Source organism: Nyctereutes procyonoides, unplaced genomic scaffold (genome assembly GCF_905146905.1).
Source record: "Nyctereutes procyonoides isolate TBG_1078 unplaced genomic scaffold, NYPRO_anot_genome, whole genome shotgun sequence".
In the NCBI taxonomy this organism is placed as follows: Eukaryota; Metazoa; Chordata; class Mammalia; order Carnivora; family Canidae; genus Nyctereutes; species Nyctereutes procyonoides.
The window spans coordinates 12,034,964-12,105,988 of record NW_026575052.1 but is presented as its reverse complement, the minus strand read 5'-3'; the positions used below and the strand labels follow the sequence as shown (position 1 = coordinate 12,105,988).

Here is a 71,025-nt window from a genome sequence, read left to right as displayed (position 1 = left end):
GCCTTTGGCTCAGGGTGGGATCCTGGAGACCCGGGATTGAATCCCACGTTGGGCTCCCGGTGCATGGAGCCTGCTTCTCCCTCTGCCTATGTCTCTAGCTCTCTCTCTGTGTGACTATCATAAATAAATAAAAATTAAAAAAAAACAAACAAAAGGAAGAGATAAAAAGACTTCCATCAAAATAGGCTCTCTTTTATTTCTCCTACTGCAGGATTCCTTAGATTAACCAAAAATCCCTCTAATGACTACATGATCTTTGGCAAGTCTCCTAACCTCTCTGGGTGTCAATTTTCTTATCTTTTTTTTTAAGATTTTATTTATTTATTCATGAGAGACATACAGAGAAAGGCAGAGACACAGGCAGAGGGTGAAGCAGGCTCCATGCAGGGAGCCCGCTATGGGACTCGATTCCGGGACTCCGGGATTGTGCCCTGAGCCAAAGGCAGATGCTCAACCACTGAACCACCCAGGGGTCCCATACAATTCATTTTTTTTAAAGATTTTATTTATTTATTCATAGAGGCACACACACACACAAAGAGAGAGAGAGAGAGAGAGAGAGAGAGAGAGAGAGAGAAGCAGGCAGAGGGAGAAGCAGGCTCCATAGAAGGAGCCTGACGTGGGACTTGATCCCTTTTTCAATTTTCTTATCTTTGAAGTGGAGAAATAAGATGATAAGAATACCTACCTTATAGGATAGGTAGTGAAAAACACTTAGAATGGTGTCCAATTCAAAGTGTGCACTCAATAAATGTTGGCTGCTATTACTAGTACTACTAGTACTACTACAATTGCCGCTGCTGTCACTTATTCAACAGATTATTCTCCAAAAGGCTATTCATTAGTCCTTCTGTCCATATGTATATTATAGTGCTCAACCACAGAGACTCAGGATGGACAAAACACTAGCAAGGAGTTACTCACATCAGCCCTGTATGTGACATACTAAGAAGAAGCTAGATGCTCAGATACCAATATTGTTATTTCCAAGTGGGTAGATTAAAAAAAAAATACTGGATTGTTCTCAGTTCACAAGAGTAAATTCTTACTCCCCCTTGTTCTTAGAATCACCATTGCCACTTATATCCTAGACCTTACAGGATCAGATTTGTAAGAGTTCCTAGAGGCCACTGAGAGCCCACATTTAGCTCAGAGGTTATCAAGCTGGAGTCCCAAACCCGTACATGTCAGAGAAGGTACTAATGAATATTTTCAGAATTTCAAAAAAAGGCTAGCTAAAATCCTGTGATAAGGAAAATTTTTTTTTCACACATAATAACTCTTTTAATCCTCATAACAATCCTTTGAGATAGGTACCACATTATCATTCCCATTTTTTTTAATTTTTTTTTGTTTTTTATTTATGATAGGCACACAGTGAGAGAGAGAGGCAGAGACAAAGGCAGAGGGAGAAGCAGGCTCCATGCACCGGGAGCCCGACGTGGGACCCGATCCCGGGTCCCCAGGATCACGCCCTGGGCCAAAGGCAGGCGCCAAACCGCTGCGCCACCCAGGGATCCCTATCATTCCCATTTTACAGATGAAGAAGATGATTCATAGAATAACTTGTCCAAGTAACAAATAGCAGAGATGGGTTTGAACCCAAGCAGTCTGGCTCCAGGGCCTATATACTTAACTATGCTACTGTGTGGTTGCAGTTATAATAACTCTATTTCCCTAGTACCTTCTATGTGCCAGAACTCGAGCTAGGCTAACACCATATGTCCTCAAAACTGAGCTGCATTTTGCAGATAAAAAAGCTCAGACTCAAAGGGGTATAAGGAAGCTTTTGGCGATAAAGAATACATTCATTATCGACTTCTGAAGATGGTTTCACAGGTGTATACAAATGTTAGAACTCGTTAAATTATTCTCTGTGCAGTTTATTGCATGTCAGTTTTGTCTCAATAAAGCTGCTTTTAAAAACATCATGAAAATATCAGGTTATTACATTAGACTGGCAAAAATTAGAAAGCCAGGTGATGCTAAGTGTTAGCCAAAAAGGGAAGAATATAGGGCTCTAGTGGGAATGTTAAATTAGTGCAGCCATTCTGGAGAGCAACGGCCAGAACACAGTCAAATTCATTTTGGCTATAGCCTAGGTCCCAGTAATTCTATTCCTAGGTCAATATTAAAAAAAGAAAAGTCCCATCATAGTGAAACTGCACAAAATCAGAGAAGAGAAAATACAAAAATACGCAAATGAAGAGGACTAAAGCTACCTGATATTAAGACCAACTATAAAGCTATGGTAATCAAAACAGTGTGATATTATAAAGACATAGACCAATAGAATAAAGTTTGGGAACAGAGGGACATATATACAGTCAATTGAATTTCAACAATAGTGCTAAAAAAGGATAGTCTTAAAAAAAGGATAGTCTTTTTTAAAAAATGATGCCAAAAAATTGGATATACATAAGAAAAACAAATATCAACCCTTATCTCATACTGTATAAAAAAAATCAATTGAGGTGGATCATCACCTAACTATAGAAGCTAAAACTCTTGCAAGAAAACAGAGGATTTTTTTTAACCTTACTAGAAAAAGCTTTCTTAGTACAAAAAAAGAAAACCCTAAAAGAAAAAGTTGATAAATTGGACTTGATGTTAAAATCTTCTGCCCGTCCTCTTTTATTTTTTAAAAAGATTTATTTATTTATTTGAGAAAGAGAGAGAGAGAGATATAGAGAGAGCATGAAGAGCATGAGCAGAGGGAAGAGGCAGTGGGCAGGGAGCCTGATGCGGGACTCAATCGCAGCATCCCAGGATCATGACCTGAGCTGAAGGCAGATGCTAACTGAGCCACCCGTCACTCCCCTCTTTTTTTTTTTTTAAGATTTTATTTATTTATTTGAGAGAAAGAGAGAGAACATGTGTGAAAGGGGTGGGGGAGCCAAAAAAAAAAAAAAAAAGAAAGAAAAAGAAAAGAAAGAAAGGGGTGGGGGAGGGGCAGATGGCATGGGATAAGCAGACTTTCTACCAAGCAGGAAGCCCAATGGAGCAGGAGTCTATCCACCTGAGCTTTCAAAGGCTGATGCTTAATCTCCTGAGCCACCCAGGCACCCAAAAATCTTCTGCCTTTCTGAAAACAGCATTCAAAAAATGAAAAGGCAAGCTGTAGACTAGGGAATAATATATATATTTCTTTTAAAAAAATTTAAGAGATTTATTTACTTACTTGAGAGAGGGGGGCAGGTGGATGTACAGAGAAGCCGACTCCCCCCTAAGCTCAGAGCCTGTTGTGGCACTCAATTCCCCTGATTCTGAGATCGTGACCTGAACCAAAATCAAGAGTTAGATCCTCAACTGACTGAGCCACGTTCCCTGTAACATATATTTCTGACAGGGAATCTGCATCCAGAATATGTAAAGAATTCATCAACTCAATAATAAGAAAATCCAATGAGAAATAAGCAAAATGTACAGACTCTTTTTTTAAAGATTTTATTTATTTATTCATTCATGAGAGACACAGATTGAGAGAGGAACAGACACAAGCAGAGGGGGAAGCAGGTTCCATGCAGGGAGCCAGACGTGGGACTCGATCCCAGGTCTCCAGGATCACATTCTGGGCTGGAGGGAGCACTAAACCACTGAGCCACCCAGGCTGCCCTGTACAGACTCTTTTCCAGAGAAGATAGATGAACATCCAATAAGCATATGAAGAGATGCTCAACATCATTAAGCATTAAGGAAATGCAAATTGAAATTAAAACGAGGGGCACCTGGCTGGTTCAGTCAGTAGAGTATGTGACTCTTGATCCCAGGGTTGTAAGTTTGAACCCCAGGTTGGGTGTAGAGATTACTTATCTTCAAAAAAAAATCTTTTAAAAAGATTAGAATGAAGGGGCGCCTGGGTGATACAGTCAGTTAAGTATCTGCCTTTGGCTCAGATCATGATCCCAGAGTCCCAGGATCAAGCCCCACATCAGGTTCCCTGCTCAGCAGGGAGTCTACTTCTCCCTCTGACCCTCCCTTCTCTCGTACTCTATCAAATAATAAATAAAATATATATTTTAAAAAGACTTATTTATTCATGAAAGACATAGAGAGAGGTAGAGGGAGAAGCAGGCTCCCCACAGGGAGCCCAATGCAGACTTGGTTCCAGGACACCAGGATCACCGCCTGAGCCAAAGGCAGGCACTCAACCACTGAGCCACCCTGGTGTCCCAAATCTTTTTTTTTTTTTAAAGTAAAATAAAATATCAGTATACATCCATCAGAATAGTTATATATTTTTTAAGATTTTATTTATTTACTTGAGAGAGCATAAGCAGGGAGGGGAGGTGCAGAGGGAGAAAGAAAATCTCAAGCCACTTCCCCATGAGCACAGAGCCCCACTTCGGGCTTAGCATGGGGCTCAGTCCCACAACCCTGAGCTGAAATCAAGAGTCCGAGGCTTAACTGAGCCACTCAGGTGCCCTAAAATAGCTATAATTTAAACAGACTGATAATATCAAATGTTGGTGAGAAAATCAAACAACTAGAACTTTCAAATGCCGCTGGTGTGAATTGTAAAATGGTACCTACAACTATTTTAAAAAACAGTTCCATAGTTTCTTTTCTTTCTTTTTTTAATATTTATTTATTTATTTATTTATTTATTTATTTATTTATTTATTTATTCATAGGAGACACAGAGAGAGAGAGAGGCAGAGACACAGGCAGAGGGAGAAGCAGGCTCCATGTAGGGAGCCCGATGCAGAGCTCTATTCCAGGTCTCCAGGATCACGCCCTGAGCCGAAGGCAGGCGCTAAACCGCTGAGCCACCCAGGCATCCCCAGTTCCATAGTTTCTTATAAAATGACACATACACTTAACTTATGACTCAGCAATTCCACTCCTAGATATTTACCCTAAAAACATACATCTACAAAAAAAGTCATTTTTTTAAAAAGATTTATTTATTTATTTATTTATTTATTTATTTATTTATTTATTTATTTATTTATTCCTGAGAGAGAGAGAGGCAGAGACATAGGCAGACAGAGAAGCAGGCTCCTTGCAGGGAGCCTGATGCGGGACTCAATCCCCGGGCCCAGGATCATGCGGTAGTGAGCCAAAGGCAGGCGCTCAACCGCTGAGCCACCCAGGCATCCCCCAAAAAAGTCTTGTATATGAATAGCAGTTTTATTCATAATAGCCCTAAATTGGAAATAACCCAAATATCCATCAGCAGGTAAATGAATAAATGAATTGTAGTATAATAATGCAAGGAAATACTACTCAGCAACAAATTGAACTGATTTCTGCATAACATGGATGAATCTCAAAAACATTATGCTAATTAATGAGGGAAGCTAGACAAAAATGAGTACATGGTGTATTATGCCCTTTACATGAAATTTTAGAAACAATCCCATATAATGAATGGAAAGCATATCAGTGATTTTCTGGGAGTGGAGAGATTGACAGCAAAGGAGCGTGAAAGAATTTGAGGAGCTAATGTAATTGTTCCATTTCTTTGTTGAGGTGTTTTTGCATGGGTGTATATATTTATCAAAACTCATACAACCGTATACTTTAAATGGGTGTGTTTTATTATATGACAGTTATAACAGTATATTTGATTTCAAAAATTAAAAGAAGAGTAAAAAAGAAACAAAGGAAAAAGAGGGTGTAGGGGAAGAGGAAAGAAGAGAGGGAGAAGCAGCATCATTCAGGCTCAGAAATGGAAAGCGATTTACCTAAGGTCATACAGCTAATGAACTGTGGATTTTGAGATCTCAATCTAGATCTAATTGACTTCAAATATCTGCCATTCTTTCCATTGCTCCCATTGGCAAATGTGATTTGATTGTAGTTTACAGTGTTAGAAAAGGGAAAAAAATAACAGAAAGGGGGCTTTAATGGTTTTCAAAACAAAACCATTGGTTGGGTCTTAAATCCCTCATTTCAGATGGGAGACCTGAAGCCCAGAGAGGAAAGTGGCTTGCCCAATATCACACAGCTAGTAAATAACAGACTGGGACAATAACTCTGCTTCTGTGTTCTGATGATTTCTCCATGGGACACATCTTCCATTTCACTCCTTCATTTTTCTCTGTCTCAGAGAGTTAAGAAAAGTAGATCATAGAATTAAGAAAATAGCAAAGAAATAATAAGAAAAAAGATGGAAAAGCAATGATCAAATGAGTGTTGCAAGTGACAAAAATAAAAGGAGACAAAAGCAAACAATTGAACTTGAATGGTTAAAGAAAGGCCTTTCTGGAGGAGATGGGATTTGAAGGAAACTTTCAAAGGCAGTCATATGAGGTTTGTGAGCAAGAGGGTTTAGTTACTGGGGAGCAGTGGACTTCATGGGAATATAGTTTGGGATAGTGGCATACCACTATCTCATTTGGAGCTTTTCCCTCTCGAAACCTGCCAACCCCAAAATGTGATTATCAGACCCTTAATTGTTTAGGTTGAGATCATATGTCTCCAGGAGCCCTAGATCAGGATAACTATTCAATACATTAAATGCAGAGTTCAGTCCTCAGCTCTGCTATCATTTGATAAACTGTGTCTACCTAGTGGGAGTGCAGGGCATTAAGAGGTCTGGAGTGACGGGTACTGCCCTGGCTAGGCCCTCTGTGTGTACTTCTCAGGTCTACAAATACAGGTTCTGGGAAGCTTGGAGTCTGGGGATTGCCAAAAATGAGTGGACCCTTCATTGATCCCTTAGGGTAGCATTTGGTTCTCTAACCAACAAATCCATAGAACAAGTTTATTTCTTGCTAATGTAAAATCCAAAACAAATGTCCCAGATTGACATGTGACCTTTTTAGCAGTGATTCAATAATCCAGCCTCCTGCAATCTCATGGCTCTGTCCATCTTTACTGCATGGCTCCCAAAGCTGTCAAACCATAGGAAAAAGAAAGGGCCTGGGGAGGAGGATTTGTGGACAGAGTATGTCTGTTCACACCCCATTGGCTAGAACTCTGTCATATGGCCACACCTAACAGCAAGGGAACATGAGAAATGTAGTCTGGCTTGCTGCTCAGGAAGAGGAAAATAGACTCAAAAGGGACTTGGTCTGAAGTAGGACAGCCTACAGCACTTAAAAAATAAAATAATTACCACTGATTGAACATCTGCTCTGTGCCAAACATGGTGCTAGCAGTTCATTTAATGTATTTAATTAACTCAGTCCTCTGAAACACTTCTGCAAACTAGATATAATATACAGGGATAGGGTGATAGAGGAAAAAAAAGAGGTTTGGAAATATTGGATAATTTACCTAGTCACACAGCTAGTGCGTGGTGGAGTCAAGGTTTTCAATCTGGATTTGTCTGATTCCAGAGCCCAATCTATTGCAAGAATGGGATTCCTTTGTATCTATGATTCTATTTATATTTATATCTCATCTCCTTTCTATAAACCACTCTTTAGTGGCAACAAATTATTTAATTATGCATCCTCCTGGTATCTCTAGTATATGCTTTGCACATAATTGGTGATCAACATTTTTTTTAAAAGATTTAATTTATTTATAAGAGACACATGGGGGGCGGGGGCACACAGAGACACAGGCAGAGGGAGAAGCAGGCCCCCTGAAGGGAACCCGACATGGGAGTTGATCCCAGGTCTCCAGGATCAGGCCCTGGGCTGAAGGTGGCACTAAACCACTGAGCCACCTGGGCTGCCCTCAACAATGTTTTGTTTGTTATTTATTTATTTATTTATTTATTTATTTATTTATTTATGATAGTCACAGAGAGAGAGAGAGAGAGAGAGAGAGAGAGAGAGAGAGAGAGAGGCAGAGACACAGGCAGAGGGAGAAGCAGGCTCCATGCACCGGGAGCCCGACGTGGGACTCGATCCCAGGTCTCCAGGATCGCACCCTGGGCCAAAGGCAGGCGCCAAACCGCTGCGCCACCCAGGGATCCCAGCATGGAAGGTTTTTATAGGAAGGAGGAGGAGTCAACAATGTTTTCTGATAGAATAACAATACATGTGCAAGTGCTTTAGAGGTATATAAAGCCCTTTTATGGCTTTAAAACAATCATGAAGGTCGCCTGGGTGGCTCAGTAAGTTAAGCACCTGCCTTCAACTCAGGTCATGATCCTGGGGTCCTAAGTTTGAGCCCGTTTTGGGCTCCCTGCTCAGCAGGGACCCTGCTTCTCCCTTTCCCTCTGCTCTTCCCTCTGCTCATGCTTGATCTCTTATGTTGAGCATGCTCTGTCTTCCTCTCTCTCAAATAAGTAAATAGAATCTTAAAAAAAAATATCCTGAGTAGATACGATCATTTTCATTTTGCTCATTAAAAACTTAAAGCTGAAAAAACAAACAAAACTAAATCTCAGAGCTGTTCAGTGCCCAAAATCACATTGTAAAAACAAGATTTGAACACAAGTCTTCAAATGCCAAGTCCAGTGCTGGTACCAGTGTTACCACTTTCCAACAGGATGACATTGAGTAGGTAATTTAACCTCACAAATAATTTAACCTCATACTCATAAGTAAAATGAATATAATCAAAACCTTCACTCCATAGGTAAGTAAGTAAAAGCACTAATACCTATAAAGCATTTGGTACAGTGATTGGCAATGGGTAAGCACTCAATAAAAGTGAACTATTGATTAAGAGATTTAAGTACTTTAATATACCATTTGATTTAAGTTCTCTGACATTCCAGTCTTTTTCTTATGTACATGGAAATACTAATATCTCCTTTGCTGTTTTAATATTTTATTTTTAAGTAATATCTACACCCAATGTGGGGCTTGAACTTACAACCCCAAGATCAAGAGTCACATGCTTTACTGACTGAGCCAGCCAGGCACCCCTGTTTTTTTTTTTTTTTTTTAATAATTAAATGAGCAAAAGCCCTTAAAGCCCCTACTAAGGTGTTTAGCATGTGGTAAATAGGAGGAAGGAAGAGAGAGATTGTTTTTTAAGAAACACCAAACCAAAGTCATAATTTTTTCCTTCAAAAAATTAGATGCTGGGTAGGAGTCCAGGAAATGTTTGTTGACTGACAAATGAGCAGATGCCAACATCACTGGAATATACAACATAATAAATAAATTTCAATTTCTTTCTTTTTTTTAAATTTCATTTTTCTCAAACATGCACTTTAGGCACTTAGAACATTTGCCTGTCCCTACTCAGGCTTTTTAGTTTCTAGCTTAGGGATCAGGAATCATTTTCTTTTTGCCATAGTGTCCCTACAAAGGCCCTAGGGATTAGTCAAGACTCTCCTTTGAGATCCTGAAAGAAGAAGGTGGCTTTATAGGGGTATGGTCATAGGAAGAGTTTCTTCTGAATCTTCCTACCTTTCCCATTCTTAGGACACATGCCTAGGGCACAGTTGGCTCTGAAAACCACACACGCAATTCTTTTCACTTTAGAGTTTGTGGCTTTTTTTTTTTCTTCTAGATTCGTAGATTCATTTTAGGAAGTTTGTTGAGTATTTTTAAAAATGTAAAGAAGAATAATTGTTTTCTATTTATTTTTTTAAAAGATTTTATTTATTTATTCATTAGAGACACAGAGAGGCAGAGACATAGGCAGAGGGAGAAGTAGGCTCCCTGGAGGCAGACACTCAACCGCTGAACCACCCAGGCATCCCAAGAAGAATAATTGTTAATATTTTGTTTACCAGGGGCTCCTGGGTGGCTCAGTTGGTTAGGTGTTTGCCTTCAGCTCAGATCATGATCTCCGGGTCCTGGGATGGAGTCCCACATTAGGCTCCCTGCTCAGCGGGTAGTCTGCTTCTCCCTTTCCTGCCTGCCTGCAGCTCTCCCTGCTTATGATCTCATGCTGTCTCTTTCAAATAAATAAATAAAATCTTAAAAAAACACTTTGTTGGGGGATCCCTGGGTGGCGCAGCGGTTTAGCGCCTGCCTTTGGCCCAGGGCGCGATCCTGGAGACCCGGAATTGATTCCCACATTGGGCTTCCTGCATGGAGCCTGCTTCTCTCTCTGCCTCTCTCTCTCTCTCTCTCTCTCTCTGTGACTATCATAAAAAAATTAAAAAAAACCACTTTATTATTTGGATTTTTTTCTATACATAAATTTTTAAAATTTTTCATATACTATATTATACTTGCTTCTTTAAGATGTTATATCATAAATATGTCCTCAATAGTTTTCCCAAACAAAATTTTATTCATGTCTGTAAAATATTATCATATAGCTTGTACCATAATGCATTTTTTGCCTCACTGATGTATTATATTTGAGTTTGACCCACCATATTTCCCACCAATAAAATAAAATAACACTGTGGGATACATTTGTACACAATTTCTTATATCTATTCCTAATTTTCTCTTTAACATAAATTCATTGGTATTCTGGAGCCTATTTGTACTGGCTCCTGAGAGCCAACTGTGGACATCTCTTCCCAGCTACACATGTATGCTAGTAGCTTGAAATTGGTCATTGTGGGAACATTTATACCACAAAATCAGTAAAAGCTGTTTTCCCTGTCCCTGTTGGACGTTAAATATTTTCCAGTATAACACTATATAAGTTCCTCAAGAAGGGATGCCTGGGTAGCTCAGCGGGTGAGCATCTGCCTTCTGCTCAGGGCATGATCCTGAGGTCCTGGGATCGAGTTCCACATTGGGCTCCCTGCAAGGAGCCTGCTTCTCCCTCTGTCCATGTCTGTGCCTCTCTCTGTGTCTCTCTTGAATAAATAAAATCTTAAAAAACAAAGTTTCTCAAAGTAGTATTTCAGAAGCAAAGAGTATGTGCATTTTGTGCCCATTTAAAACATTTTGTTATTGCACTGTGCCCTCCAGAAAGGTCAGGCACTTTTACTAGCAATTTCTGAGAATGAGGCAGAGTTGGCATTTTAGTCAGCTTCCAATGAAGGAAGCAGGATAAATTTTGCAGATTTTAAAGCAAGAATCAATGAAATAGACAACAGAAAAACAATACAAAAAGTTGATTAAGACAAAAGCTTTCTTTGAAAGTATCAGTAAAATTGATAAATTTTTAGCCAACTGATCAGGAAAAAAAAAGACAAGACATGAATTACTAAAATTTGGAATGAAAGACATTCCAGGAACATTACTATATACACCACAGACATTAAAATAATAAGAGAATATTATGAACAACTTTATGCCAGTAAATTAGATGTCAATAACCTAGATGAAATGGACAAATTCCTTGAAAGATACAAATGACCAAATTCATTCCAGAATAGACACCCATTCCAGAATAGCTGTATCTCAGTAATGCAAAGCTTAACATCTAAAATCAATCTATATAATCACTACATCAATAGACTAAAACAACAAAAAGGAGCAAAAAAAAATATGGTCATCTCAATAGGTACAAAAAAAGCATTTGACAAATTCCAAAATCCATTCATGATAAAAACTCCTTCAGCAAACTAGGAAGGAAAGGGACTTCTTTAGCCTGGTAAAGGATATCTAGGAAAAACCCACAGATAACATCATACATAACGGTGCAAGACTTGAGTGCTTTCCAAGATTGAGAACAAGGCAAAAATGTTTGAAATTTAATATTGTACCAGAGATTCTAGTCAATGTAATAAGCAAGAAAAAGAAATAAAACGCATACAAATCAGAAAAGAGAGGAACGCCTGGTTGGCTCAGTGGATGAGCATCTACCTTGGGCTCAGGGCGTGATCCTGGGGTAAGGGGATTGAGTCCCACATCAGGCTACCCACAGGGAGCCTGCTTCTCCCTTTGCCTATGTCTCTGCCTCTCTGTGTCTCTCATGAATAAATACTTTTTTTTTTTTAAAGAAAGAAGTAGATAAAACTATCTTTGCAGAGGACAAGATTGTCTATGTGGAAAATTCTAAGGAATCTACAAAAACCGCTATTAGAGCTAATAAGTAAGCTAAGCAAAATAGCAGAGTACACAGTCAATATATAAAAATCAATTGAGGTTAGCCCGGGTGGCTTAGCGGTTTAGCGCACCCTTCAGCCCAGGATGTGATCCTGGAGACCTGGGATGGAGTCCCATGTTGGGCTCCTTGCATGAAGCCTGCTTCTCCCTCTGCCTGTGTCTCTGCCTCTCTGTCTCTCTCATGAATAAATAAATAAAATCTTTTTTAAAAAAAATCAGTTGAGGGCTCCTGGATGGCTTAGTTAAGTGTCTGCCTTCGGCTCAGGTCATGATTCCAGGTCCTGGGATTGAGCCCCACCTTGGGCTCCCAGCTCAGACAGGAGCCTACTTTTCCCTTTCCCTCTGCCACTCCCTTTGCTTGTGCGCTCTCTCTCTCTCACACACAAATAAATAAATAAAATCTTAAAAAAAATTGTATTCTTATATACTAGCAACACGTTTGGAAATTGAAATTTAAGAAATAGGGATCCCTGGGTGGCGCAGTGGTTTGGCGCCTGCCTTTGGCCCAGGGCGCGATCCTAGAGACCTGGGATCGAGTCCCACATCGGGCTCCCGGTGCATGGAGCCTGCTTCTCCCTCTGCCTGTGTCTCTGCCTCTCTCTCTCTCTCTCTCTCTCTCTCTCTCTCTCTGTGACTATCATAAATAAATAAAAATTAAAAAAAAGAAGATTCCAAAAAAAAAGAAATTTAAGAAATAATGCCATTGATAACATTATTCAAAACACTGAATCTTAAACACAAACAAACAACCAAACAAAATACAACACTGCAATCTTAAGGAAAAAGTCAACAAAAGATATGCAAGACCGGAACACTGACATCTACAAAATTAAACAAAACTTCATCAGATGGGAGTGCCTAGCTGGCTCAATCTGTGGAGCATGTGACTCTTGATCTTGGGGTTGTGAGTTTGAGTTCCACGTTGGGTGTAGAGATTACTTACAAATAAAATCGTAAAATAAATAAAAATAAAACCTCAAGAGATGAAGATACACTGTGTTCATGAATTGGAAGGCTCAGTATTGTTAAAATGTTAATTTTCCTCAAATTAAGTTATAGACCTAAGGCAATTCCAATAAAAAATTTACAGATCTTTAAAATTCCCAGGTTAACCATTACCTAGGTTTAAAATTATGGAGGTAGGAAAGCAGTGAAGGTTAGGATCAGGGAATTCCAGTTTAGACAAACCTGAGTTTAATCCCAACTCTGACTCTTCCTAGCTGTGAGTCCTTGAGTAAATTATTTAATTTCCCATTGTTTAGGTTTCTTCATCTTTTAAGTGGAGATGATAATAATCCTCATAGTGGTCACTCTGATGATTCGGCACAGTGCTTGGTGCAAAAGGCTCAGTGGTTGTTAGTACAATTTTCATTACAGTCCTGGGTATCCCTTAAAAGAAAATCTTTGTGACCATTAGATAGGGAAAACAGAGACGCCTGGGTAGCTCAGTGGTTGAGCATCTGCCTTCCGCCTGGGGTGTGATCCTGGAGTCTGGGAATTGAATCCCACATTAGGCTCCCTGCATGGAGCCTGCTTCTCTCTCTGTCTGTGTCTTTGTCTCTCTCTCTCTGTGTGTCTCTCATGAATAAATAAATAAAATCTTAAAAAAAAAAAAAAAAGATGGGAAGACAAAACAAAACCTCTTTGGATAGGAAAATATCAGAGATCCCTGGGTGGCTCAGCAATTTAGTGCCTGCCTTTGGCCCAGGGCTTGATCCTGGAGACCCGGAATTGATTCCCACATTGGGCTTCCTGCATGGAGCCTGCTTCTCTCTCTGCCTGTGTCTCTGCCTCTCTCTCTCTCTGTGTCTCTCATGAATAAATAAATAAAATCTTAAAAAAAAAGGAGATATCTGGCAGCCCAGGTGGCTTGGCGGTTTAGTGCCGCCTTCAGCCCAGGGCCTAATTCTGGAGACTCAGGATTGAGTCCTGTGTCAGGCTCCCTGCATGGAGCCTGCTTCTCTCTGCCTCTCTCTCTGTGTGTGTCTCTCATGAATAAATAAATAAAATCTTAAAAAAAGGAAAATATCACACAATATTAAAATTTGAGAAATAAATTGTATTTTATCAAAATTAAGAAATTCTGCTCTTCAAATAAAATGTCAAGTGTCAGATTGGAATATTCACAATACGTGTATCTGACAAAGATGTACTAGAATATACAATAAATCTTTTACAATCTATAAGATAATTTAACTTTTAAAGTTCAAACGTGTTTCAAAGGGTTTGAACAGACAGAAGAATATATAGGGATAACTAGGAAACACATGAAAAGATATTTAGCATCATTAGTCATTAGAGAAATGCAAATTAAAACCACAAAAGGAAACCTCTTCCCACCCACTAGAATGACTAAAGCTAAAAAGAGTAATGATACTAAAGATTGGCAAGGGTATAAAGCTACTGGAACTTTCAGACATTGCTGGCCAGAGTGTAAAGTGTATTTTGGAAAAGAGTAATTTTTTATACAGTTAAATGTACACCTAATCTGTGATGCAGCATTGCCCCATCTTCTTCTTCTTCTTCTTCTTCTTCTTCTTCTTCTTCTTCTTCTTCTTCTTCTTCTCCTTTTCCTTTTCTTTCTCCTCCTCCTCCTCCTTTTTTTTAAATATTTTATTGGGGATCCCTGGGTGGCTCAGCAGTTTAGTGCCTGCCTTCAGCCCAGCGTGTGATCCTGGAGACCTGGGATTGAGTCCCACACTGGGCTCCCTGCATGGAGCTTGTTTCTCCCTCTGCTTGTGTCTCTGCCTCTCTCTCTCTCTGTCTCTCATGAATGAGTAAATAAAATCTTAAAAATATATATTTTATTTATTTATTCATGAGAGACACACAGAGAGAGGCAGAGACACAGGCAGAGTGAGAAGTAGGCTCCCGGTAGGGGGGCCTGATGCGGGACTCAATCCCAGGACCCTGGGATCATGCCCTGAGTTGGAAGACAGTTGCTCAACCACTGAGCCACCCAGATGCCTCAGCATTGCCACTTGTGTGTATTTAACCAAGACAAAAAAACAAAAACAAAAACAACATATGCCAACACAAAGATCCTACATGAATATTCCTGTTAGGAAATTGGGTGTGTGTGGGGGGAGAAATGCCCATAAACAGATGAATGGATTAAACAAATTTTATGATCTCTTCACTCAGTGGAATACGACTCAGCAGCAAAAGGGAATGAAGAATGAATCTTCATAGCCATTCTGTTGAACAGAAGAAGTCAGACACAAAAGAGCACATACTGTTACGATTCCATGTATACGAGTTCTAGCATAGGCAACACTAATTTGTGGTGACAAAAATCAGAATTGTGGCTGTCTGACACTGGAGGAGATTGAGAAAGGAACACAAGGGAATTCTCTGGGTTATGAAAACATAGATCTTGAGAGTGTTATGGGTTTCACCAGTGTATGTATTTGTCAAAAGTCATTCAACTGTACACAGAGTATGCATTTTTATTGTATGTAAATCAAACCTCGATATGGTTGATATAAATACACATGTGGAATTCCCTCTTGGTTGGAGCCTCAGTTGGAGTTTAAGAAAGGGAAACAGTCCTCCTTGAGTCAGCTCACAGAAGGGCTCTTCAGAGTCAATGACCTGCTGTTCACAGGCAGCTCATTGGCATCACCGCCAGCAGGTGCGCCCATTGGCGAAATCTGGCTCATTCGTGATGACTCCAGGGCGTTTCTTATGGAATGCTGATCCTGCTGGTCTTGGGACCAGAGGGAACTCTGGCGAGCCACAGACCTGAGAAGGCCCCTCCACTGAGACACACAGTGGCTGGCTTTGCAGTCAGAGATTTGGGGTTCCAATCCTAAGTAGGCATCCTTCAGAAGTGTGTGACTTTGGCTAAATTACTTAACCTCTCTGATCTGCAGTGCTACAGATAAGCCAAGAGCATTTATCTTTATATCTTCAATTCCTGGAACATACATGTCTTCTGAATGAACGAATGCCCAGTGCGGGAACAGAGAGTCTGTCCTGCATACTTAGCAAGTAAAAATGCTAGTTATCTGCGCTCCTGGCGACAATAGTTCTTAACATTTTAGGGGGATCACAAACCCCTCTGTGCCCTTTCCTCCCAGAAAAATACACATATATACCCTGTTTTACCTGCACATATAATTTCCATATTTCGGAAAGCCTTTGGACCTCGAGCTGAGATCCTCTGGTTCTAGAGGGTCTCACCTAGCTCTGAAGATTCTGTCAAGCATTCTTGCAACTTGGCTACCCTTTGCTCTGTACCTAATCTCTGCCGGAGCCTTTCTTCCTATAACCCTTTGAGGATAGTTTGCAGATGAGGAAAATGAGGCTCAGAGCTCAGAGGCCAATCTACTTGCCCACGATCACATAGCTAGTCATGGCTGGTGTTGAGTTTTGACTTCAGTCTCGTGCCTTCTGATTCCAGTCCTCTACTCATTCCTCCAGGTGAGAATTTAGCTCTTTCAGGTGCTTTCTGAAGTCCGTGCAAAGGGTCTGATAACTGTAAAACTCTGTCGTGAGAGCAGGAATGATTTTGACCAAACCCAGCCCTAGTCAGAAGAGTTTGTGATGGGTAAGTGACTCTTGGCCCATCACAAGTACAGCTCTCATGTCCAGTTCAAATATGTGTCATCTGCCCCTCAATTTCTCAATTTGGCCCACAGCCTGGGCAGTGGGTGTGGAGCAAATGAAGGGAAGAGAAACAGCGGAAACGATTTATAATAAGAAGTTTCAGACTGAGTCATAAACATGAAGTGTAACTAACTCAGAGTGAGGCTCTGGGGTAGGAGGTGAAAAGAAAGAGAAGGTCCTTCAGAGAGGGCTTCATCCTTTCCCTGTGGGACAAAAATGCTTGGCTGGATGGACTTCTCTCCAGGCTTTGGATGTGATTCCCTCTACTTAAAAGGGTGTTGGGGAAAGAAAGAGTGAGAGAGAGAATTGAGAGGTTGGAGTCTATGCTCTGGGAGGAGGGGATGGGTAGCAGTCAACACAGGTTAAGTGGATTAAGTACTTCATATGTGTCAGAATAAAAAATCAAAGCAGAGAGGTTAAATGACTTGCCCAACTCTGTGCTGAGAGTGGAGACTGCTTAGGATTCTCTCTCTCCTTCCCCCCCGCCCCAATTAAAAAAGAAGGTTTTTTTTTTTTTTAAGATTTATTTTATTCATGATAGACACACAGAGAGAGGCAGAGGGAGAAGCAGGCTCCACACCGGGAGCCCAACGCGGGACTCGATCCCGGGACTCCAGGATCGTGCCCTGGGCCAAAGGCAGGCGCTAAACCGCTGAGCCACCCAGGGATCCCCTAAAAAAGAAGTTTTAAATGACTAGGGGCACCTGAGTGGCTCAGTTGGTTGGGCGTCTACCTTCGGCTCAGGTTGTGATCTCAGGGTCATGGGATCAGTCCCTGTGTTGGGCTCCCCGCTCAGTGGGGAGTCTGCTGCTGCCTCTCTCTCTGCCTCCCCCAACCCCTGATCATGCTCTCGCTCTCTGTCTCTCTCTCAGATGGATGGGTAAAATCTTTTTAAAAAAGGCCAGGGTAGCCTAACCTCAGAGTCTGCACTTAACCACAACTCTAGATAGCTTTCTATATCCTGGTTGCTGTTTGCTTGTAACTGAGTAGCTCTGTAGGCACTTCACACACCCTCTCTTTTAAGGCTCACAATAGTCCTGTTTGACAGTTAAGGGAAACTCAGAGCAGTGCAATGACTTGTCCAAGGTCACACAGCAGGTCAGCATTGGGGCTCGAGTGTGATTCCAGGTCTGACCCCCACGTCCAATGCTGTTCCCACTACTAACTTGCTGCTGCCTTCACAGAGGAGCAGGGCAGAAGGGAAGAGGTAGGGGCCCCCTGCATGGGCCCAGGATTTGGGGTTGGGGGATGGCCAGAGGCCCTCCTGCTCACCTCAGAGGGTCTTCCTCTCATGGCAGCATGGCCTTAGCATCCTGCTGACGCGGCTACCTTCACTGCGGGTGAGGGGGTGCTCATTTCAATTTCTCTTCTACTACTGTTGAGTCATCTCTCCCTTGAGTCTCTTGGAGTTAGTGGGAATCCCCCAAGAAATAGAAGCTACTTGACCTCAAAGTGGAGAACTTTCTTTTTCTTTCTTTTTTTTTTTTTTTTAAAGTGGAGAAGTTTCCAACTGTGCAGGGACTACCTTGTGATGTGGTGGAGTCTCCGTCACTGGCGGTATTTGAGCAGAACTGGATAACCATCTATGGGAGATTCCTGTAGTGGGTGGAGATTGGGTCTCAGTCTTTTAGAGCCATTTTGACTGTGAGATTTTGTGAGTCACTGTGGGATGAAGTCCAGCCTGTGCATCAGAGTGGTATACTATGAGCTCTGGGGCCAAATAGACCTGGGTTCAAAATATGACTCAGTTACCAACTTGCTGGGGGATTGTGGGCAGATTTTCTCTCTAAATCTCATAAGATGGAAATTATAATACCTACCTCATGAGATTGCTTTAAGTGCAGGTTCCCTCCACTAAAACACAGTGCTTCTATGAAAACTATAAGCAAAAATGACATAAAGTGAAGAAGCAATTAACATTAATTTGTATGGAAAAAACTGTTTAGCTCTCTGAGGCCCCAAAAGTAACCTCTCTTAGGTTTTTCTGATACCTTAGAACCCCTCTAGGGATGGCTAGGTGGCTCAGAGGTTAAGCGCCTGCCTTTGGCTCAGGGCGCGATCCTGGAGTCCCAGGATTGAGTCCCACATCGGGCTCCTTGTGTGGGGCCTGCTTCTTCTTCTGCCTATGTCTCTGCCTCTTTCTCTCTCTCTGTGTGTGTGTCTCTCATGAATAAATAAATAAAGTCTTTAAAAAAAAGAAAAAGAAAAATCTTATAAAAAAAGAATCATGTTACTAATGGATGCAGAGAACAAACAGATAAAGCACAGATGCTCACAGACATAGTTCAAAGATATGGCTTAGATGGTAGAGCATGTGACTCCTGATCTTGGGGTCCTGAGTTCAAGGTCCAATTGAGTGTAGAGCTTACTTAAAAAAAAAAGAAAGAAAGAAAGAAAGGAGGTGCCTGGGTGGCTTAGTCAGTTGTGTGTCTGCCTTCGGCTCAGGTCCTGATCCCAGGGTCCTGAGAAAAGCCCTACATTGGGCTCCCTGCTCAGTGGGGAGCCTGCTTCTCCCTCTGCCTCTGCCTCTGCCTCTGCCATTGCCTCCACTTGTGTTCTCTGGAGCTCTCTCTCTGTCAAATAAATAAATAAAATCTTTAAAAAGCAAGCAAGCAAGGAAGGAAGTAAGCAAGCTATGGCAGCTTGATGCTGAGTGAAGTTCCCCCAGGAGTAGCTTGGTGGAGCTGCTTGGGGTGAGCATTACCTCTGTAAGAGTTCACTGTAAAACAAATGCTGAAGGCTTTTTGTTTTTGCTTTTTGCCTTTTTTGCATAAGTGAAAATCCTCTTCAAATTTTTTTCAGTTAGAAAACCAGATACTAATGTAGGTCTTTCGTAAAAGCAAAGTGGCCTATCGTGAACTTTTGAAAAATGGGGGATAATTGCATTAGGGATGACATGTATATTGTGCTCAGTCTAAAGAAAGAACTCAACAAATCATGTTGCTAATTATTATGGCCATTAAATGAATGGCCAAATCACAGATTGGTGGGTCTTTTGGTAGCCTTTTATTATAGGGTTGGGTGAGAAAAATCTAAGTGTTAACCAAAGTACCAAATGTTTGGATATCATATGTAGGAAACTAGCCTTTTTTTCTGAGGATGGCTATCCTAGAAACAATCGCAGAGAACACGGTACATAGTGGGTAAAATATAAGAAAGGCCTGTGCCAACAATTGAGAATCTGAGTCTCTGACTCAGAGGGGACATGTAAGACCATCTAAACAGTCCCCAGCAGGGAACAAGAAACTCTTCTAAGATCCTGATAAGGCTCATTAGTTCTGTGTGTGTGCAGCCCAGGTGATGGGGAACTCACTACCTTTTAAGACTGCATAGGAAACTCCCTGCATTTCCCAGCATGTTCTCTGGTGTTTGCCAGATGGGAAATGTAACTGTGTAACAGCTACATCCTCTAATTGAGACCCCAACCCCAACATTATAGGAACGTTTATGACCACATGCCTGAGGGGAAGAGTGATAACCAGATGAATCTGTGGAACATTTAAGTCGATTTTGGGCTTTCTCAGAAGCAGAGAGGTGGGACAGCACACTCACTGAGTGAGTTTCAGAATCACACAGGCTTCGTTTTGAGTTCTGCTCTGCCACTCACCTGTGTCCTGGGGCAAGTCAATCTCCAAGCCTCAATTTTCTCATGTATGAAGTGGAATTAATCGTATCTCTTTCACATGAGGATCAAATGAAGTAAAGCATGGAAAACATTTGGTGTCCAACACCTCCACTTAGTATTCATTAATTCATTCATTTTTTAGAGAGGGGAAGAGGGGCAGAGGGAGAGGGAGAATCTTTTTCTTTTTTAAGATTTTATTTTTCATTTATTCGAGAGAGAGAGCAAGAGAGAAAGCACAAGAGACCACATGAGAGGGGGGAGGGGCAGAGGAACAGACTCCCTGTTGAGCAGGGAGCCCAACCCAGAGCTCCCAGGGCTTGATTCCAGAATCCTGGGATCATGACCTGAGCTGAAGGGAGACACTTGACTCACTAAGCCACCCAGGGATCCTAGAAGCTCAACTCCATGACCCATGAGACCACAACCTGAGCTGAAACAAAAAGTTGGATGCCCAACCAACTGAGCCACCCAGGCACCCCAGGAGAGACAGAAGCTTAAGCAGGCTCTATACTCACACAACCCTGAGATCATGACCTGAGCCAAAATCAAGAGTTGGATCCTTAAGTGACTGAGTTGCTCAGGCACCTCTAGTATTTGTTTAATGCTCAATATCTCATTTGTTTAATGAGCCAATATCTCATGGGAAGAGGTGTCCTACAGGGTGGGAGCTCAGGGATTGTTACTGAGCATTAAAAGGGAGAATGACTCTAGAATTTAGGGACATATGGACTGACAATTTGTTCCCCCAAGCCAGGTTATTTCTATTGGTGGGTTTTGCCCAGGGAGTCAACACTCAAAGAAGGAAGTTCCTGGCTGAGATGCTGGCAGCTGGGAACTGTTTCTAGAGTCCACTAAGTTCTTGGGGAGCTGTCTTGACTTTGTGAAAGTCAGAACAAGCTTAATGGTACAAGCTGTACTTTTAACTTCCTAAAAATATTCATATTCACTTGCTCGTTGATCTTCAGGTGGTGCTGTGAGATGGACATGAATTATGATCCCATTTAGCAAGTGGGGAAACCAAGGCTCAGAGAGGTGAAGCATTTCATGCTTTAGAGTTTAGCTGCTAAGAAAACATTTATGGGCTCCCACCCCACCCATCACCAATTCCTGGTTCTTGAATCTTCCCTTTGGTGCCTGGGACAAGACATGAACTGCCCTGGGCCTCAGAGGACCAGCTTCTCTTCCTCCTCCCTGGATGCCTTTCCAGGCTTCTGCAACTCTGATGATGTAGTATCTACCCTTCCTCCAGTACCACTCACCACCAAGTCTAGTCTAGTCTGTTCCTGCTTTCTCTTGTGCTCATGCATTCAACAAACACTAGCTAAGGACCAAAATATTGTGTTCCAGGCCTGGTGGTAGGTTCTTGGGGTACAGAAATGAACAAAACACAGTCTACATCTTCAAGTTCATAGTCTGGTGGGGGAGGAGGGGAAGACATCATCAGCTGTTTCCAAACAATGTGATGTACAAAGAAATGGAGCATGAAGTTATCTGGGGATCCCAAAGGAAGACTGCTAAAGTTTGCGTGGTGTATGCTAGTTGGTTTCTTGGAAGTGTCAAATTTTCCTAAAAAGTGATTAGAAGTCAACCAAAACACATAGACAGAATCCAGGGGAGGCAGAAGCATGGCAAGTTTGGGTTTTGTGAGCAGTATGAGGACAAGTTATAAGAGCTGATGTTCAGCAGGGGCGAGATCACACAGGACACTGTCAGACTGAACTCTATCTTGTGGACTACGAGGAGCCACTCCAGGGCAGATGCTGGGTCGGATTTGTAATTCTAAATGGAGGATGATGGGGACACATAAGACTGGAGGGAATTAGTAGGCTGTGGCAAAGAACAAAAATATGAGGACAGGGAGGATGGAAGGGATAAATCCCCCAAATATTTAGGAGATGGAATTGATGGGGCTAGGATGCAGAGTGGATGTGGGAAGTGGGAGAAGGAGTCAGGGATGACGCTCAGGATTCCAGTTGGTGTGAAGAGGCCAAGGGAGGACAACCTTGTGTGGTGGGCAGGACAGAACATGTTGGTTTCACTGCACAGATGGAGAAATTGAGTCTCAAGGGGTCAACACTGTGTGTCAGTGGGTGTTCAGGAGGGCTCCTTAGCCGTTGGGACTTCACAGCCCTTAGCCCTTGCCTTCCCTGCTCCCACCGTGAGGCTGCTAGCTCAGAACCTGCATGCTTAGGCCAATTCTGAAGCTGAGCTGCTCGTGTCAGAAATTCCTTCCATCCTGGGGCACCTGGTGGCTTAGTGGTTGAGTGTCTGCCTTTGGCTCAGGTTGTGATCCCGGGGTCCTGAGATCAAGTCCCCCAATCGGGCTCCCTGGAGGGAGACTGCTTCTCCCTCTGCTTGTCTCTACCTCTCTGTTTCTCATGAATAAATAAATAAAATCTTTAAAATAAAACAAAACAAAACTCCTTCCATCCTAACAGGGTTTATTTACCTCTGAGGCCTTGGCTTGGCATTCTAACCTACAAAGTGGAGAGGCTGAGAAATAACAGGAGCAAAAGCCCTGGTTCATAAGGTTTCAAATCTTTTTTTTTTTTTTTATGATAGTCACAGAGAGAGAGAGAGAGAGAGGCAGAGACATAGGCAGAGGGAGAAGCAGGCTCCATGCACCAAGAGCCCGACGTGGGATTTGATCCTGGGTCTCCTGGATCACACCCTGGACCAAAGGCAGGTGCTAAACCGCTGCGCCACCCAGGGATCCCCAAATCTTGCCAGACTGGCAGGCCTTGCTCACTGGCTCTCTCCTCTGCTGGCTCTCTCTCCTCTGTGCCACCTTGAAGTGCTAGCATGCTCCAGCCCCTTTTCTTCTCTGCTGAGTCCCTAGAACAGCACTTCTCAAATTTTAGCATGCACACAAACCATATGTAGAGCTTGTTAAAATATAGAATCTGAGTAGGTCTGGGGATGGGACCCAGATTCCGTATTTCTAACAAGTTCCCAGATACTGCTGTTGCTGCTGGTCTGTGGACCACAGTTGCAAAAGCCCAGCCTCTTGGCTCTATAAACTTCCTCTAAGCTAATGACTCCCAGATTTATACTTCCAATCCAGACCTCTCTCCAGAACTCCAACTTCCAGTTACAACTCTTAGCTGACATCTCTATTTGGGTATTAATTAATTAATTAATTAAAAGATTTTATTTATTTATTCATGAGAGACACACACACACACAGAGGCAGAGACACAGGCAGAGGGAGAAGCAGGCTCCATGCAGGGAGCCCGACATAGGACTTGATCCTGGGTCTCTAGGATCATGCCCTAGGCTGAAGGCGGCACTAAACCCGCTGAGCCACTCAGGGATCCCTCTGTTTGGGTATTTATTTATTTATTTATTTATTTATTTATTTATTTATTTAAAAATACTTTATTTATTCATAGAGACAGAGAGAGAGGCAGAGGCAGAGGGAGAAGCAGGCTCCATGCAGGGAGCCTGTAGTGGGACTTGATCCAGGGTCCCCAGGATCACACCCCAGGCTGCAGGCGGCGCTAAACCGCCAAGGCACTGGGGCTGCCCTCTGTTTGGGTATTTAAAAGGTATCTCCCATAGAATTCTCAAACCTGTTCCTCCACATTTCCCTCAGTGTTCCGCTGCTCAAATCAAAAATCTGGAAGATATTGTAAATCTTTTTCTTTTAACCTCTATGTCCAAACTGCCAGCAAATGCTGTCTATCTATAAAGCATATCCTACCTGTTCACTCCCTCCCCATCTCCTCTCCCACTGTCCTAGTCCAGCCAACTTCATCTTTCATCTGAGCCACTGCAGTAGCCTCTAACCTGGTCACTCAGCTTCCTGCTTGCTGCCACCCCACCCCCACTAATTCTCAACACATTAGTCAGAGTCATCTTTTGAAAATGTAAACCAAATCATGTCATTCTTTGCTTAACTTCTTCTAGAAGCTTACATTTTACTTGGAATTAAACCCAAATTCCTTATCTTGGGCCACAAAGCCCAGTATGACCAGCCCCACCTTCCTTTCCAACCTCATCTCATGCAAATCCCTGGCCCTGATTGGCTTCTTTGGTTCCTCCCTAGGCATGCCCAGGCTGTTCCCTGCTTGGGGGCTTTGTCCAGGCTCTGCCCTGCCTCCCAGTGTTGGATAGCCCCTTATCATTCAATCTCAACTTCTGGGTCACCTCCTCAGAGAGGCTTTCCACATCATGCCAGCTCATACCCCAATTTAATCCTGCATATGTCTTGTTCATAGCTGACTTCAGTTTGTTAATTGTCCATTTCCCCTAGTAGGAGGAAAGACCCATGAAAACAATGACCTTGTTTTCTACTTGCTTCACCAGTATATGGAGCAGGGCCAAGGTGGGTAAGAAAATACTGTGGAGAAAATGTCATTCCCCTCTCTGAGCCTCTATTTCCCCACCTATAAACAGAGTTGATAACTGAATAGCATTTACATCACAGTGTTGTTAAGGTTAAATGAGATATACATGTAAGGCTCAGGTACAGTGTCTGGCACTTGATCGCTGGTGGCTAATAATACTGTTACTATTATTAATACCATGGAATGGAATCCCCTGGCAGGAATGTGTAGGAAGGGCTGGTGGTACTCCCACATGCTCCCCAAATGACCTGAGTTCCAAGCAGCTGGGCTCATTGGCCCTGGTCCATTTCTTGTTGCTGCCAAAGTCCTCAATACCCAACAGCAGAGAGGGGAAATTCAGGGATGAAAAGTGGAGGCAAGCATGCTTCAACTCAACTGCAAGTTTATTAGAAAGGCCATGGACAGATGAACCCTGAGTAACCAGCTGAGGAAGAAATGAAAAAGAGCCCCTGCCCCTCTTGGCCCACCCCACAGGCCTCCTGTGCACTCTGTCCTGTAGCAGACTCCAACACAAGTCAGCCAAAAAGTGCTTTCTGGATCTTCCTCCTGGGGCTGCCCAATCTCATTGCAGGGAATCCACAGCGGAGCCGGTGTAGATGCTGGTGCCTGAGCTGGAGGCTCTGGGGTCTTGGTCCTCTCTTCTGTCAGGAAGAGGTTTAGACACCCCCACCCCAATCCCAGCAGAACAGAACGGAAAAGGAGCTGACCGTGGATAGTGCAAGTTCTGCTAAATAGCCAAGGGCTCTGGAAGGTGGTGCTGGACTGCCTTGGAGGTATGTGCAGATGGCTACAGATGGCCGGTCGTGGGGTTCCCCAGGGTAGGATGCCAAAGCTCTACGGATTCTCAGCCACAGAGAGCCCTGGTGTGACTTAGTGCCCCTCCTGGGGCTGCATTGGCTCTTTCTGCTCCCAGAAAGGCAAACGGATCTTATAAAAATCCATGGCAGTTGACGCCAGTTTTTTCTTAAAAAAAGATGAGAGTTTGTACAGTGAATTGATTTCAACCAGCAGAACATGAGCTGAGAAGAGTCCATCCTGGGGAAAGAGAAGGCACTTCTCACACCCTCAGCAGGGGTGATTTGGGCTGGCTGCTTCCTGGGCCCGTTGGGGCTCTGCTCCCTCTGGCCCTGTGATTCAGGCCTACTCCCTCTGGGAAGTATGCTGCCTCCATCAAGCTAGCACCGCCATGCGGCCTGGATGCCTTTGCCTCTCACAGGGTGGTGGAAGGCAGCTTCCTCACCCGCCGCTGGGCTAGGATAGATGACTCGATGGGCTTCAGCTGAGGGGTGGGCTTAGAGCTGTTGAGTGCGGAGTATGTAGCTGCCATGGCTCCCTGGAAAAGAAGGTGAGAGGTCAGATCATAATGGTCAGAGGTACAAGTGGGAACAGGGACATGTGCTCCCCAGCCTCTCTCAGTGCTCTACACCATCCAGCCCCGTTTTTTTGTTTTTTTTTTTTTTAAGATTTTATTTATTAAAAAAATGAATAAATAAAGATTTTATTTATTTATTCATGAGATACACACACACACACACACACACACACACAGAGAGACATAGGCAGAGGGAGAAGCAGGCTCCATGCAGGGAGCCTGATGTGGGTCTTGATCCCGGGACTCCAGGATCACACCCTGGGCCAAAGGCAGGCGCCAAACTGCTGAGCCACCCAGAGATCCCCGGCCCCCTGTTAATCTAGCCTTGGTGGTCCTTCATGCTCATTAGTCCTGCCTCCTCCTCAGACTAGAAGCTTCAGAGCTCAGAGCCTGTGTCCCCCAGAGGACTGTTGACACCCTTGTGTATTAGACTGAGGCTCCCTGAGGACAGACAGATATGGCATCTCCAGGCTATGCCACCCAAGTTCTTGCCCATGGAACCCTGGCCTGGGCCACCAGATGCCCAGCAGCCCAGAGTGGCCATACCTTCACAAGTTGCAGGTCTTGGTGGGACAGCTGGCTCTGAGGGAGCTTGTCTTTTTGGGTGATCCATGGGTGCTGCAGGACCTGCTTAGCTGTGAGGCGCTGGTGGGGGTCCACATGCAGCATCTTGGACACCAGGTCCTGGGGGCACAGCAATAAGAGGGTCGGTGGGAGGAGCTGGCAGGGGAGCACACAGCTAAGTCCACCATCTCCCACCATCTCCAGCCTGAACCCTTTCAAGATCCTCTGTTATCCATTCTCCACATCACTCCAAGGCCTCCCCAAGCACATGCCCTTCTTTGGGACTTCTTCCTGGAAAGTCCTTTCCTTTCTCTTTCACCTTCTAGAAGCCATGCAGGAAGGTGGGGAGAAACTAAGATTGAGAAGAGGCCGACTCAGATTCAAAACTTGATTCTTCTGCTTATTAGCTAAGTATCCTGGGCAAATTACTTCAGCTCTCTGAGCCTCAGTTTCCCCTCAGAGAAAGAGAGAGAACAACAGTATCTGCCTCATAAGGCAGATGTGAGGGACTATTTATCACGGGCTCAACCCGTTGTCTGGCACAGAGGCTCCCATAATAGGAAGTTTGCTAACAGTGAGAGCTCAAATGTCCCCTCCTCTGAGAAGGCCTCTGCTTGACGTAATCAGTATCTGCCCCACACCTCCAACACCTGCAGCCCTGGAGGAGGACCTGCCTTTCTCTGTTGCCTGGCATCTCTGTTCCTTGCAGGCAAGCCTGTATGTCTCCTCACACCAAGTTCCCACAAGGCAGGGGCTGTGATTATGGCAGTTCTGTCCCCCACAGGGCTCAGAACATGCGAAGAGCCATGAATGATCACCAAGTGGTCCAAACAAGGTAGGAGGGTAGTCTGCCTGGGAATCTTCCACTTGGGGAAATATAGCATCAGGGATTTGTGAAACATTCCACTTGCAGAAACGAGGTTGCAGGTCACCTATTTATGAATTGCTAAAAAGCCCTGGGATAGGACCCTGCTTCGCCACCCCAAATGAACAGGGCCTCACAGACTCACCTTGGCTGTCTCTGAAACTGTGCTCCAATTTCCCCCACTCAGGGTGAACTTCCCACTGCCGATCCGGGTCAGGATTTCCTCTGGTGTGTCACTGGGTCCGTTGGCAAATGGAGTGTATCTGGAGAAAAGTCCACCCAGTCTGGGTATAGCCTCTGGCCTCCATCCTGGGGTGGGTGTGGGTGTGGGGAACTGTGTTTCTCCCTTCAGACTGGGTACTCCCCAGGGCAGTATCTTCCCCTTCCATGTGGGGCTCCCAAAGGCAGGGCCACGTCCCTATCTTCAGACCTTCCTGAGGCAGGCCTGAGTCTCTCGCATCAGACAAGCACCCCTCCTACCTGTGTACCAGGGCTGGAAGAAGGGGCAGGGGGGAGGGGTCGCTCACCCCGCCAGCATGGTGTACAGCAGAATGCCCAGGCTCCAGATGTCACAGCCTTCATCGTAGCCCTGGCGTTTCAGCACCTGGCAAGAAGGAAGGCAGGGGAGGGTGCTTAGTCTAGAGAGCAGCAGCAAGCGGCCGCATATGTTAGTGTGCTACTCCCCAAAGCATAGGACAAGGATCCCAACCACAGGCTGGGATTGGTACCTAAGCTGAGACCATACAGACTGGAATCCTGGACAGTGTGGGGCCTCTGTAAAAGGGCATGAGGTCTCCTATGCCAGACCCCTTACTCTTGCAGGTAAGGAGGCTGGAACACTCACCTCAGGTGCCACAAAGTTGGCAGTGTAGCAAGGTGTCATGAGGAGCCCATTCTCTGCCCGTAGCTGCTTGGCAAAGCCAAAATCACAGATGCGTAGGCACTCAGGGTTCCCAGACTCGTCCACGTACAGGATATTGCTGGGCTTGAGGTCCCTATGAACAACCTAGGAGCAGAGGGTCCAGTCAGTTGCTGTGGACAGGCTGCTAGAGGCCCAGGTCAACTGCCAGGGATGAGACAGTTAGGAAGAAGGCCAGGAGAGGGACAGAAGTACCCAGAATCTGAAAGGGAGGGAAGGGGCTGAAATGGGGCTCTTAGTGTTGCTGGAACTACCAACTGGAATTTCGTATGGATATCTGCAAGGCAGCCCTAATTACACCTGTCCAAACTCTACTTATTTCTCCCCTCAAGTCTGCTCATCACAGTTTTTCCTAAAGACAACTCCATCAATGCTTCCCATTGCTTGGGTCAAAATCCAAAGAGTCCTTCTCAATTCTTTTTTTCTTACATTCCTCAATCATGGCATCAGCAAACTCTGCTGTCTCTACCACTGAAATATATCCAGAGCCCAATCAGTTTCCAATCCCGCTACTGGCAGCACTGATCCGAACCAGGAACCCTATCATCTGCCCCTGTATTATGGCAACCACCTCCTAGCTGGTCTCCCTGCTTCTGCCCTGCCTCCTACAGTCTGTTCTAAATACAGCAGCCAGAGTGATCCTGTTAAACATAAGTCAGATCATGTTATCCTGGCTGGAACCCCTCCAAGGCTTTTCCTCTTAAGAGGTAAAGTCCTTTAAAAAGGCTTACGTGGCCCCACTTGATCTCCCCCCTCCCTCTCAACCAAATCTCTTGCACTCTATGTCCTCTAGCACCTTCCTCCTTGCTCAATCAGCTTCAGCCACACCAGCCTCTTTGCACTTCCTTCAACATGCCAAGCACACTCCTGCCTCAGGGCCTTTGCACTTATTGTTCCTATTTTAGGAACATTCTTCCCCTAAGCATCTGCTTGGTTCATTCTCTTGTTTCTTTCAGGTCTCAGCTCAAATATTACCTTTTCAGTGAGAATTTCCCTGGACCATTCCATATAAAATAGCAATCACCAACTAGTACTCCTTAGTTTCCTTATCCTGCTTTATTTTTATCTATAGCATTTTACCACCATTTGATATAATATTTAAATAATTGTTTTTTTGAATTTACCCACTGCAATGTACTTCCATGGGTATTTTGTTCTCTGCTGTATCTCAACATTTAGAATAGTTCCAGGCACACAGTAGGTATTCAATGAGCATCTACTGAATGCCTGAATGACACTACTGAGCCCTAAAGCAAATGACTCCTCTGGCCTGCTCCTCTGTAATCGGAGGGGGATGTACCACTCCACTTTCCATCCTCCCCCCTCCCTCTGTAGGGTTCTATATATAGCTACTCCTCCATTACCTAATTATCGACCACTCTCAGATCACCAACCCTAGCCCAGAACTTTCCTGAGTCCAGGATCATATAGCTGCTTACCAGATAACAACCACTGAATGTTCCACAGACCCTCAAACCCAACACATCTCAGACTAAATTCGGTCTTACCCTCTTGCTCCTCCTCCCATGAGCTAACAGGATGGTGTCAAAAACCTTCAATGGCTCCCTACTACCTGCAAGATAAAGCTCAAAGTCCACATCTTGGTGTGGGAGGCTCAGCTATCCACTCCAGCTTCATAGTCCACCACATCCTGTCAAGTGTCCCGAGCTCAAGCCAATGAAGGCTCCTTCAACCATAAATAACCATATCTGTCTGCAGAATGCCTGCTTACCTCTAGCACCAAGCACAGAGCAAGTGCTAAGTGAACTCTGTGCAATGAAGGAACAAATCTACCTCTGAAACATGGAGAGATCTTGCAGGTGAGGTTAGTTGATTCTCACAGATTAGTTGGCTTTATGAGATGATTCCTTCACAGTCCCAGTCGAGCCTCAAAGTCCTCTAGCAGGTACGTGTGGGACAGGAAGGTTAGAGAGTAGACACAGCCCAGGATAGTCCGCCTCCACAGAGGGAACAGTGCCAGATGAGGAGGAGAGGGCTACACTGGCAAAGTGGTCTTGGCGACACACTGTGAACTGTACCCAAACCCTTGGGAAGCCTCCTCCTGGACAGTACCCGATCAATTCCTTGGGCTCTGTCCTTCCTAATGCAATCATATGGCCCCAAAGAGAAGGCCATACCCTAAGAATGTAGATTCTCTTCCCTGGGAAGGGCCCAGCCAAGCTTCCCAGAGTCAGGGATGCTTAGCTGAGGACACCAACTACCCTGTATGGGTGATATTCCTGGTTTACAGAGTACTCTCCTGACCATGATCTCCTGGGGGCTGCCAGTTATACCTAGGTCAGTGGGCAGGGCAGGGGCTGCCGGCTCTATTTTACAGAGAAGGAAACAGGGGCTATGAGAAGAGAATGGACTTGCTCATATAAGTAAGAAGCAGAGGTGAGACTTGAACCCAGCTCTGACCTTAATTCCACAGTCTTTTTAGTTTAGCATGACACAGATGACACTTTCAGGAAATGAGGATATGAAAGTTCTCAATCTTTATCCTGCCCTAACACAACACAGAGAAACAACAAACTCCTACAGGTAACTGTGGCTCACTATGGCAGGTAGCCCCAGCAGTGATTCTCATACCTGTCCCCTAGGTGTATGTGTGAGGTGTGAGGGAAAGTGTAGGGTATGCTCTGAAAAGCACAACAGGCTGTGCAAGCAATGAGGGAAGCCAGGCTGAGAGGGAGCCATGCAAACCAGTCTAAAGTGGCAGCTGCTACCTAACCTACTCCAGCTGACAGTCACCACATAGCCGCTTAGACCCAGGTTTCAAAAGTGGCTATGTTCCCCAACTCAACCAAACCAAAAGCAAAACAAAAACCACCCTACATCTCGCAGGCCAAACAAAATATGTGTGCAGGTCAAATGCAGCCACTGAGTAGTAGGCTATGGTCTCTGGCAGGCTGGTGATACAGTCAGGCCAGGGTGTGAATCCTGGCTTTAATAGCCTGTATCGTGATCTTGGGCATGTCACTTAATCACTCTAGCCCTGTTTTCTCACCTGGAAAATGGGGCTGGTGACTGTGCTGAGTCAGGAAGGAGCATATAAGTTCTGTACCAGGAATATTTAGCACAGGGAAATGACAGCTACTCTGTCATAGTAACAGTACTATGACAGTATACCAGGTCATAGTAACTCCAGTACTCTCTGGGCTGAACCCTTAACATCAGGCTGGATGTTAAGATACAGTGAGTGCTTGTTAAGAAGCTCTTAAAGAGAGATACCTGGGTAGCTCAGAGGTTGAGCGTTTGCCTTCAGCTCAGGGCATGATCCCAGGTCCAGGGATCGAGTCCCGCATCAGGTTCCCTGTGAGGAACCTGCTTCTCCCTCTGTCTATGTCTCTGCCTATCTCTCTGTATCCCTCATGAATAGATAAATAAAAGCTTAAAAAAAAAAAAGCTCTTAGAGACTATAGGACAACAAGGATCAGAAAACTAGAGGACTGGGAAGCCAGATTAGCAAGGAGACTTTTACTTACTCTGAGCCTCAGCTCTCTCACTTATAAAATGGGCATAATGACGATACCACTTCCAATTGTTTGTTGAGACAATTAAGTGAGTTGATATGTGAAGTGCTTAGGACTCTGGCCTGTGGGAACTGCTGTGTAATGCCAGCTACCATGAGCAGCCACACCTTTGTCATTATCTCCATCACTAAAGGATATGCATTTAGGCGCCTGAGACCAGACACACACACACACACACACACACACACACACACACAGAGTGAAGTTCTTCTGTGGAAATCATCTGGTTAAGCAGAGAAGCCAAAGTGTGACTCTCTACTGAGTTCTCAAACAGGCCATCCTGGGCACAGTGGGGGCCCTTCTGGAAACAACATGAGGGAAGCTAGGCTTAAGAGGGCTCCATGTGTTAAAGAACTCTTGCAAAATAAGATGAAACAGGCAGACAACCCAATTTTTGAAAATAAACATAGGCCTTGAACATGCATTTTATGAAAGAAGGCAATAAACACACAAAGAGGTGCTCAATTTCACTGGTCATCAGGGAAATGCAAATGAAAACCACTATGAGAAAGCACTCCATGTCTACCAGAATGGCTAGGATTAAAATGATGCAAAAGCCCAAGTGCTGGCAAGCACCAGAACTCCCACACACTCTGGAGGGGCTGTAAGCTGGCAAAACAGCTTTGGAGAACTGTTTGGAATCACCGACTAAAGATGAACACACACACACACACACACACACACACACACACATGCACACTGCAACCCGGAGGGTCCACAGCTAGGTCTGTACACAGCATTAAAACCCACATGTGTGGGGCTCCTGGGTGGCTCAGTCAGTTGGGCATCTGCTTTTGGTTCAGGTCATCATCCTGGGGTCCAGGGATCGAGTCCCACATCGGGCTCCCTACTAGATGGGGAGTTTGCTTCTCCCTCTCTCTCTGCCCCTCCCCCTGCTCATGGTCTCTCCCTCTCCCTCTCTCTCTCAAATAAATAAAATCTTTTTTAAAAAAAAACAACAACAAAAAAAGCCACACATGTATAGACACCAAAAGACAGTGCTAGAATCTTACAGCAACATTATTTACTTGTCATAGTCAAAAGTTGGTAACAACTCAATGTCCATTAACAGTAGAATGGACAATCAAAGCATTGTCTGTTCATACAGCAGAAGTTACACAGAAATGAGGATGAGGAAGCTACAGTCACAGGGCAGCAGGGTAGAGGAATCCCAGAGAGTATGTGGTGTGGTGGAAGCCAGATACAACAGAGTATGTGTATGTAAAATTCAAAGACAGGGAAAACTAATCTAAGCTATTAGCAGTTGGCGTAGAATGGTTATCCTTGGGAAGGGTGCAGGGCCTGGAAGGGATATGAGGGAATTTGGGGAAACTAGAAAAGCTCTGATTCTCAATCTGGGTGCTGGTTATGTGTGTTTATTCACTTTATGAAAATTTACTGACTTGTACATTATGATTCATGTTTATGTAATACTTCAATAAAAAGATAACATTAAATCAAAGAGACGGTCCCAGTGGGCCCTGTTCCTGGTCATTCCCTTCCCATCCCTCTTAGGAGATTCCCAGCTTCTAGACTACAGATACTGCCAATTCATAATCAGCTCAAAGAATCTCCCTTCTAATCCCTCAATGAGAATTTCCCATTTCCTCATCATCTCCCCTGGTATTTGGAAAGGGCCAGAAAATTGAGAGACCCACAGACTCATGGCATGGGGAAAGAGACAACTTTTCCCCATAACACTCCCACCAAGTGGTTGTCTGTATTTAGAGTTTATATATCCCTAGTAGAGGAAGCAGCTCTTTTTTTTTTTTTTTTTGTTTTTTAAGGAAGCAGCTCTTACTCTAGAAAGTCTGCCCTTGCTTTGAGCTTTAGGTGACCCACTGGAAACTCACTGTTTTGGCTCTGTCTTCTAAACCTTCCTAGGGTAACTTTACCTAGTACTCACCCACTTGAGAACAAAACAGGAAAAGGAAGCATTTACTATCTGACCTGATATATTTAAATATTATCCTATTTGCACTGACCATTTCAAAAGCCAAAACTTCTTCAAACATGACCATTAAAGCAGTACATGTGGTAACCAAATTGAAGCTCTGATTATTTTTTTTACAAAAGAATCTTCCCTAATAAATTAGAATCAGACATTGCCATTTTTGCAAACTCTAATGAAGTGATTAATTCAGGCGAAGATCCTGAAAGGATGAAACCATGAAGGCTGGTGCAAGTCTTTAAGAGACACCATCAGACTCACTCACCACTTGCCACCCATTCACTCATCCCTAGACTGTGACCACCTGAGAGGATCAATGACTAATGGGGGCCAAGTTACACTGTGTTTGGGGATGTGATGCCATATGAAGTACACTGCACCTCCTATGAAGTGTGTGTTGTTGCTTTTTTTATAGATTTTATTAGGGCAGCTCAGGTGGCTCAGTGGTTTAGCGCTGCCTTCGGTCTAGGGCATGATCCTGGAGACCCGGGATTGAGTCCCACATTGGGCTCCCTGCATGGGGCCTGCTTCTGCCTCTGCCTCTGTCTCTGCCTCTCTCTCTTTTTCTCTCTCATAAATAAATAAAATCTTTAAAAAAAAAAGATTTTATTGATCCATTTGAGAGAGAGACAGTGAGAGAGAGCACAAGCAGAGAGAGAAGAAGAAGGCTTCTCGCTGAGCAGGGATCCTAACTCAGGGCTCAATCCCAGGACCCCAGGACCATGACCCAAGCCAAAGGCAGGCACCTAACTGGCTGAGTCACCCAGGTGCCCCCATGAAGTGTTTTTTAACTCCTTGCTTCTGAAAAGAAGTTGATGCAGAATTTAAGACTTCAGAAATATAGGCAATACAGAAACAATTAAAATGATGCCATAAGGAAGCAAATAGACACATTCAGAATATGGGACATTCCACAGATTTGATCTCTTCAACTAGTCAGTAGCATAAAAAAGGGAAGTTTTACTATGGAGGTTACACATTTAACAAAACTCATCAGGTTATACACTTAATATCTACTGTATGCAAATTTTATCCCAGCTTTTAAAGAGACTTAAGGGAGTAACAAGTGAATGAAAGATGTAAATCTTGCAGAGACTGTGATTCCAACATGCTAATGGCAAAAAAGATTTTTTGAAAGGTCAATAGGGAAGTGTATCTATTGACTACTACGTGAACACAGTAATTGTTAATTTTGAGAGTTGTTATGAAAGGAAATGTCTTTTTTAGAGTTATGGATCTACAACTAAGATTATGGAAGGTCTAAGATATGTTTTAAAATACTTTAATTAGGGATGCCTGGGTGGCTCAATGGTTGGACGCCTGCCTTCAGCTCAGGTCGTGATCCTGGGATCCGGGATCGAGGCCTACGTCAGGTTCCCTGCAAGGAGTCTGCTTCTTCCTCTGCCTATGTCTCTGCCTCTCTCTCTCAGTCTGTCTCTCTCATGAATAAATAAATAAATCTTAAAAAAATAAATTAATTAAAATACTTTAATTATAGGTATTTATGAGCCAAGTGTCATAGTGTCTGCAACTTCCTTTCAAATGCAACTATAAAAATATATATTTATATGTAGAGATAAAGATAGAGAAGTAGAGATTAAGAGAGAAACAAAGATCAAGAAAATGTGGCAGATTGTTAAGATCTGGTGAACCTAGAAGGGAAATGGTTTTCACTATAAGATTCTTTAAAAAAATTTTATTTGGGATCCCTGGGTGGCGCAGCGGTTTGGCGCCTGCCTTTGGCCCAGGGCGCGATCCTGGAGACCCGGGATCGAATCCCACATCGGGCTCCCGGTGCATGGAGCCTGCTTCTCCCTCTGCCTGTGTCTCTGCCTCTCTCTCTCTCTCTCTCTCTGTGACTATCCTAAGTAAATAAAAATTAAAAAAAAAACAACTCAACAATTCTTTAATCTGGGTGATGGGTATCTGGAGGGTCATTATCTTCTTATCATAGTTTTGTATATGTTTAAAATTGTTGCTAATAAAAAGTTAACTTAAAAAAAAAAAAAGGCACAGCAATGATCTGGCCCCATTCCTCCCCAGTGCAGCAAGGTGGCGGCTCCCACTATCCTGAGTCTGCAGATAAGGAAGCGGCTGAGAGGTGAGAGGCCTTCCCAACCATACACACTGGACTTGGACACAGCTAATCGTTGGATCCCAGAACCCACGCTGTCTGGCTTGGAAGCACCCCAAAACATCATCTCGTCCAGGGAGAAACTCATGCTAACTCTGCTTTCAGCTTCTATACACACCACAGTAAATTTTCTACCACCATCCTATGTAATGATAAAGGCCAAGTCCTATGGTTCAGACAAATACCTCTTCTCTAGCACCTGCTATCTTTCCAGCAGCATTTCTTCCTGCATCCACTTCCTCTGTCCCAGCAGCCAAACCCACAACCAGATTCAACTCCCTGCTGGCCCTGCTGCTTCCCAACTCACAGCCCTATCTGTAGCTCTTCAACCACAGGCCTCAGTCAGACATTCTGGCTCTATTTTCCCTGGCTGTGTGCCCTTGGGCAAGTGATCTCACGTCTCTGAGCCTTGGTCTTCTTACCTGTAAAGTGGGGCCAATAATAGCACTTGCCTCATTGCATTGTTGTGAAAATCAATTGAGATAATGTAAGGAAAGAACTTAGCATGGTGCCTGGCACACAGTAAGTACTGTATAAACAGTCCATTTCACAATCTGGCCTCATCTCTCCCTCCTTCCCTTCCTTACATGCATCTACTTACCCATCCACCATCCCTAGTCTCCCCTCTGTCTGGCTGGCTGAAGACTACTACTGCCTGGGCCAGGCCATGGCTCATGCACTGTAGTGATGATAGAACCCTCGGCAGCCCATCATCCCCACTGGGTGCCCCCTACCCCAGACTTACCCCCTGGGAGTGCAGATACTCCACGGTTTTGCTGATGGTGTGCAGGACAAAGCTGGCCTCCCGCTCGGAGAAGAATTTCTGCCGCAAGATCTTGTCTAGCAGCTCCCCACCCCGCATCAGCTCTGTCACCAGATACACGTGTTTGCCATCATCGTACACCTGCCAGAGACCTCATCATCAGGTCCCTCCTCTCCATGCGAGGCCTGAGCCCCCTGGTTACCCGGTCACTAGGCCAGGAAAGAATGACATGAGCCCTTGGACATGTGTTCTGCTCTGTGCTTCAGTGGCCCTCGCAGGGCCTTCACTTATCTGGGGCCCTGTCCTCCCTAGACAGGAGGATGTTGGCACTGGTCCACCAAGGGGCAGTGAATGCCTGAGCCTAAGTGGAGGGACTTGGGAAGCAAGGATCTTTTCCTCCCATGAGCAGAGGAAAATTAGAAATCAAAGGAATGGTAGTCCTGAGACAAATCCCAGAGTTGAGTGCCCCAGCCCCATCCCAGTCTCAAGGACCCCACTTACATCTTTCAGAGTGATGATGTTGGGGTGCTGCCCATACCGCAGAAGAATCTCAATCTCTTCTGAGGGATCCCGCTTGCTCTTGTCAATGACCTGAGGAAAGAGAGTACATGGGCAATATCAGGGGGACAGTCTCCAGAGTCCCTCCTTGCCATGGAGCCCACCCTGTAGGCCTTAGGGGATGGTCTCAGCCACATAACTTTCACTCACCCACAAAGCCTAAGGAACCAACCCTCCCCCACCAAAGGGCCAAGACTACATTGGCCTCCCCCCACAGCCCAGCAGCCTTGGCTGAGACACGCTCAAGAGGCTCACCTTGACAGCATACTCCATATTAGTGGCCTTATGTACACAGCGCTTGCACACGGAGTAGGAGCCCACACCAATCGTCTCCTTTACAACGTAGCCATCACTAAAAACCAGGTTTTTCCCGTGGAGTTGCTGTAGGAGAGCAACAGGTGGGGCTGATCCTCTACTCTAGAATGTGGGGGTCATCCCCCAGCATCCAAGGCCTTGGCTCAGTGGAGGTGGCACCAGGCAAGAGCCTGGGGCAGAACCTTGGTCCCGTAACCTTGAGCAAGAATCTGGCCCTTTGGGCCTCAGTTTTCTACTCTATATGGGCACCTGCAACGGCTCCAGGCTGTGGTTAGACAGGGGTGAGGGGGGCAGGCAACAGAGCTACAACACACTCATCGAGAGATCTGTGGCCCTGAGGAAGCAGGGCAGGCCTGAGGGACGCAGGAGCCCTGAGCTGGGTCCCAACTCTGCCACCTTCTGTGAACTTGTGTGAGTTGCCTCCCCCTTCTGGGGTGTCATAGCACACCTCATGAGGTGTCTTACAGTTCTGAGCCATTCATAATAGCAAATGCTTCTGTGGTGCCTAGTGTGTGGCACTATTCACAGCACTTTTCAGCAGGTGACCACATGTCCCCTGGTTCAGGCTTGATGTCCTTGTATCCAGTCTGGCTTAATATTTGTCCTGGGGATGCCTAGGTGGCTCAGCGGTTGAACATCTGCCTTCAGCTCAGGGTGTGATCCTGGAGTCCCGGGATCGAGTCCCACATGGGGCGCTCCCTGCATGGAGCCTGCTTCTCCCTCTGCCTGTGTCTCTGCCTCTCTCTGTGCTTCTCATGAATAAATAAATAAAATCTTTAAAAAAAAACTTCGTCCTGGACAAAGACCTCCCTATGGTATAATATATTAGTCACCTTAACTTTACACATACAAACCACCTATGGAGAAATGTTCTATCATCACCCCCATTTACAGCTGAGGAAATAGAGCACTGGGAAGGTAACTGTCTCATCCAAAGTTCCTTACCTCAGAAGCTCTGAACCCCGGCAGCGAGCTCATGCCTCTCAATTCTAAATTTCTCACAGGGCTGGGAAAGTGTACTAATGGGGGACAAATGGGAGGAAACATGAGCCTTCTCCCCAGCCCATCCTTGTCAGGGACCTGACAGCCACTCCACAGCATCGCAGCAAGGGCACCCCCTTGCATGTATTTATCTAGGCTCTACAAGGTCCCTGGCTCTGTGCTGGGAAATGCATATCCATGTTGTCATCCCTGTTTTACAAACAGAGGAACTGGGAGCCACAGAGGTTGGGAGGTCCAATGGATCACACAGTGACAGTCAGGGGTTGAACTCCAGAGCCTGTATTGTCAGCCATTCTGCCTTTGTGGCTTCTAGGTAGGAAAGACAACTAAGTAGCAGTCTCCTGCCCCCTCACCTGTACCACTGAGTGCAGTGGTGCCTGTGGGGCCCGAGGCTTGCCGTCGTCCTCCATCAGGCCAGTGGCCACGAAGCTGAAGCCACGGAACAGCTGATGGGCACCAGCACTGGGGGGGATGCCTGGGGAATCTGCAGGGACAGGAGAGGGATGCAACTCTGAGAAGGTGCCCTTGACCCCGAGGCAGCCCAGCAAAAGGAGACCATGGTGCCTCCAGGCCTGCCTCGGCAGCTAGCTGTGGAGAGGGCTTCAGTTAAGCCCATCCGTTCATGTGTATTTAGACCAGCCCAGCCCTGACACATAAGAAACAGAAAAGAGGGATCCCTGGGTGGCGCAGTGGTTTGGCGCCTGCCTTTGGCCCAGGGCGCAATCCTGTAGACCCCGGATCGAATCCCACGTCAGGCTCCCGGTGCATGGAGCCTGCTTCTCCCTCTGCCTGTGTCTCTGCCTCTCTCTCTCTCTCTCTCTCACTATCATAAATAAATAAAAAAATTAAAAAAAAAAAGAAACAGAAAAGATCCCACACACACTGGGCGTCTGACCCAGGCCAAGACACCTCATCCCTTTCTGGGGTGCCCCTTTCAGGTCTGCCCCTTCGGGTCCATCTTCTGCACAACAGCAGGAAGGATGATCCCAACTGCAAATCTACCCCCAGCCCAAAGCCTTCAAGTGCTCCCCTCTGCCCTCAGAAAAAAGCCCAACTCCTCAGCCTGGCAAACTGAGGTCCTTGTGATCTCAGCTTCCTCTGTCCCCACTCTACAGCTCAGCCTCGCTGGACTTCCCAGGTCCTTAAAGGAGCCCCTGCTCCCCAGCACATGCTGTTCCCTCTAACCAGGTACTCCACTGCTCACCCCTCCTTCAAGGCTCAGCTGTCACACTCAGCTCTGAGAAACTCTGCCTGAGGCTGCTCCTCCAGCTCATTTCTATGAAGCTGTGTTTGTCACAATGCCCAGTAGTTTTCATGTCTCCACCCCAGCTACAGTCTGAGCCATATGAAGGCAGGGCCCTCCTCATCCCCCGGCCGATCACTGGCACACAGTAGGAACCTGGTACATACTCGTCAGATAAGTTAATCAAGATGGGACAAACTGTTGGAGAAGTGCTAAGCTCCTTGTCATCAGAGACATGCAAGCCACAGTGAGAAGAGCACCCCCTCTGCTAAAACCCATCCATCTGGGAATTCTTTCAGAGCTAACACTACCCTACAATATCTGACCAAAATATTGGGATTATCAAACTCCCAGAAGCCCCCTCTTTGGCTTCTTGCAGTAACCCCAGGGCCTAAGGGAGTCTGTGGCTGAGCCCATGTTCTAGATGAGTACACGGAGGTCCAGTGATCAGAGCAGCCAAAGGCAATTCTCACACTGGCCCCTGACCTGTGGGTGCTGTCACCTCTACTCTGCCAGACTGTCTCCACCTCATGTTTTTGCTGGGCCAGATTCTTTAGCCCTGACGTGAATGTGAGCCTGATGTGTTTGGTCTTCCCAGTGGGCTGGAAGATGCCCGGGGCAGGGGGCCTGACTTTTCTATTGTGGCCTTAACCACCCACTCCCCCACCCCCTCACCCAGATACAAAGAGACCCATAGAGCCCTGGAGTGGGAGAGTCAGGCAGACTGAGATGGGGACAAAGAGTCAGAGACCTACACTCCAGTCTGCCCACACACCTGGGCCGACTAGAGTCCCTGATCACCCACCCCTACATCCCAGGGAGCCTCTGACTCCCTCCTTCCCTCCTGTGCCAGCCCAAGCACAAACCAGACAACAGACGCACCCTTGGGTGTGCGGGACGTGAACTCAGTGTCAAAGTAGAAGGTGTCATCAGGTTGTGCCACAGCCGGCTTGAAGGGTGGCTTGATCTCACGACGGTATAGCTTCTGCAAGGTGGGGTGGGCACTCCAGTCAGCATGGCACCCCTGACAGCCCACTAGGGGCCTCACACAGGAGAAGGTCACTGGCCTGGAGCACAGGCCATGCAGGTAGAGGCATAATTGCTGGCCCTTGGGAGGCCAGCCCTGCCTCTAAGGCCATGCCGTCAGCTCTGCTCCACATCTGGAGCCCTTGTTGGTACAAGCCTCCTCCCGCCACAGGCAAAATCCTAACTGGGTGACTAGGGTGGATAGACACACTCACATTCCAATCAATGGTAGAGTAGAAGGCATGCCTCTTGATTTCTTCTGCCCCATCAGGGCCGGAGCCTGAAAGAGCCCAGATGAGGGGTTTGCCCCCTGGATGGTCCACCCCCACATACCCATTCTGTCTGCTGTGTGACCTCGCTGTGGTCTGGGACTAGTGGCTGCAGCAGTCTACTGCCCCAAATCCACCCAGCCATCACCCTAAAGGCCTCCTGTCCACTCAGCATTTTTCACTTTCAGAGACCTTTATGATCAAGCTCCAATGTGCTAATAGAAGAAAGAAAAGCCCAGAGAGGTCAGGCAACTTGTCCAAGAACAGAAACTGGCCTTGTTCTAAGATCTGCAGAGGCCCCCATCCCCCTCCCAGCCCAGGCTTCCTTTCTATTGTTCTTATCCTTTCTATTGTTCTTATCCCATGTCCTTGTCAGCCACCAGGCACACTCTCACTCAACCCCAGGGACCAGGACTGGACCTTACAAAGCTGGTCATGGTCCTGAGGAACCTAGGAGCCAAGGAGCCATACTGGACAAGACATACTGGACATCTACTACACACCAGGCACATTCATGCAACTTCATTTAGTCAACAGATTCGACTAAATGAAGTATCATCTCCCATGGAGACAAGGACCTGGGGCTCTGGGAGGTGAAGTCAACTGCCTTGGGTCACTTAGCTCATAAATGGCACTCGTTCAACAAATATTTATGGCAGGACCGCTGTATGCAGGGCAGTGAAGACTTGACATGGGGCCAAGATTGGGACCTGAGCCTTCTGACTCCTGAGCTCATGCTCTTTCTCTTGTGCCAGCAGCCTTGGCGAAGAAGCTGTGTGGGGGCCTCTGTCCTTGTCCCCAGGGGGAGTGGGGATGACTCAGTTCCTGCCTTTCCCCTACACACAGGTCACCCCCTGCCCCAAACACCACATATGGAGCCAGAAAGCAGGGTGGCCCACAGCATTGTCTGACCACACAAAGGACAACGGCCCCTTTCAGCCCCTTTCAGCCCCAGATGTGGCTATGTGGCCTAGACTGCAGCTGTACCCCGCTCCCCTCCCGGGCTGGGGCTGCTTACCAAGCCGGTTGGCAGGATTCCGCTTGAACAGGGCCCGCAGGAGGCTCTGGGCTTCTGTGCTCAGAAACTGGGGCATGCCTAGCTTCGCCCTAAAATAGCCCCCAGGTCTTATCAGGGCTGAGCCCTCCCCAGAGGCCTTGCCTCCCCTCCCCACTCTGTCCAGGTCTAGTTTCCAGCTCAATTCAGACAAACCATTCACTAACTCACCTCCCAAAGACTTCAGGGATTCCCCACCCACAGGCCCTGGTGGATGAAAAGGGGGCTCTGGAAGGTGTAACGCTTAATCTAGAGGAGGATCTCATTAATGGGGAAATCAGAGGCAGGTACAGAGTATTATTTCAGCCCTCAACCTGAGACCAGGCACCAGGGGAGACCCTGAAGTGTCAGGACAGGGCTGGTGCTTACTTCAGAATCAGTGTCATGGTCTCCTTCCGGTCCTTTCCCTGGAAGGGCAGGGAGCCTGTCAGCATCTCAAACTGCAAAGGACAAGGGTCTATTAGGCTCTGGTTTCTGTCTCCCATGTCCCCCACCTCTTCCCACTCAGGCCACTCAGCTCCACTCCCAGGATTCTTGCTGGACCATGGCAGGTCCACCTGGGTTCAAGAATTGTGTCAAGCAGAACACCAAAAGCAGGACTAGAGTTCTGAGGCTGATGAGAGGCCAGATCCCAGGTTGGGGGCAGTCCACATGGGGCCCAGCCTAGAATCCTCCTAAGGAAGGAAACAACAGCTGGGCTGAGGGTGGGGCAGCATGGCTGGGAGAAGACAGGAGGAAGTCTTAGTGATTATCACCCCCCTCACTATACAGATGAGAAAACCGGGGCCCAAGGCATGGGCTGAATACTTTACCCCTATCCAGGCACTCACCATCAACACCCCATAGGACCACCAGTCTGCACTGTGGGTGTGGCCCTGGCGGTTGACGACCTCAGGGGCCATGTACTCCACTGTCCCACAGAAGGAATAGGCTTTTTTCTCATGGTCGATGGCCTCCTTGCTCAGGCCAAAGTCTGTGGCAAGGAGGATGAGAAAACACATCTGTAGGAACTCCCTGGCCTTCCTTGCTGCCAACCCCTGTACACCCAACCCTCCTGGCCACAGGCCTGAGGGCAGCACCCCATGACACTCAGGAGGAAGCTAAGGCCCAGAGAGGTTAGGTGACTTGTTCAAGTTTACACAATGGGGAGCTAGGGTTCACACCCAGGCTGTCCCAGGTCTAGCGTCTGGGCTTTTGACCGCTTCCAAGCGCCTGGCATAGCCTCTCAGGAAAAATGGATCTCCTAGCATCAGCCCAGGCCTATCAAGAGCCCATCCTACCCTCCCCTAGGACTGGAGGGGCAGGGGCCCTCTACTCACCAGTGAGTTTTATGTGGCCCTCCTCATCCAGAAGGATGCTGTAATGGAGAGATGGGAGTCAGGGCCCTTCAGCGGTGGCCCTTTGGGTTCTGGTGACACCATAGGGGCTGGGTGTCAGAGAAAGTAGTCCACCCAGATCCATCTGATGAGAGGCAGGTGGAGCAGGGTGGTGGTACCATGCAGGGCCATGCAGACATGTTGCCTGTCCTTTTTGTTAATCCTTAGGACAACTGGATGAGGTAGGGATTATTATGGCTCTATTTTAACAATGGGGAAACTAAAGCTCTGGGAAGTTAAATTACTCCACACGGTTACAGAGGAAATAGGTGGTAGAGACAAGATTTGAATTCAGGTCTGCCTAACTCTAAAGCTAGATCTCAAGCCAGCCCAGCACCTGCCCCTGGCTCCCCCTCAAGTTATCATTTGAGTATATTTAGATTTTTTAAAAAGATTTTATTTACTCCAGAGAGAGAGAGAGCATGAGGGAGAGGCAAAGGGAGAAGCAGATTCTCCTCTAGGCAGGGAGTGAGATGCAGGGCTCCATCCCAGGACCCTGAGATCATGACCTGAGCTGAAGGCAGCTGCTTTTTTTTTTTTTAAGATTTTATTTATTTATTCATGTGAGACACACACACAGAGAGAGCGAGAGAGAGGCAGAGACATAGGCAGAGGGAGAAGTAGGCTCCATGCAGGGAGCCTGATGCGGAACTCGATCCCGGGTCTCCAGGATCACGCTGCTTCAGGGATCCCCTGAAGGCAGCTGCTTAACCAACTGAGCCACCCAGGTGTCCAGAGGATATTTAGATATTAAGGAAAATCCTAAAGAGGACCATATCAAGGAAAGACCTTTAGTGGTGGCATCTCAGACATCACACTGGAATAGCAAAAAACCTGCATGGAGATATCTAGGCCTGGTCAATGGCAAGACTGGTAATTAGGCAGCCCCCCAAGGGGAGCCTGCTATCACTACCATATCCACCCATATGCTCCACCCATATATCATGGGGAAGCCACAGAGAGGGAGACTTTGTTGGAGAGAGGTACACCTACCCCTGTCAGGAGAGACCCCAGGGCCTGACTCTGTACTCCCTAGGAAGGCTGGTATGGGGCCTGGGCCTTACTCACTTTTCAGGCTTGAGGTCTCTATAAATGATGCCCAAGCTGTGCAGGTGGTCCAGGCCCAAAGCCAGCTCAGCCAGGTAAAACTTCACATCCTCCTCTGTGAACATAACCTATGACAGGCAAGAGGTTGGCATCAGCTGGGAGTGCCTCTTGCTCAGGAGCCAGGGGAGTGGGCAGTCAGCAGTTTCCTGGTCCTTCCTTGGGGAAGACCCTTAGACACCACAGTGCCATACACTCTTCTCTTTATGAAGGCATGTGAGTATGAAATGACTAATATACGAGTCACTCACTGTGACATTGCTTGGAAATAGCAAAAGGGTTGGAAAGAGCCCAACGGTTGAGCAGAAGACTGGAATATATTGTCTCTCTCGTGCATGATGGAGTGCTATGCAGCCATAAACTAGGACAAGGAGTCTCTCCATGTTCTGATATGGATTGATCTCTAAGATACATCATCTCGAACAAGGCAAGATGCAGAACAGTATATACAGGGTAATACTTTTTGTAAGGAAATGGGGGTTGGAATTCAGAACATGTATCAGAATGGTTGTATTACAGAAATCTGGGGCACTTAACCAAGAAATCAATAAAAATGTTTACCTATGGGGGCGTAGAGGGATGGGGTGGGAGAAAGACTTCTCAATATTTTTATTTTCAATCATGTAAACGTATTACCTATTCAAACATTAAAATAACATTTAAATTTTTTAAAAAAATGTGTTTCTCTTCTCAAGTTTGACTTATATTAATGGTCCCATTTTAATATCTGGCTCAAATTCTTTTATGTCAGTTAAAATCCTTTTGGTTAACCCATGGGACATAATGTTAAAATATCTAAATTTCTTGGCAGATTTGGATTTCTTCCCATCCTCACAGCCCTGCCTAGGGCAACCTCGGAAGAATGGAGGTACAGAGGTGAAAGAACCCTCAGCTCCTGGGAATCAGAGTGGCATCAGAACCATGGCCTAATCCTCCTCCTCCATCCTGGGAGAAACTCTGAGGCTTTGCCAGGGTGTATGCTCTGTCCCAGAGTGGGTTCCTAGGTCGGGTCTGCGGGGCAAGCCTGGGTGGTCCCAAGTCCAAGCCACACTGGACATGTTCTTCACTGAGCCCTGGGACAAGAGGTCTCGTTGTCCCTTCAGCTCCAACCCGGGGCCCAATGAAAGTCAAATGTCAGCTTACCTCTTTAGAGAGCCGGGTAAAGAGGTCTCCACCACGCAGGAAGTCCAGGATAAGATAGAGCTTTCCCTCCGTCTGGAAGGCTGGGGAGAGGGAAAAGGCAATGGTGGAGCCAGCTGGGCCCTGGGCCCTGCTACTCTACCCTAAGCTCCCTTTGTCGGCTGGGGTAGGGGTGACCTACGAGAAAGGTAGCAGCCCACAGGTAAGGGCAAAGGCTGGTAGGTCAGGTGGGAGTTCAAGTAGGGTCTGTGATCTCACCATAGTGCAGCTTCACCACAAATGGGTGGTTCACATCCGCTAGGATGTCTCTCTCCATCTTGGTCCGAACGCGGTCACGCACTGGCCAGAAGAGAAACGCAGTCACAGATAATCTAGCCCCTCAAAACAGTCATCCCCAAGCCCTGGCCAAGAAGGGCTCTCTCTTTCATGTGTCCCTCCCATCTCACAGCAGTGCCCAGGGTGGAGCCCTTGGCACCCTGCCCATCCCACTAGTCCCATCTCCTATGCCCAGTTCAGGCTCTGCATGGGGAGGTGACCTTCACTCACCTTTCAGCGTTGCCTTCTTTAGTACCTTCATGGCATACAGGTGCCCACTATCAGGTCGGGTGATTTTCCGCACTAGGAAGACCTGAGAAGGCAATGGGAAAAAGCAGAGAAGTTGGGGAGGGGACTAAGCCTATCAGCTCCTATCCTCTGGGTCCTAGGCTGACCTCTAATTTTCCAGAGTCCTAGATTGACCTTCGGGCCTCCCTGGGTACCAGAGTGACCTCCTGCCCTCCCCTCAGACCCATCAACCCTTGCCCTCTGATCCTGAACCCCAAAGTGACCCCTAACCCCCACCTCTGACATGAGTTGCCCTCCCAGTTTGGGCTCAGGACTCACTTTGCCAAAGGATCCCTGGCCCAGAACCTTGAGCAGTTCAAAATGGGATGGGTCGGCCTTCTCAGAGCCAGCCTTGACATGGTGCGTGATGGAGATCTCCTTGAGGACGCCCTCATCCTGATGGAGGAACAGAGCTGGTGAGAATGGTTGTCCCATCGGGTGAGCAGGGAATATGGTCCCCATCCTAGCCTACTCCTCCTGGAGGCAGGGCCCTGTTAGCCATACCAGATGGCCATACTGATGGGGCCAGCCTCCTGGTTCATCAATACCAAAAGGGCCTCAAGGGCCAGGGATGGTCAAACTACCAAGGTGCTGAGTCAGGGGAGGCACTGCTCCTACTGCCCCTGCTGCTCTGACCTGGTGAGACCCAAAGGGATGCCCAGGCACAGCCCAGGTCCTGCCTGTGGGACTCCCCTCCCCCCGCTGCAAAGGTGTTAGTTTTGCCACAATAGGAAGTAGTGTGTATTCTCATACGGGGGAGGTAGAGCCAGGCTTTTGTTCCGGGTCAGAATGGATGAGAGGATCCTTGGCCAGAAGGACAGTGCTCAGATGCACAGACACCCAAGAGTCACTAGAGACCACCCCCACCAACCCAGTAAGTGCCAGTCAGGGGTGGACAGGAGCTAAGACCGAGACTCCATGATCCACTCTTTGAAACTTCCTTCATCGGAGTCTTCTAAAAATCCGTTACTGGTCCTAGTTGTTCTAGGACCCTTCTGCCCTCCCTCCAATCTGCCGGGATTGCCCTGGAGCCCTGAAGTGCTTCCTCACTTCCCCAGGAAGCAAATCTGGGCAGGGTCCAGTTGTCCAGTAGGGCCAGGCCTGGGCTAGGAGAGCCGGAAGCCAACTAAGGCCAAACTAGCTGCCCAGGCACCTGCTCCAAGGACCACAGCTGGGCCAGGACCACACATCTGGGCACACTCACCAAGTCCCGCCTGGGGCCAGAGCCAGGGCCAGGGGCAGGCAAAGAGGTCTGGCTGGTCCTGGGCCGCTGCTTCCTGGGCAGCCAGGGGAGCAGGGCCCAGAGCCGCAGGCGGGGCGGCTTGGGATCCTGCTCCATTCGCCCGGCAGGGCCAAGGCACCATGGCAGGAGCAGGCAGCGTCCGGGGCTGCCTCCGAGGTGGCCAGGCCCAAGGCGGATGTGCAGGGTGAGGGCGGGGGCTGGGCCCAGCTCAGCACCGCCAATCACTTAGGGCCTGTGGTTTCCCAGCTCCAGGCCTACAATCTTACCACGTTCCCTTCCTCTCTTTTGCCCCCCCCTTGCCTGAGTGCTGCCCTCCGGCCCTCCCCCCTCCCCCCCCCGCCATCCTCCCTGTGGGTCTACAAAGGGAGAACCCCATGCCACTCCAGCTGCTGAGGGGGAGACAGGTACCCAACAGGCAAAGACTGGCATCTAACATGCAGAGGCAGATAAAGAGGGACACCCAACAGAGAGAGGCAGGCATCAATAGGTAAAGACAGACCAAGGTAGGCATCCAACAGGCAGAGGTGGGAGAGTACACATGCCCACCAGGCAAGGATGGATAGGGACACATACCCAGCAAAGGGAGGTAGGAAGAACACTTACCCAACGATCAGAGACAGATGGGGATGTGTACCCACCGAAACAGGGCAGGAGGGAACTCATACCTGACAGGTAGAGGTGCACGGGGCATATATCCAACAGGCAGAGACAGAAGGGGACGTGAACTCAACAGGCAGAGACAGATGGGGACCCAACAGGCAGAGGCAGATGGGGGTTTGCATCCAACAAGTGGAGACAGATGGGGACATGTAGTCAACAGGCAGAGACAGAAGGGGACACCACCCAACAGGCACCCAACACGTGACATGTACCCAACAGGTGAAGACAGGCACTCATCAAGTGGCAAGAGACAGGAACCCGACAACAGAGGCAGGTGGGCCACAGAAAGAGAAAGCCAGTCAGCAAGGCCCAAGTAGACTGACAGATAACCAGGCCAGTGCACAGAAAGTCAGGCCGGGAACTCAAGGGCAGAGCTCTGGGTTCTTGCTAGTCTTCTGGGAGGTGGGGGTGGGGGAAGAGGTGAGGGGATATCACCTGCAAACATCCTGCATCTTAGAGAGCAGCCCAGTATTCATGGCAGACACACCTCTGAGGTTTCATCCCATGCCAGGGCCTGGAGAGGCCCCAGGACTAACACAGTGGGCTGAGAATACAGTCTGATGGCTTTGACTCTGATCCAGATTTCCCAAATCTGTTATCCCCATTTCAGATACAGGAAACCAAGGGCCAGAGGACCGTGACTCACCCAGCCTGAGAATGGACCAGTGACAGAGCCAGTGACACTCAAACCCTTCCCCTAGTTACTGCCTGGCATGGGGTCAGCAGGCCTCAAGTGCCAGGAAAGGGTGAGCAGGTAAGTCAGCGAGAGCCATGCCCTGCCCATCCAAGCCCATCCCCTCCCTCAGTACCGGGATCAGTCCAGGGACTTCCCATTCTAGGTCTAGGACCCGACAGACACGGCCCCATCTTCAGGGGACCTCAGAGAGCCACAAAAGCTGGAGTCATAAGAAGCTACAGGCTCTTCAGGTCCCTGAGCATAACCCTGGGTGGGACATAGGGACTGAGGTGAGCCAAGGCCACACAGCAACCCTTGCCCACCCCGCCCTGAGGTTTGAGCCTCTGTTTGCCTGCGTCTGAGAACACTCCCTGGGGACAGAAGCAGTCACCCGGAAACCCCAGGGGACAGAGCCACTCCCAAACCCATTCCTTGCCCAAGGCCATGGTGACAAGACATTGCTGGAGGCAGACCAACCCTCTGCTCACCTTTCTGGGACAGGGGAGTGTGTCTCTCTCACCCCTGGGGAAATCTGCCGGGGTCTGCATGGTGGGGCTCAAGCTGGTGGCCAAAGGGCCCCGTTATTCCTCTACTTCTGCTTTTTCAGCCTTCCTGGCCCAGAAGGCAGGGTCCCTGACCCTCTCCTTCTCACTTCCCCTCTGCAGAGAGGAGGGACAGAAGATGGGTCAGGCTCCCCTGCTGAGGAGGGGACATTATAGACCCAAGCCCATGACCCCAGGGGGACCCCAAGGAGAGAGCCCTCCTCACCTCCTCTGATCATAAGGAGGGGAGACTAGAACACGGATGAAAGTCACAAGATAATGAGGTGGTGACACACTGGGCATCCCAGCACCTGCAAACATCCCCTTGAGAAAATGTGGGGCAGAAGTCAGCCAGGCCACAGTCTCTAAGTGTCCCAGCCCAGAGTTCAGAAGCTCCTTCCCCCCATCGTGACCTTCCTTTGGCTATGCAAACCCCAAAGGGCAGCCCACAGAGCAGGCACCATGACACCCGGCCCTGCCCTGTGGAAGCCTGCCGGTTGTGGGCCCTGCGATGGGAAGGGGGCCAAAGGGTCTAGCAAGGACCTCACAGAAGTCTGAGAGAAGCAGGTAGTGGTGGGGCAGGAGTTGACCAGGCCCAGCCCCTTTCCACGTGGCCTCGCCGCACCAGTCACACCAGTACACCCACAGGAACTGGCACGCCCACAAATACACACAGGCTGATGATCGGAAACCATTTCCACAGACATGTGGAAACACACGCCCCCACGTCCACACAGACTTCCCCTTCCAGTCCTCAAAGGGCCTGCAGTGATAGTCTGACGATGGCCTGCTGGCGGTTGTGAAAACACCACCTTCGACAGACCACTCACCGCACCTGGCTCCTGCAGGCAGGAAGGCTTGGGGGTTCCTAAAGCTCTCTGGTCCAGAGCCAGCTGGGCCCCCCACAAATCCTCAAATCCCTCAGAAGCAAAGGAAGACTCTGCAGCTAGCAGGGTACAGGAAGGGGCAACAGGAAGGAAATGGGCCCAGAACTGCCTTCACCGAGGATATGTGCTGGGGCTGTGAGGCCTCTGGTGGCAAGAGTGGGGGAGGACAGGCACCAGACCACATCCCTTGGTCCTGCCCTATTCTCCCTTATAGATACTTCCTCTTACTTACTTCCTCCCACAAGGCAGCTGGGAGAGAAGCCCAGAGCCCCCCAGCCTGATCCCTGGTCCCTAGGGTCCCCCCACCCTGGCCCTCCCTCTACCAGCTGCAGCCCAAGCCCAGCTGCCAGTCTCGGCTGTAACGGACACCGACAGCCCCTTCCCCAGCTGGCAGTATATGCAGGGCCTCCCAGGCCTGCCCCCTCTGGTGGGACAGGTTGCCCCTGAGATGTCTCCTAGTGTGCCCCTGGGCAGGTGAGCAGAGGCCCGTGAGTCCCGGGCATCCCTGCTGCCCTCAGCCAGGACTGGCACGAGTGACCATGAGAACGGTGCCCCTTATAAACCAAGCATGTATTGCGCAAGGCCATTCTTTCCTTCAACCTCAACTGGCGTGAGTTCTGGCAGGCCCTGTGACTTAGCTTCGAGACACTGTCATCCCATTTCAGAGACAGGAAAACCAGACTCGGAGATAAAGTGACTTGCTCAAGGCCACGTGGCTAGAAAAGGGGACATCTAAAGCAAAATCAAGGAGTGTTTGCTTCCAAAGCCTACATGCCAGTGCTTCATTACCACCTTCCGCCCTCCAGGAGAACCTGTTCCCCTTTGGACGTCCCCCACAGCTAACTGGCCCCTGCTCTGTCCCCAAGCCAGAAGGAGCCAACACTAGGAGGCGCACAGGTTAAGACTCAGGCCCTTCCTCTCAGGCAGCTCCTGAAAACACATGATAACAAAACACAAGTGGCTGTGACGGAGCTATGGGCGCCCAGAGGCAGTAGCTTCCAGAAAGAGGACAGTCCAGCTGAACCCTGAGGATGGACAGGAGTTGGCCCGCAAGAAAGGAGGGGAAAAAAAACAATTTATGGAGAGAGAAACCAGCATGAAGAAGAGGCTGAGGCCAGGAGTGCAGGGTAGGAAGTTAAGAAGTGTCCATTCACTAGCTGAGTGCTCCCAGGCAAACTTCCTTCCCTGCCTGAGCCTCAATTTCCCAGTCTGTAAAACAGAGGTTAAAACTAAATATTCCACCCTCGGAAAGTTGTTGCTACAAGTAAAATGGGCTACAGAGACAACGGGATATTGTAAACAGGACTTCTCCCTGGATTGGATGGGCAACCTTATTGCTGCTGAGTCTCCTCTGGACAGGCTGAGGGGACACGGCCCAGCCACATGGCCCCAAGGCTGGGGAGGGTGGGCCAGCCTACCCTGGCCAGTCTAAGGGAAGTTCCCCCCAACACCTGAGGCTTCCAAGGCTCCCCGAAGTCCATAGTCACATCCTGCTTGTGCTTCAGCCAGGGGAGTATGAGGGATCCGGGATGGATCACGGTTTCATAAACAGGAAGAGAGGAGGGGAGGGGGGAGACGCTCAGCTCTCAAAATAGACCTGCAGGCGCTTCAAAGGGGTCCAGATCCGGAGATAGCCAGGGGATGGGGCCTGGGGTGCCTGGTCTATCCTCATGGAGGGAGGGTGGTGAGTGCAACCCCAGGATGCCTGAGGACACCAGGTGTGCTAGGGTGCTGAAGGTATCTGGGGAGCTCCTGCCCTAGACCGCAGCCTATACTATGGCTGCTAAAACCCAAATGCTCCTTTCTGCCTAAAATGAATAAAATAAGCAAGCATTAAACACCAAACTTGGGTAATATGCCTGGCTGGCTCAGTCAGTGGAGCAGACAACTCTTGGTTTCGGGATTGTGAGTTTGAGCTCCACATTGGGTATAGAGATTACTTAAACATAAAATTAAAAAAAAAAAAACAAAAACCACACCAAACTTTGTGGGACTGTTTAATTAATACATATCACATTCCCTCCTCCGGGTGGCCCTGAGGGGCAGACCCTAGTCTTCTTTTACAGGAAAAGCATCTGAACCTGAGGAGCAAAGCACCTACCCAAGGTTCTACAGCAAATCAGAATGAATGGGGCGGGATTCTGAACTCATTTATAATGCCTGACTCCCAAGTGCCCCTCCCTGTCTCTTCTCCACCCGGAAGGCCCACTTCTCTCTGGGGCTGCCAAATCCTGCCTTTTGAGGCCTAGCCAAATGCCACTTCTGCAGGGAAGGTGGCCTGGTGCCCTATAGCACACCACAACGCTTCCTCCTCTGCCACACAGAGCAGTAACCATCCATCTGGTCCATGCTCAGCCTTGAGCGCAGATGCCCCTGGCTGAGTTCCCCCGGACATGCTCATCCTATCATGTCACCGGGAGAAACGGGGGGCACCTGGGAAGTGATATATTTCTCTGCCCAGTATGGGGTCCGGCACAGAATGGAGACTCTCTGTGCCCATAGTCGTGTTCTCCTCCATCACAGCACCCACCACACAGCTTTCCTGCCTCCACCCTCTCCTCAAGCCTGAGAGTGACCTGAGGCTGGGGGTACTGACTTCATTTTAGGATCCCCCAGTGCCATAGAAAGGTACACCAAAAGTCTGATGAAGCAAAGGATAAACTGGCCTTGCCCCCAGGCTCATTCCACTGTACAAAGCGATGAGGTCCTGACACAGGCTGAGCGCCCCCTGGTGTGCTGAGTCCTGAAATAGGCACCAGGGATACTGTGAGGTTCTGGGGGCAACAGAAAAGATAAACAGGTGTCTAGAAATGGTGCAACCTGGGGTCACAGGGACCCAATACTCCCCTTCTGCAGCACACAGTGTTCTCTAGTCTGGGAGAAGTATGTGTCTGTGGTCAAGCAAGACTTGACTCCATTGCTCACCAGCTATGTGACCTTGGACCTCAATGATCTCATCTGTAAAATAGGAATAGTAACAATCTCTACATCAGTAGAGTTGTGAAAACTAAACGCAAAGCTCCTGGTGTGGTTCCCGGTATGGGTTAAGCTCTTTCTCTTCCTTAATGTGGCATTCAAGACTCTCCTAGCCCATCGATCTCCAGCCTTGTCTCCCTTCCCATCCCAGGGTCTTCTGCTCAAGAGCAGGGGTCATAGGCTTGAGATCAAATGAGGTTTGATCTTACTGCCTGAGTAAGCTCCTGCCCTTTCCCAGCAATCCTCTCTAGCCCCCGAGGTGAGAAGCTGTACTTATCACCTGCTCTCTCAAAGCTGTAAGTTCCTCTGCAACCCCCAGAACTTGAACCCCAAGGTGTGAACATCCTGGCTTTTCCTTGAGTCCCTTCATTTTGTTACTAGGCAACTAGAGGCAGCTACTTTGTGGAAGGAGATTCTCCAGACAAGGGGCCCAGACAAACCAAGGGACCCAGTCTCTACCACCTGGTCTGGCCTCGTTGGCCAAGGTAGCCACAGTAACCATCAGAAGAGGGGTAGGAGCCTACTTATCTCACCTTGCCCTGCCCAGCCAACTTAGCTCCCTTATCTTAGGAAGTAGAGACAAGGCAAACATCAGGACCAGCCCTGGGTCTATTTCAAAGGTCAAGTTTATGGCAAGTCCAGTGCCCAGGCTGACCCAGGTCTAGCAGGTATGGCTGCGGAATGAACTGAAGCAGAGCAACACACCAGGGTCTTCATATTGCTGGTGCTGACGTACTGTGTGCCAGGCAGTGACTACCTCGTCTGTCCTTTGCATCACTCCTGTGACGTAGGCATTGTCATCCTCCTTTTACAGATGAGGAAGCTGAGACTCAGAAGGGAGAACACCTCTGGCCAAATAGTGAGGATGGAGCCAGGACTCGAATGCAGGTCGGCTCTACAGCCAGAACCCAAGAACCCCCGTCCTGTCCTTCCTAGGCAGCTTCCCGAGCCCCCCACCCTGCGGTCAGCAGCTCTGGGACCTCACAGATTCTGAAAACTGGGTATGGCCTTTCCCAAGGGAAAGATGAGAAAGCCCAGGCCCAGAAGGAACAAAAGACCCACCCAAGGTCACCTGACTGTCACCCAGCCCCTGGTGCTTTTGTCAACACACAAAACCAATAACAGGGCCTGAGAAGGGCTCAAGGGAGGCACCCAGGGAAAGCAAAGACGGTAGGGCTGAGGGAACCAGTCTAGGGCTAGGAGGTGGGAACCCTGAGAATAGGCCAGAGTGCCACATGCCAGGCACTGGGCCCTGGTTAGACCCAGAAGATTCCAGGGCCTTGTCAAGCCCAGCTGACCTGAGCCTCTCCCATCACCCCTTCGGCCCTTTCCCTACAGCCAGTCCAGCTGCCATGAGGAAATAAACCGAGGAAGTGCCTGGGTGATGAGCAGAGTTCTAGCCTGGATTCTGCTCCTGACCCTGTCGGGCTATAGTCCCCTTGCCTAATAAGAAGGTCGAGAGGCGCCTGGCTGGCTGAGTCGGTAGAGCCTGCAACTCTCAGGCTTGGATGTAAGTTGGAGCCTCACAATCGGTGTTTAGATTACTTAAAAAAATAAAATCTGTAGGGGCACCTGGGTGGCTCAGTCGGTTAAGCAGCTGACTTCAGCTCAGGTTGTGATCTCTGCCAGGCATGGATTCCATGTCGGTGGGCTCTGCGCTCAGTGGGGAGTCTGCTTCTCCCTCTCTCTCTGCCCCTCCCCCTGTTTGTGCACACTCTCTCCAATAAATAAATAAAATCTTTAAAAAGTAAATAAATAAGATCTTTTAAAAAGAAGGAAAAAACAGGAAAACTGGAACAAGTGGTCTCTGTGCACAGGGTCACCGTGAGGATTTGGTGGGAACAGAGAGGAAGGCTGAGCTGGGTGCCTCCCTCCTCCCCCTTCACAGCCATGCAAATGGTCCCTTGCTCAGGATGCCTGCTTTGGTCCTCACCTTAGATGGCTGCAATCCAGCTTCTTCCCCTGGGGCCTGTCCATTCTGGAAAAGAGAAAGGAGATTGGGGGACATTATCAGATCTTAGGAGGGTGGGACAGAGCAAAAACAGACCCTGCCAGAATGCCCCCCACCTCCACCCCGTGTCACTGTCCCCATGGCTAGGGAGGCCACATAGGTCAGGGCCCTCCACCTCCACTTTCACTCTGGGAGCGCAGGTCTCAAGCCCTCCTGCAACAGCCCCTCACCAGCATGTCCCAATCTTCCCTCCCTCAAGCTCTCTGCCTAGCAAACCCCTCGTCTTTGAAGATTGAGCTCAAATGCCACCGCTTCCCAGTGAGAAGGAAAGGGCATATGTGGCTCCCAGCTCTGTTGGACACAAACTGGGCCAACTAATCAACTGCAAGAAGTCTCAGTCTCCCAATCTGTAATGTAAGGAGAGTTACACCCACTTCCCAGAATTGGTGCAGGGATGTAAGGAGACCAAGTCTGGGCAAGTGTCCAGCCTGGAGATAGCGGCTGCCCTATCCTTGCTCTATTCTGGGACTCCTCCCCTACCCTGCCAGGCAGAACCGCTGCTGCCACACGGTGCCCCTGCATTCCTTCACCGTGCCACTGGTCACACCCAGGGACACAGAGGCCTGCCCTTTCTAATAAAGGGGGAGGACAGAGATTAGGACTTGGTGCTAACAGCTGCTCTCTTCTGAGCCCCTGCCACATGCCAGGCACTGGGCTTGGTGCCTCACACCTGTGGCACCATTAAATCCTCCTGACCTGAGAGGTAGGCCCTGTTCCCATTTGGCAGAAAAAGAGACTGAGGCTCAGAGAGGCATAGTGATGGCACCTAAGGTCATTCAACTGGCAAGTGGATATTCAATATCTGGTCTCTGATACCCAGGAGGCAATCAGTCAATCAATCAATCAATAAAAAGGTCTGAGGAAGAGCAGCCCACACCTCAGCAGGGGAACTACCTGTAGAGAGGCAGCCACTGGGGCCCATTGCTAGGCAGTCCTACTTTTTCCAGCCCCTACACTTTGCCCTCAAGGGTATACCAAACCCAGCCCATCCCTTTCCTGTGTGATATGAGGTGAGTAACCAGGCCTTGGGAAGCAAGGAAGGAGCTGTCCCCACCCCTCCTAGCACAGCAAGAGTGGTGAGGCAGAGAGAGGCTCCTACAGTTAGCAAGACCCAGCCTAGGGCAGGTCAGGACTTTGGAGCCAGGGGCCGGGTCCACAGGGCAGCTGTGGCTTTGCTTGGCAGAAGCAAGCACAGCTGTGCTCTGCCCATTACATAATCTCCCTGCCCCTGGAGCAGCTCCTCCCTACTGCTTGCAGCACATCCTGCCCCCTGAGCCCCTTTAATGCCCCTAATCCTCCCCAGAGGCCATTGTTCTGCAAGCCCCTCCACACACACATACATATACATGCTGTCATCTCCCAGCAACCTGTGGAGAGGGCTGGGTTGATCAGGACCGGGGAGCAGGCAATAGGGAACATGATGCATTTATATATAGAGTTCACCCAGCATTTTAGACTCTTGGTATAATTCCTACAGATGGTCACAACAGCCTACATCATACTAGCACCCCTCCCCACCCCAAGCCCGCATCCTTCCTAAAACCCAACTTGCATTGAGTGATTCTTGCATTGAGAATTGCGAGATTCTTGCATTGAGTAATCAACTCTCTCGCTCACTCACTCGTTACTGAGAATCTTCCATGCACTAGGCTCCAGACCCTACCATGGCATCCCACTGCCTCAGAATAAAGTCCCAGCTCTTGGTTTGGCATCTAAGGCCATCACCCCCAACTACCCAACACAGGTGATTAAGGTGTGGGTTCTAGAACCTGACCTTTTGGGTTCAAATTTTGGCTTCTACCACTGCATGACCCTGGGGTTACTTCATTCCTGGAGGGCTCCAGTTTCCTCATCAGTGAAATGGAGATAAAAGTAACGTATCTCATTGAGTGGCTACAAGAAGCAAAGAAAATAGCACCGATAAATATCTATACCTGGCACACAACTGGTCCACAAACAATAGCCATTATTAATACTGAGTCCTATTCTTGAGCTTAACCACATGACCTGGGACCCTGAACAGACCAGCTTGTTTCATATCCCCAAGCATCTATATGGTGGCTCCTTCTACCAAGAACCCCCCTCCTGCCTTGTTACTTTGGCAAACTTCTGGCCTTCTTTCAGGACTCACTTCCAACATCTTCTCCTCTGTTCACAAAGCGTAAGTCTTCTCCTCCCTCCTCTGGGCCCTGACAGCACCGACCAAACCACAGGTTAACTCAGAAAGAAGCTTTGGCTTGTCCATCATCATTTCCCTAGCGCCCAGCTCATGGTCCAACACACAGACTATCACACAAAAGCCCAGCTCAGCAAAGAGAGCAAGACCAGAGGAGGTTCAGTACTTCTATTTTTCAGATGAGGCTCAGAGCTAAGGGACTTACCTGAGGTCCCTCAGCTAGCAGGTGATGGGACACAGGGCCATAGCCCAAAGTCATATGGCTGCAAGCCTAAGTCCTCAGTGAGGGAGGGGAGGAGGCCTTGGATGCACCCAGAGGTGTGGGCTTACTGAGCAGGATTGTGGATGATTCAGGGGACCCCACAGGCCCTGTTTGGCTGCCTCCAGTCCCAGGGTCTCTGGCCTGGGTGCCATCCTCATGGAACTGCATGCCTGTAAGAGCTGATGTACAACAAGTTTCTAGAAAGGGAGGCACAACCCTGAAGAAAGAACTGCCAGTGTAAAGAGACCATAGGTGAGCATCCCCTCAGAGCGAGGGTCCTGGGAAGGCAGGGTCCACGTGCCCTCTGGCCTGACTGTTGGACAGGGAGGTCAAAAGAACACAGTTCTGCAGCCACAGACATGGCTGCTAATCCCAGCTCTGCCGGCCACACACTCTGACCTTGGGTTGATCCCATCACGTCTCTGACCCTCAGTTTTCTCATCTGTACCATGAAGCTGGATCTGTCTTGTTTACAGCTGCACTGCTGCTTGGCATAGTACTTGTCACATGATAAGTACTCAATAAATATTTGCTGAATGAATGAATAAATGAATGAATGCAAGGGGACAATGATGCTGACCTTACAGAATACTAAGTGAAAGACCTTATCTAAAAAGGCTGGTATAGGAAGGGCCTTCTGGCCTCTCCCACTCTTCTCGCTCTTCCTCAGAGAGCACTGCTCATAGGACAGCTGCCTAGGGCCCCCAGACCACCATGCCCCCTACTCAGAGGTCAGAGATGGATTCCAAAAGGCATTCTTCCTTCCCACCCAAGCAGCTCTGTCTTGAGAAGAGAGGCTCAGGGCAGCGTCTGGAGAAGCCAGGCAGCAGATGGACAAAGGCAGCACGTGCCTCATGGGCAGGAAGCAGCCCCAGGAGCTGGGGTCAGAGCCCAGCACTGGCAGCCCTGCACACTGCTGGAGGCTGGGGGCCAGGTGCCAGGGCTGGCTGGCACCACCAGCCCTCCGAAAAGGCTGGACAGAGGCCCTGCAAGACAAGGAGAGTCTGCCAACATCCGGAGCCTCTCCTGGAGTACCTTCCACCTGGGCCAGTTTGATCCCAGCCTTTGCCCATCCTTGAGCCCCACCCACCCCCAACTCAGTAGAAGACAGCGTGAGATCTGGACTCCTACCCTGTCTCTGACGTTAATTCAAAGGCCAGTTCTCCTGAGTTCAGCTGTTCCATACGAAATGGGGGTAATAATCCCTTTTTAAAAAAGATTTTATTTCAGAGAGAGAGAGATGAAGAGCACGAGTGGAGGGAGGCGCAGAGGGGGAGGAGAATCCTCTGTGAGCAGGGAGCCCAATGTGGGACTCCATCCCAGGACCCTGAGATCCTGACATGAGGCGGAGCAGATGCTTAACCAATTGAGCCACCCAGGCACCCCAATAATCTTTTTTTTTTTAAAGAGGCTCCTCACCTAACATGGGGCTTGAACTCAATACCCTTAGATCAAGGGTCGCATGCTTTACTGACTGAGCCAGCCAGGCATCCCAATAATCCCTACTTTGAGGAGTTGTTTTGAGAATTATTTTAATAAGGTAACACAGGTGAGGCAGGGTAGGTGGCACATAGGAAAGTTCTATACATGGCAGGGCTGAGCTAAGGAGAAGGTGACTGCTTTCAGCAGGGCCAGGGAAGGCCCGGACAGAGTCCTCACCCACCCTTCCACCTGGGCCAGGCCCTGCCTCCCAGCAGCCCATTTTCAGCAGCGTCATGAGGAGGGCAGGGCAGTCCAGATCCCAAGCCTCTGCCAAATGCCCCCAGCAGCCCCTTGTCTGCCTCCTCCCCGGCCAGGAGCCAGTGGCAGCGCCCGTACCGGCGGGTCAGGCTACTGTATCGCTTACATATCACCCGGGCTAAGAACAGCGAGGCCCTGTTCTCCGGTGAGAACAGCCCAACCAGCGCCCCGGCTGCCCCGTGGCTCCTATTACCCAAACAATAACACCCAGTCGCCTGGCACTTCCATGGAGTGGAGGAGGGGGGAAGAGGCAGCAGTACCCAGGGCTCTGCACCTCTCAGGCCCAGGAAGCATGAAGCTAGAACCCAGCACTGGCCACTGGAGGAACAGAGATGCAGAGAGGCTAAGGACCAGCTGAGGGTCACACAGCATTTCCAAGGTGAAGCTCTGAGAAATCACAACGCCCCCAATCCAAGGAAATGGACTAGCCTTCTCCTCTCACAGAATTCAGGTGCAATAGTATTCAAAACTGAGTTGAGTTTCCTGTTGAAACCTGGTCCCCTGCCCCAGGACTCCCCAAAGGGAAGCAGGAAGTAGTGCCCTGTGCTGGGAATCAAGCTCCAGGGTGTCTGCCCTTCCTACCAGTATAACCCAAGGTAAGTCCTTGGGTTAAGTCCTTCCAGCCTACCTTCCTCTAGGGAGGCCTAAGTCACAGGGGCATGCCAGGGCAAAGGAATCCACCTCGGAGCGCCCCTCCAACCAGGCCCTTATGCCCCAGGCCTGCCAGGCGGTGGCGGGAGGGGGGGTTACTGCAGAGGGCAGTGTTCCTCACCTCAGAGGGTGAGTCAGCGAGAGAACCTCCGAGAGAGTCGTGCAGGGCCTGTAAAAACCCCATGGCAGGGATCCCAGAGCAATTTACTCCAAATTGCACCTTCAGGTTGGTTACCTAATCCTGCCGCGCCCACCCTCCAATAGCCAGTGTCAGCTATGACCATCCCTTTAAAGGGGTAGCACACCCTGGGTGCTGGGGATCCGGGGTCCTCTGATCCCAACCTATGGCCCTGAGAGGCAGGGGACTTGGTGGTTGCCTCAGGTAAGAGAAGGCAGAGGAGGGGAGGTAGGCAGGGGCTAGGGACCAAGCCAGGAGAAAAACCACCTTGGCTCCCGGGCTCACTGAGGTCTTCACACCCTCCCACTATACCCCCTCTCACCCCTGTAGAATTGGAGTTTCATCTGCCTCCTTCCCAGCATGAGGCTGAGGGGAAACTTTTCCTAATCTGCTGGTTCAGGTTCTTGACCTTGACCCTGGGGGGTCAATGGGCACAGGAAGAGCTGGCCTTCTGCATCCTAGGGCCTGGCACCACAGAATCCTCAGAAGAGGGCAGAAGCTGCTTCTGGGAGAGGCAAGGTGGCAGAGGCCAAATGCCCCAGGGGCCCAACCCTTCCTATGGGAGGGCTCACAAGAAAGGAGGCAGGCACCAAGGTCCTCTCTGTCTCCAGGGATAATCTTCACAAGGTCTAAGGGCTCTTCCCCTGTCTCTTCTCCACAGCCTAGGGTAGGGGACACAGGTATCCTCTGGCCCTAGCCCTGGGGCAAGGAAAACCAAGAGTTTCAGCCCTAGACGGGTGGTGTCACCCCATATTCCACAACTGCCAAGGGCCGAGAGGGGTAATCCTGCTAGGGTCAGCAACAGAGAAGCGGGGAGCTCTCGGGGTAAGGCGCTGGGGGACATCAAGGAGACGTGGGGTTCCCATGACCCTTGTCTCCGGTAGAATCCCAGACATCTGGCACCGCAGCCCTGCCCATCTGCGCTGACAGAGGACGCTCCGACAGCTCCCGGTACAGGTCGTAGGTGTGTGGGGCGAGACCGGCCAGATCCCAGGGCCCCGCGGGATCCCCCTCTCCGAGCTAAGGGGGTTCTGGGCGCTTGGCGGAACTGTCCCTCCACACACTCACACCCGGGGCATGGGGGTGGAGCCGAGGAAGGGCAAGAGATCGGAGTGCACTCGCGCCCTCGAGGGCGCCCGCCAGGCTGCAGCGGCGCCGCGAGCCGCCCCGCCCCCGTGGGGACCCAGGCTCGCCGGCCGCCGGCGCCCGTCCCCCGCCCCGCTCACTCACCTCCGGGTCCAGCGGCACCAGCTCCATGAGCGGCCAGGGCTCCTTGAGCTGGGCGAGCGGCATCGCGCCGCCGCCGGGCCGCCTGCGCTCCTCCGGCGGCCCGGGCCGCGCCGCCTCCCCGGTCCCGGGGTCCCCGGCTCTGCGCCCCCGCGACCCCGCGCCCTCCGCGAGACCCCCGCGCTCGGGCCGGGCCGTCCGCCGCCGCTGCCGCCGCGGCACTCGCACTTCGGCTCCCTCCGTCACCCGGCGCCGCCGCGCCCATTGGCTACCTGCGCGGGGGGCGGGACCGCCGAGGCCCCGCCCCAGCCCCCGCGGCGCGGCTTTCCCGGAGCGGACCCCCGCCCCCGGCGCGCGGACGGCAGGCCCCGCCTCCGCCGCGAGCCCCTGGCCGGGCTCTGCTCGCCGGGGAAGAGGCCTTCCCGGCTCCTCCCTCCCAAACCTGGGCCTCCCCGTGCGGACCGCGCCGGGGTCGTCGCTTTCCCCTCATCTGCTCGTTAGGAATCACGCCCCAGCTATTCCTTCTTCCTCCTCTGGGAGGGAAGCCCCCAGTTCCCTTAGCCCCTTCCTCCCGCCTCCCTCCTTCCCCTCCCCACGCGCGCACTCACACCCAAGGCCCCGGCCCGACCCAGGCAGAGGCTGGAAAGGAACTTAGCACCCCCCCCGCCCCCGCCCTCGGGCCCTCCCCTCAGAGGCCCTAGAGATCCCTGAGGATGTTAGCGCCCCAGCTCCAGGTAGGTTCCTACTCATTCTTCTGTTGCCACCATCAGGACCCACAGCGCCCCCAGAGTGATTTCTTAATACACATTTTTTGGTCATCTGTCCTAGAGGGGGCCGTTTTCCACCCAGGTCTCCCCACAATCTCTGCAACTTCAGGCCCAGCTCTGGGTTGATTTGTGTTTGTGCCCCCCTCTGAGGAGGGCAGGGACCAGACTCCCAGGGTTGAGGGACACTTGGGCTCCACTTGGAGTTAAAGGCCAGGGAGAAAGATTCCGCTTGGAGAGATTCAGCCTCCACCTAAAGAGGTATTAGGGTTCCAGGTGTGGTGAGACTTATTCACAGGTGGGGCAGTGGGGGAATGGGCTTGCAGGGCTCATGGGTGGCGCAGAATGGCCAGTTATCTGCAGAGCTGTTCCAAGGGCAGGGGGATGGTTGGGGCGCCTAAGTGGCACAGTCGATTAGGTGTGGGACTCTTGGTTTTGGCTCAGGTGGTGATCTCAGGGTAGTGGGATTGAGCCCTGCCTCTGGTAAGACTCTCTCCCCACTGCCCCTCCCCCACTCAAATAAATAAGTAAATAAATAAATAAATCTTAAGGCAGGGGGATGGAAAGGATTGTTTATCAAAAACAATCTTCTGTGAACCAGTTCCATCAACCTGTGATTTCTTTAAATTCCCACCACCTAGTTTACAATCATAAAACAGCCTCCCAAGGATGAGGTGATTTACCCAAGGTCACCCAGCTGGTCAAGTGCAGATTGGGACTTTTAAGAAATCAAAGTGTGTGAGGCTTTCTCCTAAATCCAGATGCTCCCCTTATTCCACGACTTTCCCAGAGTAGCAAGTGAATTGATTTTCAGTGGGAAAGACTGGAACGCAACAAAAAAATTTTAACAGATTTATTTATTTATTTATTTATTTATTTATTTATTTATTTATTTATTTATTTATTTGAGGGGTACAGACACCCTGCTTATCACAGAGCCGTATTTGGGGCTGAATCCCACAACCCTTAGATCATGACCTGAGCCAAATCAAGAGTCTGATGCTTAACCCATTGAGCCACCCAGGTGTCCCCCCGCCAAAACTTTTTTTTTTGATATAGGCTCTATGCCCAGCATGGGGATTGAACTCACAACCCTGAGATCAAGTCTCACATGCTGTGTGGACTGAGCCAGCCAGGTGATCCAGAACCCGACAAATCTTTTTTTTTTAATATTTTATTTATTTATTCATAAGAGAGAGAGAGAGAGAGAGCAGACTCAATGCACGGAGCCCGATGTGGGACTCAATCCCGGGACTCCAGGATCACACCCTGGGCTGAAGGCAGGTGCTAAACTGCTGAGCCACCCAGGGATTCCCCCAAGAACCCAACAAAACTTTATTTGAATCCTAGCTCTACTACCTCCTCAACATTGGGAACCTAACTCATTGTATATCTCTAAACCAGTTTCCTTATCTGTGAAAGAATTATAATCCAAATCTTTTGGGTCTATCCTGAGCACTACTTTTATTTTATTTTATTTTTATATTTTATTTTATTTTAAAAAGATTGTATTTATTCATTTAAGAGGGAAAGTAAGTGAGAGAGAAAGAGAGAGCATGAGTGGGGGGGTAGGGAGAGGGAGAAGTGGACTCCCCACTGAGCAGGGAGCCCCTTGTGGGGCTAGTTCCCAGGACCCTGGCATCATGACCTGAGCTGAAGGCAAATGCTTAACTGACTGAGCCACCCAGGTACCCCGTTTTTTAAAAAGACTTATTTATTTATTTGAGAGCCAAAGTGCATGTGAGCAGGGAGAGGGGCAGAAGAGGGAGAGAATCCCCAAGCAGACTCCCCACTGAGCACAGAGCCTGACACAGAGCTCAATCTAGGACCCCAAGACCATGACCTGAGCCAAAATCAAGAATCAGTTGTCCAATGTACTGAGCCACCCAGGCACCTCTACATTCATTTTAATTCAGTAAACATTTATCCCTACATATTACATGCCAGACCCTCTTCCTGAGGATATATTGTGTACCTGGACTGCTTCTAGATGCTGAGGATAGAACAATAAACAAAACAGCCCCTGCTCTCATGGAGTTTACATTCAGTCTGGTGTGATTACATAAAGAATTACAACCAACACACACCCAGTACTTACTAGGGACCAGGCACTGTTCTAAGCACTTTACCTGTATAAACTCATCGAATCCTTACAACATTAAGAGGTAGGCGCTGTTACTATCTCCAGTGCACAGACGAGGAAACTGAGGACAGAGAAATTAAGCATCCATTTTCTGAGGTTACACAGCTGGCAAATGGCAGAGCTGAGAGACAACCCTGGCAATGTGGGCCCAAACTTTGTTCTCTTGTTCACTCCCTCTCTGCCTCCCTGATGAGAAAAGGTGGAAGCTAAACCAGCTTGGACCAGAGGTGGCAACCATTATTGACATCAGTGTTAGTGTCCGCCCACTTGGTTGCCTGGAACCAGTTTGCAATGCCCCGACCCCTGCTGCTCAGGGCTAGCATTGTAATATGTGGGCTTACTTAGACTAAGAAACTATTGCTGTTTATCTGAAATTCAAATTTAACTGGGCATCCTGTATTTTGATTTGCTAAATCTAGTAATCCTACCTGGGGTATGGAACAGATATCACACAGGTGCCAAATATATGGCTGCAACCCGGCTTGAAGTGAGACAGGAAGAGACTCCAGAGCATTAGGGCAAAAGACTGGGAGAAGGAGTAGAGGAAGTGAGGGGAAAGCAGGCACAATCCATCTGCCCCCTTTCCTGGGGCCCCTGGCCCTCTTCCTTTCCCTTCTCATAGGAAAGGGTTCCCTATCAAGTGCATCAAATCAAGGACTAAGTAGTGACTGTGCGTTCCTATGAATAAGTTTCACTTCCTATGTCCTCTCTCCCGAGGGTATTGGAAAGGCAGTGGTGGGTCATGCTGGTAAATGGGAGCCCAGAGGACACCTGGACCCTGCCTGTGCAGCTTGGGCAGGTCAGCTGGCTTGTCTGTGCTGTAGTGGTAGCAGCCACTCAGCAGAGAGCTATGGAGACCAAAAATCACCTATAAGGCAGTGATCCTGCTATAGCAGGATCCCAGTTTCCCCCATTTCCCTCCAGGCTCCAGCCACACTGACTTTCCTTCAGTTCTCCTGCCACAGGGCCTTTGAACTGCTCCTTGTACTTGAAACTGTCTTCCCCCTCTTCCTCAAACCAGCTTATTTCCACATTCACTTCCTCCAGGACAACTTCCTTTATCTCTCTGTTATACACTCTCCTAGCAATGGATAATTCCCAAGATTGTACCTTTACCTGTGTTTCTGTGATTATTTGATTAACACCTGGCTCTTTGGGATGCCTGGGTGGCTCAGCAGTTGAGCACCTCCCTTTGGCCCAGGGCGTGATCCTGGAGTCCCAGGATCGAGTCCCACATCGGGCTCCCTGCATTGAGCCTGCTTCTCCCTCTGCCTATGTCTCTGCCTCTCTCTGTGTGTGTCTCTCATGAATAAATAAAATCTTAAAAAAAAATCTGGCTCTTCAATTGCACAGTAAGCTCTGAGAGGGCAGGAGTCCCACCTTGGTTCTTTGTTGTCTTCCTGGCACCTGACACACCACCTGGCACACTGCCTGATCAAAGAGGCTAAGTGATATTCCAACATCACCTAGGTATGAAATGGTAACTCTGGGACTCAGACTCAGGCAATCTAAGCCCATGAGTAGCGGATAAATGCTAGTTATTAATAATATAATAATAATAATAATAATGATGGGTTAGAACAGGCTGTTCTGGGCGGTCACTTGAGGTGTTTGTTAAATGAATGACTCATTAAAGGGCTTTGCTGGACACAAGTGAAGTTATTATTTTGTATCCTGTTAAAGAGATTTTCTGGCGTGGGGCTGAACTGACAGGGGCCGAGGGCTAAGTTTTGGGTCTCTCTAATGCAGCCTGGGCATGTGCTTGCTATAAATGTTCAAGAGCACAGGACATTGCCTCTGGAGAGGATCTGCCATCATTCTTTCTTAGCCTTTCAGTAGAGGAGGGTCTTGGCACACGTGTTTCCTGGCAACAGGTAGAACACGATGAGAGGGATAATCATAACGGCTGTCATCTCTAACAAGCAATTACAAAATGCCATAGCTTGGCTAAGTATTTAAATCATAATCACCAACTATGAGGGCTTATTGAGAGAGTACAATCTGGCCTGCTTGGAGTTGTTTTATAAACAAGAGCTCATCAAATCATCCCAACACCACCATGAGATAAAAATCATTGTCCCCATTTTTCAGATGAGAAAACTGAGGCTTATCAAGGGGCAGGATTGCCTGTGGTCATACAGCTAGCTGGTAAGCATTGCAGGCTGGGCTGAGAACCCAGATCTCTCGGACTCCAAGCCAGTGCTCTTAATCACTTCACTACACTGTAAGCCCAGAAGGGGGCACAGGGGTTCACAGAGTGCAGACAGTGGGTAGTGGTGAATAGGTGAGGAAGGGGGTGCAGTCTCTAGTCAGCTTCATCGAGGCCTAGGGGTTGGGGTGGCATCACTCCCCTGCTTGAAACCCTCCTGTGGTTCCTCTATCACATTTCAAATAAAATCTGTAGATTTTGCTGGGCCTGCAAAGCCCCATGGGAGCCCGCTCCCTGCTCCCCAGGACATCTCTCCTACCATTCGCTCACTGCCTTTCTGCCACCAGGCATCCTTACTGCTCTCTGACATGCTAGGTAGCTCCCACCTCAGGCTTTTGCTCCTGCTGTCCCCTTCCTGTGGAATGTTCTTTCTCTGGCTCTCAGAGTTCACTCCCTTACTTCATTCACACCTCTGCTCAAATGTCACCTCTTCAGAGAGAACTGGCCCTATCTAAAATAGCGCCCCATCAATGGCATCACCTACCTATGTTATCATACTCCTGGGATTGCCTCCCTACCAGCAATCATACTGCCTATTATTTACCTGTTTGCTCTTGTTTATTTCTCCCAGTAGAATAAAGTTCGATGAGGCAGGACTTGTCTGTTTTGTTTACTGCTGTATCCCTGGATACCTCTGGCATATGGCAAGCCCTCAAAACATACTTTTGAATGGAGCCACACCAACCTGGGCTCTAATCCCGACTCTGCCACTTCCTAGCTATGTGACTCCGAGCATTTAGTTAACCCCAGGAAGCCTCAGTTTCTGCATCTGTAAACAAGGCGTGGCTGTATCAAGTTAGACCAGGCAATAAAATATCTGTGTGGTGCCTGGCACATGATAGGTGCTCAAGAGAAATGGCAAGTAACAATCATAGCCCATTTCCCTTCCCTCCTAATTCTTCCCCCTGCACAGGAGGAGAGGGCAGGAGGCTGGGACTTGGAGAGTCACTACATGGGTTCTCCATTGGTGTGACATGAAGATGTGAGAAGAGGCTTTGGTTTAAAGGCACTCCCATGACTGTGATCACAAGGCTGGCAAAGAATGAGGCCAGAGATGGGGTTGTCAGAAAGGAAGAAGAGGAACAGGAGCGTGCAGGTGGGACAGTCCCCAGACTGCTGGAAAATTGGTCAGGGGGCTCCTCCCCTGCCCTGGAGCTTGGGGGTGAGGCAGAAGCTTGCTGCTATTAATTAGAGAGGATGGAAAAGGAATCGAAGGTCAAGGGACAAAAGAGAAAGCAGTTGGTCATCAGTCACGTACCAGCTATGTGCTGGGCCCTGTTGCAGCCTCTGGGGATGCAGTAAAGGAGTAGACCGAGAGGGTTGCTACCCTGTAGGATAGGGGTGGGTGAATTATGGCCCGTGGGCCAAATCTGACCTACTATTTTTGTACGCCTGTGAGCTAAGAATGGTTTTTACATCTTTTTTTTTTTTTTGGTTTTTACATCTTTAAAAGATTGAGAACATCAAAAGAAGAATATTTATGACATGTGAAAAATATATGAAATTCAAATTTCAGTATCCACAAAGTTTTATTGGCACACAGCCATGCTCCGTTTACGTGTAGTCTAGGGCTGCTTTGCGCTACAACAACAGAGTTGAGTAGTTGCAACACAAACCATATGGTTTGGAAAGCCTGAAATGTTTACTAGATGGCTCTTGAGAAAAAAAGTTTGTCAACCCCTGCTCTAGGAACTTCCATTCTCTTTGGAGAGACAGTTAAACAAGCAGGTAAGCTAATTTCAAGATACTTCTAAAGACAGGAGCCAGTTGGCATCAGCATTTTCCTCATACCCAGCTTCTGCCTCTGCCATCTACCCCTGGAAGGGAAATGCTTCATCCAGCTGGGCTCCATCACAGCAGCAGAGAAGCTGGGGTCATTGCCATCAGTTCCCTGCCTCTGGGCCAAGAGGAGCTAGCCATTTCCTGAAAGGAAATAGTCACGCTCAGTGATTTGCAAAGTCCAGCACCCACTGGATCCCCTTTCCCTATCCCGGATCCTCAATTCAAGAACAACTACTTCTTCTTCTTCTTCTTCTTCTTCTTCTTCTTCTTCTTCTTCTTCTTCTTCTTCTTTTTTAAGATTTTATTTATTTGAGAGAGAGAGAGAGATCATGAGTAGGGGGAGAGGCCGAGAGGGAGAATCTCAAGCAGACTCCATGCTGATCCACAACCCTGAGATCATGACCTTAGCTGAAACCAAGAGTTGGACACTCAAACCCCTGAACCACCAAATGCCCCACAAGAACAACTTCTATATGACTTCAGAGGGACATCACCTTTGTCATCAAGGCCTGCCGCATGTGTAACTGCCACCTACATGCAGTGCCTCCCTCTTTATAAAAAGTCTTATCCCACACTGCCTCATGGAGCCCTTACAGGGATAAGGCATGGGCTGGGGTTATTGTTCCCATTTCACAGACGGGGAAATTGAGACTTAGAGAAATTACCTGAATTACCCAGGGTCACACGGCTTGAAATAGCTTGCAGATCCAGAATTAGAAAGTAGTGGAGTGTCAGCTTTGAAAGGGCCTTTGGGATTGTTTTAGCTAGCCATCGAGAAGTGGTAGCCTGGGGCTGAGGTGAATCAGGTAAGGGTGGTGGCAAATTCTCTGTGTGCAAGAAATAAGGCATGCATTGTCTGTGGAGAATTTAAAAACATTAATGAAACTGGGCAGGTCTGCTTTTTATTATCACCATGCCCTGGCAATTCTAAACAATGTCAGTGATAAAATCCTCCCTCCTCAAGAGATCTTTCTCTATTGGTCTAAGTTCTAAATAATTGCTGTGATTATTATGAATTTTAAGAATATATATGTAGGCTTCAAATTGGTACATTTATATTACCTAACCTTTAATAAATAATATATGCCACATGGAGGCTAATTTGGGGAACTCCCAACTACACAATTGATCCCCAATATATGCCTTCAATCTGAGAGTTCACAGCAGGTCAGGATTATTGGAGCTCACTTTGGGGCATTCAGGTACCCATATCCCCGCATTTAATCAGATTTGGAATCAACAACGATAGTACAGTGATTGTAAAAAAAAAATGAAGGAACAAAACTTGAGTTATAGCAATTCTCTCATTCTTTGTGCAAATCTGAACCCTGCCCTGCTGCCTCTTTTGGAGATACTTTTTCTTGTGTATGTGTGTACGTGTTCTTTTTTGTAAAATAAATAAATAAATAAATAAATAAATAAATAAATAAATAGTAACTAAAATCTATTGGTCCATTACTTTTTTTTCCCTTTTGTGTTGTAATTTTTTTTTTAATTTTGGTTGGTCTGAGTGTGTATATGAAGTCAATACAAGGACATTTTTCCTGTGTTTCTTTTCTAGTCATTATTAGTTTTTTTTAATTTATTTATGATAGTCACAGAGAGAGAGAGAGGCAGAGACACAGGCAGAGGGAGAAGCAGGCTCCATGCACCGGGAGCCCGATGTGGGATTCGATCCCGGGTCTCCAGGATCGCACCCTGGACCAAAGGCAGGCGCCAAACCGCTGCGCCACCCAGGGATCCCCAAGTCATTATTAGTTTTATTTCGCAATTATTATTGAAGATAATTCTGTCATGTTGTGGTTAAAAAGATGATCCATTCTGAGTATCAAATACACTAGGTTCACCATTGACCTGAAGACAGATTAAAACCCACAATGACATTATCTTCTCAATTATCATCATCATTATTATTTTATTGAGCACCTCCTTGGTGCCAGGCCTTGTTCTGAGGTTAGACATGTTTTATTTCTCTCTGTCTGACATTCAACAAATATTTATTAATACCCTACCCTGGGTGAGCACTATTATGGGTGCTGGGAGCATGGCAGTGAACAAAGTCCAATGCTCTCTCTCTCTTATCCTTGAAACACTGGGCCTGGAAGTGTTTCCTTGTGTGTCATCTCACTTTAAAAATGAAGACAGAAAAAAATAAAATAAATTAAAAAAATTTTAAAAATTAAAAATAAAAAAAAATAAAAATGAAGACAGGCTCCCATAGGGCTGGTATTAGGGTAAAGTGAGGCCCAGTCATGCAGGTACAAGTTCAGATCCTGTCTTTATTTAAAATATCAATATTTTGTTCATCATAATATTTCTTGAATTACTTTTGACTTTTTTTAGAGGATTTATTTATTTGAAAGGGAGAGAGAGAATAGGTAGAGGGAGAGAATCCCCATGTAGACTCCCACTAAGTGCAGAGCCTGACCTGGGACTCTATCCTATGACCCATGAGATCATGACCTGAGCCAAAACCAAGAGTTGGAACCTAACTAATGGAGCCACCCAGGCCCCCCTACTTTTGACTTTATTTTTAAATTTTTTTATTTTTATTTTTTTAAGATTTTATTTATTTGAAAGAGAGCATAAGCAGGGGGAGTGGCAGAGGGAGAGTGAGAAGCAAGCTGCCTTCTGAGAGTGGAACCCAACTTGGGGCTCCATCCCGGGACTCTGAGATCATGACCTGAGCCAAAGTCA

The 71,025-nt window shown here is 48.1% G+C and overlaps 1 protein-coding gene across 3 annotated transcripts; it reads right to left on the bottom strand.

Moving 5' to 3' along the window:
• Positions 1-24,745: 24,745 nt before the first annotated feature.
• Positions 24,746-61,605, bottom strand: RPS6KA1 (ribosomal protein S6 kinase A1). Of its 3 annotated transcripts, XM_055332318.1 has the most exons (23): positions 56,971-57,069; positions 55,119-55,163; positions 49,269-49,439; positions 46,481-46,597; positions 46,145-46,226; positions 45,857-45,937; positions 45,602-45,681; positions 44,423-44,529; positions 43,298-43,335; positions 42,809-42,951; positions 42,348-42,418; positions 41,943-42,031; positions 40,871-40,935; positions 40,512-40,614; positions 38,740-38,870; positions 37,325-37,450; positions 37,013-37,102; positions 36,494-36,652; positions 28,053-28,214; positions 27,736-27,812; positions 27,354-27,471; positions 26,326-26,463; positions 24,746-25,740 (listed from the first exon to the last, which is right to left on the bottom strand). In XM_055332318.1, the coding sequence occupies exons 3-23, from the start codon at positions 49,326-49,328 to the stop codon at positions 25,618-25,620; spliced, it is 2,160 nt and encodes a 719-aa protein (XP_055188293.1). In that variant the 5' UTR covers positions 49,329-49,439; positions 55,119-55,163; positions 56,971-57,069; the 3' UTR covers positions 24,746-25,617. The 3 variants fall into 3 exon arrangements, with proteins under 3 accessions (XP_055188293.1, XP_055188292.1, XP_055188294.1); XM_055332317.1 differs by lacking the exons at positions 49,269-49,439; positions 56,971-57,069 and adding an exon at positions 61,434-61,605; XM_055332319.1 differs by lacking the exon at positions 49,269-49,439 and having other exon boundaries at positions 56,971-57,067.
• Positions 61,606-71,025: the final 9,420 nt, after the last annotated feature.

Bases quoted from the DNA above. Each gene is read 5' to 3' on its own strand.
- RPS6KA1 (XM_055332317.1), bottom strand. From the start codon at position 61,496: ATGCCGCTCGCCCAGCTCAAGGAGCCCTGGCCGCTCATGGAGCTGGTG. The intron at 37,451-38,739 runs GTGAGGGGGCAG...GCTCTCCTACAG, and splicing joins CACTGCACTCAGTGGTACAG to CAACTCCACGGGAAAAACCT. The intron at 28,215-36,493 runs GTAAGTCTGGGG...CTCTGCTCCTAG, and splicing joins AGTATCTGCACTCCCAGGGG to GTTGTTCATAGGGACCTCAA.